A 72,089-nucleotide genomic window follows, 5' to 3' on the forward strand; every position below is an offset into this window, starting at 1 on the left:
TTTGACCCTGCATATTTAGGCATGCGAAAGCAAATGCATATTTGCAAGAGCAATGTCTCGTGATTAGCCAATAGGCCAAATTTGCAAGCCAGATTTGTCAGGTTCACTTGGTTGATGCACACATTTTCCTCTCTGGTGTAATTAGCAAATATAAAATATGTTACATTTATTGGAGAAACCCCTCCCTTCCTTTCATATTGCCGGGACAGAATCCGGCAGTGTGGTGGAGTAGATGGTGCCCAGCCAATGAGGAATTGCTAATGGCTGCCCCCTGTATAACTCTAGTTATAAAAAGGGTGAAAAGCATGCACTGAAATGCTCATAGGCTTGAAGGAGTGTTTATTTATCTTTGGATGTGTCAGAGTGCTGCAACTAAATATTTTGAATTAAAAAATGTTTGGTTTGGGTCCGCTTTAATTGCATATGGGCCAATGTGGCCAAACCCGAAACCTAAATGTTTCCAGAAGGCGGCTTGAAGTCAGCGGACAAATGTCTGGCAACCTTTAGGTTCTGCAAGATCCTGTTCATATCTGAAAGGAAAGACAGTCCAGCAGACAAATAACGCCAGAGGTAAATTAATATTCTCCTCCCGGCAACTTTTCAACAGACTCATTCATCTCTTTTCTCGCTCTTCCTCTGCTGCTCCTCTCTGTCAAGCTCTTGATCCAGTTCAAAGGGCTCGATTCACAAAGCGGTGCTAACAGTTAGCACCCTGGTGAAAAGCCCTTTATCATGCCTAAACTCAGTTTAGGCATGATAAGTTTAGGTGTGATAAGTTTAGGTGTGATAAGTTTAGGCATGATAAGTTTAGGTGTGATAAGTTTAGGCATGATAAGTTTAAGCGCCAACTGCGTTAGCACCGCAGTGCACAGCTGATCAAAAGTTTTACGCTAGCAAAGACTGGTGCACTTTGTATAAAGTTTAATGGCGCTGCTTTGCGTGCGGGACTTTGCAAGCGATCTAAACTTATCTAAACTTAGCATGCCTAAACTTATCACACCTAAACTTATCATACCTAAACTTATCACGCCTAAACTGGCTTTTCACCAGCATGGTGCAATGGTTATCATGCCTAAAGTCTTTTAGGCATGCTAACTGGGTTAGCACCGCTTTGTGAATCGAGCCCAAACTCTTCACTCTAACCTCCAAAGCTCTCCACAATCTCTCTCCCCTGTACATCTCCTCACTGGTTTCCAGATACCAACCCAACCGCAATCCCAGATCTGCACAAGACCTTCTAATGTCCTCCTCTAGAATTACCTCCTCACATTCACGTATACAAGACTTCTCACACGCTTCACCCCTCCTCTGGAATCCCCTTCCACAGCACATCCGTCAATCTAGATCCTTTGATATTTTTAAATGCTCACTGAGGCCTGGTGCACACCAAAAACCGCTAGCAGATCCGCAAAATGCTAGCAGATTTTGAAACGCTTTTTCTTATTTTTCTGTAGCGTTTCAGCTAGCGTTTTGCGGTTTTGTGTAGCGGTTTTGGTGTAGTAGATTTCATATATTGTTACAGTAAAGCTGTTACTGAACAGCTTCTGTAACAAAAACGCCGGCAAAACCGCTCTGAACTGGCGTTTTTCAGAGCGGTTTGCGTTTTTCCTATACTTAACATTGAGGCAGAAACGCATCCGCAATCCAAAATCTGCAGCAGCCCGGGAGTATGTGTTTCTGCAAAACGCCTCCTGCTCTGGTGTGCACCAGCCCATTGAAATACATTACCCTAGCGGATCCGCACCCGCAAGCGGATCGCAAACTGCAGCCGAACCGCTCTGGTGTGCACTAGGCCTTATTGTGTAGTTAGTACTGTAGTACTGCAGTCAGTGCTAGTTAGTTGTTAGAGCAGTAGTACTGCTGTGTTAGCTTACTACAGAACTGCTGTGCTGTGAGCAGTGCCAGTGTGACAGTTAGGCCCAGTGCACACCAAAACCGCTAGCAGATCCGCAATATGCTAGCGGTTTTGGGAGCTGATTTCAGAGCGATTCTAGGTATGTTTAGAGAGGTTTTCTAAACATAACTAGCGGTTTTGCGTGCGTTTTTGTGTAGCAGATTACACATATTGTTACAGTAAAAGCTGTTGCTGAACAGCTAGTGTAACAAAAATGCCTGGCAAACCGCTCTGAAGTAGCGTTTTTCAGAGCGGTTTGCGTTTTTTACTATACTTTACATTGAGGACGAAACGCTTCCGAAATCCGGAAACGCGCAGCAGGAGGCACGTTTGCGGTTTGGCAATAAAAGGCAAACCGCCGGTGTGCACCATCCCATTGCAATACATTAGACAAGCGTTTTTATAGGCGGATGCGGCCGGCGGATCGCACCAAAAACCGCTCGGTGTGCACTGGGCCTAAGTGTGGACTAGTGTGTTATCCTCTGCTGTCTGACTGTCACTCGGCACGTGCCACGTGGTACTTGGCCCTTTGCATTTGGCATTTGGCACTTTACATTTGGCACTTTGCACTTGGCACGTGCCAAGTGCCACTACCACGTGCCACGTCCGGCATGCTCCTGGCACATGTTACACCTGCTGCTGCTGCTGCATTGCCCTGCTCCAGCTGCCTGTGCTGCTCACACCGCCAGGGTGCCTCAGGCCACTGCTGCTGTGCTGATACCACCTATATTTAACCCAAAACACAATTGCTGAGTAATTTTTTGGAGGTGTCTGGGCTGAAAACTGTCATGTCCCAGATGTGTGGTTGGACTTTGGGCACAATGTGGGTTGCACGACCGCTGTCTGGAACCTAGTCCTGGGGCTCGATTCACAAAGCGGTGCTAACCCAGTTAGAGACTTTAGGCGTGATAACCATTGCACCACGCTGGTGAAAAGCCAGTTTAGACATGATGGGCCTGATTCACAAAGCGGTGCTAACAGTTAGCACGCTGGTGAAAAGCCCTTTATCATGCCTAAACTCAGTTTAGGCATGATAAGTTTAGGTGTGATAAGTTTAGGTGTGATAAGTTTAGGCATGATAAGTTTAAGCGCCAACTACGTTAGCACCGCAGTGCACAGCTGATCAAAAGTTTTGCGCTAGCAAAGTCTGGTGCACTTCGTATAAAGTTTAATGACGCTGCTTTGCGTGCGGGACTTTGCAAGCGATCTAAACTTATCTAAACTTATCATGCCTAAACTTATCACACCTAAACTTATCACACCTAAACTTATCACGCCTAAACTGGCTTTTCACCAGCATGGTGCAATGGTTATCATGCCTAAAGTTTTTTAGGTATGCTAACTGGGTTAGCACCGCTTTGTGAATCGAGCCCAATAAGTTTAGGCGTGATAAGTTTAGGCGTGATAAGTTTAGATAAGTTTAGATGGCGCGCAAAGTCCTGCACGCAAAGCAGCGCCATTAAACTCTATGGGCTCGATTCACCAAGCGGTGCAAAGTGTTAGCACCGTGGTGAAAAGGCCCTCTTCACGCCTAAAGTCACTTTAGGCATGATAAGAAGGGCTTCGCGCGAAGTTTCCGCGCGTAAAGTTTTGCGCGCGCTCCCGCGTGCGTGCGCGCGAAGCGCCCCGCACTTCGCGCGACGCGCCCATTAAACCCTATGGGACTTTGCGCGCGCGCCTGTGCGGGTGCGCGCGCAAAACTTTGCGCGCGATAACTTCGCGCGAAGTGCAGGCAAAAACGGTGCTAACTCAGTGGTGAAGAGGTCATCACGCCTAAAGTCCTTTAGGCGTGATAACTGGGTTAGCACCGCTTGGTGAATCGAGCCCTATGGGCCTGATTCACAAAGCGGTGCTAACAGTTAGCACCGTGGTGAAAAGCCCTTTATCACACCTAAACTCACTTTAGGCATGATAAGTTTAGGTGTGATAAGTTTAGGTGTGATAAGTTTAGGCATGATAAGTTTAGGTGTGATAAGTTTAGGCATGATAAGTTTAAGCGCCAACTGCGTTAGCACCGCAGTGCACAGCTGATCAAAAGTTTTACGCTAGCAAAGACTGGTGCACTTTGTATAAAGTTTAATGGCGCTGCTTTGCGTGCGGGACTTTGCAAGCGATCTAAACTTATCTAAACTTAGCATGCCTAAACTTATCACACCTAAACTTATCACACCTAAACTTATCACGCCTAAACTGGCTTTTCACCAGCATGGTGCAATGGTTATCATGCCTAAAGTCTTTTAGGCGTGCTAACTGGGTTAGCACCGCTTTGTGAATCGAGCCCTATGTGAAGTGCACCAGACTTTGCTAGCGCAAAACTTTTGATCAGCTGTGCACTGCGGTGCTAACGCAGTTGGTGCTTAAACTTATCATGCCTAAACTTATCACACCTAAACTTATCATGCCTAAACTTATCACACCTAAACTTATCACACCTAAACTTATCATGCCTAAACTTATCACACCTAAACTTATCATGCCTAAACTTATCGGGCCTGATTTACAAAGCGGTGCTAACAGTTAGCACCCTGGTGAAAAGCCCTTTATCACGCCTAAACTCAGTTTAGGCATGATAAGTTTAGGTGTGATAAGTTTAGGTGTGATAAGTTTAGGCATGATAAGTTTAGGTGTGATAAGTTTTTAGGCGTGATAAGTTTAAGCACCAACTGGGTTAGCACCGCAGTGCACAGCTGATCAAAAGTTTTCCGCTAGCAAAGTCTGGTTCACTTTGCATAGAGTTTAATGGCGCTGCTTTGCGTGCGGGACTTTGCGTGCGATCTAAACTTATCTAAACTTAGCATGCCTAAACTTATCACACCTAAACTTATCACACCTAAACTTATCATGCCTAAACTTATCATGCCTAAACTGAGTTTAGGCATGATAAAAATGGTTATCACGCCTAAAGTCTCTAACTGGGTTAGCACCGCTTTGTAAATCGAGCCCATCACGCCTAAACTTATCACACCTAAACTTATCATGCCTAAACTTATCACACCTAAACTTATCACACCTAAACTTATCACGCCTAAACTTATCACGCCTAAACTTATCACACCTAAACTTATCACGCCTAAACTTATCATGCCTAAACTGAGTTTAGGCGTGATAAAGGGCTTTTCACCAGTGTGCTAACTGTTAGCACCGCTTTGTGAATCAAGCCCCTGATGTTAATTGACAGCCATTTTTTTTTGGGAGGGGGGGGATTTTAAGTCCCCACATCATCAATTACTGTTTCCCTTTAAAAAAACATGATGCTACATGCCTCATTTACCCTAAAAAACGTTTTAAATGCAATTTAATGGCCACTCCCGGTTTTCTATGCGGATATCCGAATCCGCCCGGTTTCCTGGATATCCGATCCGGATATCTGGGTATCCGGATCAATTCGTATTTTGAAAAGGGGTATCCGAGCACCCCTGATTAAGACGTTGCTTGTATAGCAAGTCTAAATTTCACAAAAATGTTTTGCTTGTATTGCAAAGCGCTCTTACAACAAATTACTCTCAATCCAAGGTTTTACTGTAGTTACTTGACATTATTATAGCGCAAACATCTTCCATGGCACAGTACAGGTGTCATAACAGACAATGATAAATGTGCCCATATATCTAGCAATGTATGGGCAGACTGAGCAAGAGAGAGATCTTTCGCTGATCGAATTTGATTGGAGAGAGTTCTGTTGGCTGCCCAAACACCACAAGACAATTCCTGATAGATTCGATCATTAAGCCTATCCAAAATCGTCCTAGCGATGGCCGCCCGCTAGTTGTAATTGTCAGAGATTTTACACTGCATCTGCACCAGAAGGGAACAACATTTTACACTCGGGGTCCGTGGCCTTCGCTTATCGTCGCATTATCGAATGCTGTTAACGCCACGAGGGAGCATTCTTTCCAAGCATGTCCGATCTACGCAATCGACTGATTTGGGGCCAAAATCTAATTATCAAATTGGAAGGGTGATTGGGCCTCAATATTGGCCTTAAAGAGGACGTGAACTCAAAACTTCCTCTCTGCTCCAAATGATAAGCAACAGCATAATAACATTTTAAAAAAATTCTTACAGCTGATACAAATCCTACAATACATCTGCAGGGTGTCTACTTCCTGCTTTCATGGAAGCAGACATAGGGTTTACTTCCTGTGTTTACAAATTAGCTGCTCTTGCATGGCAGACAGCTGACACAGCTGAGGGATTCAATTACAATTTATGATTAGACAAAGATGAAGGGGGATTAGATTGGCTACACTCTCTAAATACATACAGGGTGCATTATTCTGTGTTTTTCTTATGTCCTGTGCAAGAGTTCAGGTCCTCTTTAAGAACAAACTGCCAGGAATGCTGCAGTGGGAAGTTAGCCTAATATATGCTGTTGATAAAGGTGTATGTAGGTATAGATGATGGGTCTGTGTGCAGCACCTCACCTACAAACTGAGACATTATGTAGAATATGTGTTGCTGAATACTCCCATGCTCAAGGGCACAAATAAACTCTCTCGTTTTATATAGGAGAGGCCTCTTCATTATAGCAGAAGCCCTGCCCATGTGATATATGCCTATAAGGCAGAGCTCCCTCGCTGGCACCATGGAGTCAGCAAGTTTCCACCCTGTTATTGTCTGCCAGGATTCCGCCCTCGCCTCTGTGACTTGTCCCAACTCGGAGGGCTGAGACCTGAGCCAGCAAAGTCCGGAAGTCCCACACAGAGGTTGTGGCATCGGACACAGCCTGCCGCAACTCATGTATAAATACTGCAGCAATAACCAGTAAAGTATTCCAGCACCACTATACTCCTAAATATAAATACCGCAGCAATAACCAGTAAAGTATTCCAGCACCACTATACTACTATATATAAATACTGCAGCAATAACCAGTAAAGTATTCCAGCGCCACTATACTACTATATATAAATACTGCAGCAATAACCAGTAAAGTATTCCAGCGCCACTATACTACTAAATATAAATACCGCAGCAATAACCAGTAAAGTATTCCAGCACCACTATACTGCTATATATAAATACCGCAGCAATAACCAGTATTCCAGCACCACTATACTACTATATATAAATACTGCAGCAATAACCAGTAAAGTATTCCAGCACCACTATACTCCTAAATATAAATACCGCAGCAATAACCAGTAAAATATTCCAGCACCACTATACTGCTATATATAAATACCGCAGCAATAACCAGTATTCCAGCACCACTACACTGCTATATATAAATATTGCAGCAATAACCAGCATTCCAGCACCACTATACTGCTATATATAAATACTGCAGCAATAACCAGTAAAGTATTCCTGCACCACTATACTATTAAATATAAATACCGCAGCAATAACCAGTAAAGTATTCCTGCACCACTATACCATTAAATATAAATCGACAGTGGGAGGGACGAGTACCTAACAAATTGCATTGCAAGCTGTTAGTGGAAACTAACATCCTCCAAGTGGTAGACAGGTTGTATGTGTGCTCATTGTGTATTTGTATCCCATGAGTGGGGTCTGCACTTTTTTGCAGGTAAGCATTCATCTGTTTTTAAGTAGCGCTGTTCATTTCTTTGCTATGTTTGATTTAATTCTGGTCAGCTGCTCCCACTTGTTAGTTTTTCTTTGGTGTATATGCAGAGCCTCTGTTTGGTTCAAGGTGCGTTTGTAGTTCCTGGGGGGGCTCAGCGCATCTCTGAGCTGAGGCCATTCAGAGGCGGTCTGGTGATGCGCTGATCTTACTTTTTCTGCGCAATTCTTAATTTTACTGGTAGCGCGCCCAGGCTATGCATATGCATAGGTAGGTTTTAGTTAGTGTTGGGTCCCCTCCCATGGAGGAAAGACTTCTTCGACAGTGGGAGGGATGGGTACCTAACAAATTGCATTGCAAGCTGTTAGTGGAAACTAACATCCTCCAAGTGGTAGACAGGTTGTATGTGTGCTCATTGTGTATTTGTATCCCATGAGTGGGGTCTGCACTTTTTTGCAGGTAAGCATTCATCTGTTTTTAAGTAGCGCTGTTCATTTCTTTGCTATGTTTGATTTAATTCTGGTCAGCTGCTCCCACTTGTTAGTTTTTCTTTGGTGTATATGCAGAGCCTCTGTTTGGGTTCAAGGTGCGTTTGCAGTTCCTGGGGGGGCTCAGCGCATCTCTGAGCTGAGGCCATTCAGAGGCGGTCTGGTGATGCGCTGATCCCACTTTTTCTGCGCATTAAATATAAATACTGCAGCAATAACCAGTAAAGTATTCCAACACCACTATACTACTATATAAAAATACTGCAGCAATATCCAGTATTCCAGCACCACTATACTGCTATATATAAATACTGCAGCAATAACCAGCATTCCAGCACCACTATACTGCTATATATAAATACTGCAGCAATAACCAGTATTCCAGCACCACTATATATAAATACTGCAGCAATATCCAGTATTCCAGCACCACTATACTGCTATATATAAGTACTGCAGCAATAACCAGTAAAGTATTCCAGCACCACTATATACTGTATAAATACTGCAGCAATAACCAGTAAAGTATTCCAGCACCACTATACTACTAAATATAAATACCGCAGCAATAACCAGCAAAGTATTCCAGCACCACTATACTCCTAAATATAAATACCGCAGCAATAACCAGTAAAGTATTCCTGCACCACTATACTATTAAATATAAATACCGCAGCAATAACCAGTAAAGTATTCCTGCACCACTATACTATTAAATATAAATACCGCAGCAATAACCAGTAAAGTATTCCTGCACCACTATACTATTAAATATAAATACCGCAGCAATAACCAGTAAAGTATTCCTGCACCACTATACTATTAAATATAAATACCGCAGCAATAACCAGTAAAGTATTCTAACACCACTAAACTGCTATATATAAATACTGCGGCAATAACCAGTAAAGTATTCAAGCACTACTATACTACTAAATATAAATACCACAGCAATAACCAGCAAAGTATTCCAGCACCACTATATACAAATACTGCAGCAATAACCAGCATTCCAGCACCACTATACGACTAAATATAAATACTACAGTAATAACCAGTATTCCAGCACCACTATACATAAATACTGCAGCAATAACCAGTAAAATATTCCAGAACCACTATACTGCTATATATAAATACTGCAGCAATAACCAGTATTCCAGCACCACTATACTGCTATATATAAATACTGCAGCAATAACCAGTAAAGTATTCCAGCACCACTATACTACTAAATATAAATACCGCAGCAATAACCAGCATTCCAGAACCACTATACTGCTATATATAAATACTGCAGCAATAACCAGCAAAGTATTCCAGCACCACTATACTTCTAAATATAAATACTGCAGCAATAACCAGCATTCCAGCACCACTATACTGCTATATATAAATACTGCAGCAATAACCAGCATTCCAGCACCACTATACTGCTATATACAAATACTGCAACAATAACCAGTAAAGTATTCCAGCGCCACTATACTACTATATATAAATACTGCAGCAATAACCAGCAAAGTATTCCAGCACCACTATACTTCTAAATATAAATACTGCAGCAATAACCAGTATTCCAGCGCCACTATACTACTATATATAAATACTGCAGCAATAACCAGCAAAGTATTCCAGCACCACTATACTGCTATATATAAATACTGCAGCAATAACCAGTAAAATATTCCAGCACCACTATACTGCTATATATAAATACTGCAGCAATAACCAGTATTCCAGCACCACTATACTGCTATATATAAATACTGCAACAATAATCAGTAAAGTATTCCAGCGCCACTATACTACTATATATAAATACTGCAGCAATAACCAGTAAAGTATTCCAGCACCACTATACTGCTATATATAAATACTGCAGCAATAGCCAGTATTCCAGCACCACTATACTGCTATATATAAATACTGCAGCAATAACCAGTAAAGTATTCCAGCACCACTATACTACTATATATAAATACTGCAGCAATAACCAGTATTCCAGCACCACTATACTGCTATATATAAATACTGCAGCAATAACCAGTAAAGTATTCCAGCACCACTACATACTGTAAATACTGCAGCAATAGCCAGTAAAGTATTCCAGCACCACTATACTACTATACTTAAACGCTACAGCAATAACCAGTAAAGTATTCCAGCACCACTATATACTATATAAATACTGCAGCAATTACCAGTAAAGTATTCCAGCACCACTATATACTATATAAATACTGCAGCAATAACCAGTAAAGTATTCCAGCACCACTATATACTATATAAATACTGCAGCAATTACCAGTAAAGTATTCCAGCACCACTATACCACGATTTATAAGGTAAATACTACAACAATAACCAGTGAAGTATTCCAGCACCACTATTCAGTAGGACATCATCCAGACTCTAAACTGAGTTTAGGCAAGGCAAGGTGTGAGGCCGGGTCGGAGTGGTCCCATAATGTGACAGACTTATATATGGCATGTCAGAGCCGCCGCTGTTCAAACAGGTCTCCAGGCTTGCAGCACATACCTGGTGACAGAGATATTGGCCTGGGGAGAGTACCGTATCTTTCATACCAGGCATCAGATTGTTGAGAATCCAGACACATGCCTGTGACAATGCAAGAGTCTGCAAACACGCTACAGCTTCAGATTATCCTCTCACCGTGTAATATCAGACATCAGCTTGGACTGTTCATATTACCCCTCACTTTGTAATATCAGACATTGGCCCAGACTGTTCATATTATCCCCTCACTGTGTAATATCAGACATCAGCTTGGACTGTTCATAATATCCCCTCACTGTGTAATATCAGACATCAGCCTGGACTGTTCATAATATCCCCTCACTGTGTAATATCAGACATCAGCCTGGACTGTTCATAATATCCCCTCACTGTGTAATATCAGAAAAGATATTGCAGTTTTAGAGCAGGTGCAGAGACGAGCAACAAAATTGATACGTGGGATGGAAGGTCTCGCTTACCAAGAAAGGTTAGATAAACTGGGTTTATTTAGTCTAGAGAAAAGACGCCTTAGAGGGGATCTAATTAACATGTATAAATACATCAGAGGGCAATATAATAGCTTGGCAGATGAGCTTTTTGTCCCTAGGCCTTCTCAAAGGACTAGAGGACATGATCTGCGCATGGAGGAAAAACGTTTTAGCCATTTATTTAGGAAAGGGTTCTTTACAGTAAGAGCGATTAAGATGTGGAATGCATTGCCACAGGAAGTCGTTATGGCAAACTCTATACCTGCATTTAAAGGGGGCTTAGATGCTTTCCTTGCGTTGAAAGACATCCATGGCTACAATTACTAGGTAATGCCTAATGATGTTGATCCAGGGATTTTATCTGATTGCCATCTGGAGTCGGGAAGGAATTTTTCCCTTTAGGGGCTAATTGGACCATGCCTTGTAAGGGTTTTTTCGCCTTCCTCTGGATCAGCAGGGATATGTGAGGGAGCAGGCTGGTGCTGTGCCTTCCTCTGGATCAGCAGAGATATGTGAGGGAGCAGGCTGGTGTTGTGCCTTCCTCTGGATCAGCAGGGATATGTGAGGGAGCAGGCTGGTGTTGTGCCTTCCTCTGGATCAGCAGGGATATGGGAGGGAGCAGGCTGGTGTTGTGCCTTCCTCTGGATCAGCAGGGATATGTGAGGGAGCAGCCGAGCAGGCTGGTGTTGTGCCTTCCTCTGGATCAGCAGGGATATGTGAGGGAGCAGGCTGGTGCTGTGCCTTCCTCTGGATCAGCAGGGATATGTGAGGGAGCAGGCTGGTGTTGTGCCTTCCTCTGTATCAGCAGGGATATGTGAGGGTGCAGGCTGGTGTTGTACTTTATACTGGTTGAACTCGATGGACGTATGTCTTTTTTCAACCAAAATAACTATGTAACTATGTAGCCTGGACTGTTCATTTAACCCCTCACCGTGTAATATCAGACATCAGCCTGGACTGTTCATATTTTCCCCTCACCGTGTAATATCAGACATCAGCCTGCACTGTTCATATTATCCCCTAACTGTGTAATATCAGACATCAGCCTGGACTGTTGATATTATCCCCTCATCGTGTAATATCAGACATCAGCCTGGACTGTTCATAATATCCCCTCACTGTGTAATATCAGACATCAGCCTGGACTGTTCATATTAACCCCTCACCGTGTAATATCAGACATCAGCCTGCACTGTTCATAATATTCCCTCTCTGTGTAATATCAGACATCAGCCTGCACTGTTCACAATATCCCCTCACTGTGTAATATCAGACATCAGCTGCCTGGACTGTTGATATTATCCCCTCATCGTTTAATATCAAACATCGGCCTGGACTGTTCATAATATTCCCTCATTGTGTAATATCAGACAGTCTGGACTGTTCATATTATCCCCTCATCGTGTAATATCAGACATCGACCTGGACTGTTTATATTATCCCCTCTAGAGTTGGGCCGAACGGTTCGCCTGCGAACGGTTCCATGCGAACTTCAGTGGTTCGCGTTCGCGTCCCGCAGGCGAACCTTTGCGGAAGTTCGGTTCGCCCCATAATGCACATGGAGGGTCAACTTTGACCCTCTACATCACAGTCAGCAGGCCCAGTGTAGCCAATTAGGCTACACTAGCCCCTGGAGCCCCACCCCCCCCTTATATAAGGCAGGCAGCGGCGGCCATTACGGTCACTCGTGTGCCTGCATTAGTCAGAGTAGGGCGAGCTGCTGCAGACTGTCTCTCAGGGAAAGATTAGTTAGGCTTAGCTTGTTCCTGTCTGGCTGCATACCTGTTCTGTGAACCCACCACTGCATACCTGTGCTGTGAACCCACCACTGCATACCTGTGCTGTGAACCCACCACTGCATACCTGTTCTGTTCAGTGGACCCGCCACTGTATACCTGTTCATTGAACCCACCACTGCATACCTGTGCTGTGAACCCACCACTGCATACCTGTGCTGTGAACCCACCACTGCATACCTGTGCTGTGAACCCACCACTGCATACCTGTGCTGTGAACCCACCACTGCATACCTGTGCTGTGAACCCACCACTGCATACCTGTTCTGTTCAGTGGACCCGCCACTGTATACCTGTTCTGTTTAGTGAACCCGCCACTGCATACCTGTTCTGTTCAGTGAACCCACCGCATCAGTGCGCATACCTGTTCTGTTCAGTGGACCCGCCACTGCATACCTGTTCTGTTTAGTGAACCGCCACTCTATACCTGTTCTGTTTAGTGAACCGCCACTGTATACCTGTTCTGTTTAGTGAACCCGCCACTGCATACCTGTTCTGTTCAGTGAACCCACCGCATCAGTGCGCATACCTGTTCTGTTCAGTGGACCCGCCACTGCATACCTGTTCTGTTTAGTGAACCGCCACTGTATACCTGTTCTGTTTAGTGAACCGCCACTGTATACCTGTTCTGTTTAGTGAACCCGCCACTGCATACCTGTTCTGTTCAGTGGACCCGCCACTGCATACCTGTTCTGTTTAGTGAACCCGCCACTGCATACCTGTTCTGTTCAGTGGACCCGCCACTGCATACCTGTTCTGTTTAGTGAACCCGCCACTGCATACCTGTTCTGTTCAGTGGACCCGCCACTGTATACCTGTTCATTGAACCCACCACTGCATACCTGTGCTGTGAACCCACCACTGCATACCTGTGCTGTGAACCCACCACTGCATACCTGTGCTGTGAACCCACCACTGCATACCTGTGCTGTGAACCCACCACTGCATACCTGTTCTGTTCAGTGGACCCGCCACTGTATACCTGTTCTGTTTAGTGAACCCGCCACTGCATACCTGTTCTGTTCAGTGAACCCACCGCATCAGTGCGCATACCTGTTCTGTTCAGTGGACCCGCCACTGCATACCTGTTCTGTTTAGTGAACCGCCACTGTATACCTGTTCTGTTTAGTGAACCGCCACTGTATACCTGTTCTGTTTAGTGAACCCGCCACTGCATACCTGTTCTGTTCAGTGAACCCACCGCATCAGTGCGCATACCTGTTCTGTTCAGTGGACCCGCCACTGCATACCTGTTCTGTTTAGTGAACCGCCACTGTATACCTGTTCTGTTTAGTGAACCCGCCACTGCATACCTGTTCTGTTCAGTGGACCCGCCACTGCATACCTGTTCTGTTCAGTGGACCCGCCACTGCATACCTGTTCTGTTTAGTGAACCCGCCACTGCATACCTGTTCTGTTCAGTGGACCCGCCACTGCATACCTGTTCTGTTTAGTGAACCCGCCACTGCATACCTGTTCTGTTCAGTGGACCCGGCCGCCACTGCATACCTGTTCTGTTTAGTGAACCGCCACTGTATACCTGTTCTGTTTAGTGAACCGCCACTGTATACCTGTTCTGTTTAGTGAACCCGCCACTGCATACCTGTTCTGTTCAGTGGACCCACCGCATCAGTGCGCATACCTGTGCAGTTAAGTGAACCCGCCACTGCATACCTGTTCTGTTCAGTGAACCCACCGCATCAGTGCGCATACCTGTGCAGTTAAGTGAACCCGCCACTGCATACCTGTTCTGTTCAGTGAACCCACCGCATCAGTGCGCATACCTGTGCAGTTAAGTGAACCCGCCACTGCATACCTGTTCTGTTCAGTGAACCCACCGCATCAGTGCGCATACCTGTGCAGTTAAGTGAACCCGCCACTGCATACCTGTTCTGTTCAGTGAACCCACCGCATCAGTGCGCATACCTGTGCAGTTAAGTGAACCCACCTACCTACGTGAGTGCACGCAGTGTGATATACCACTCCGTGCATACCCGATATGGACAAAACAGGTAGAGGAAGAGGTAGTGGCAGAGCCAGAGGAAGGCCACCCGGCAGGTCTGCGCGAGGTCGTGTAAATGTAATTTCGTGTGGACCTGGCCCACAGTACAGTGCTCGGAAGAAGGCACGTCCCATCACCTCCCAAGATTGTCAGGACGTGGTTGAGTATTTAGCGACACAGAACACCTCATCTTGCTCAGCCACCAGTGCTACTACTAGCACCACTTCCGCTGCATTTGACACTTCGCAAGAATTATTTAGTGGTGAAATCACTGATGCACAGCCATTTTTGTTACAGCCAGATGAATTTTCACCAGCTCATATGTCTGAGTTACGCGGCAACATTATGGATGTAACGTGTAAGGAGGATGAAGGACCTACTGATGTTGGTGCATGTTTGGATTTGTCTGAGGCAAGCGAAGCTGGGCAGGATGATTACGATGATGACGATGATAGGGATCCACTGTATGTACCCAATAGAGGAGATGAAGAGGGGGGCAGTTCAGAGGGGGAGTCAGAGAGTAGGAGGAGGAGAGAAGTTGCTGAAAGAAGCTGGGGCAGCTCTTCGTCAGAAACAGCTGGTGGCAGTGTCCGGCACCATGTATTGCCACCTATGTACAGCCAGCCAACTTGCCCTTCAGCATCAGCTGCTGAGGTCCCCATAGTGCCCACATCCCAGGGTGGCTCAGCGGTGTGGAAATTTTTTAATGTGTGTGCCTCAGATCGGACCAAAGCCATCTGCTCGCTCTGCCAACAAAAATTGAGCCGTGGAAAGGCCAACACTCACGTAGGGACAAGTGCCTTACGAAGGCACCTGGAGAAAAGGCACAAACAGCAATGGGATGGCCACCTGAGCAAAAGCAGCAGCAGCACACAAAAGCAAAGCCACCCTCCTTCTCCTCTTCCTCCTCCATCAGGTGCATTATCTGCTTCTGCCGCTTTCTCCCTTCCACCTTCACAGGCACCCTCCTCCACTCCGCCTCTGCCCTTGAGCGCTTCCTGCTCCTCTGCCCACAGCAGCAGTCAGGTGTCCGTGAAGGAAATGTTTGAGCGGAAGAAGCCAATTTCGGCCAGTCACCCCCTTGCCCGCCGTCTGACAGCTGGCGTGGCGGAACTGTTAGCTCGGCAGCTGTTACCATACCGGCTGGTGGACTCTGAGGCCTTCCGTAAATTTGTGGCCATCGGAACACCGCAGTGGAAGATGCCAGGCCGCACTTATTTTTCGAGAAAGGCCATACCCCAACTGCACCGTGAAGTTGAGAGGCAAGTGGTGTCATCTCTTGCGAAGAGCGTTGGGTCAAGGGTACACCTGACCACGGATGCCTGGTCTGCCAAGCACGGGCAGGGCCGCTACATTACCTACACAGCCCATTGGGTGAACCTGGTGGTGAACGATGGCAAGCAGGGCGCAGCGGACCAAATTGTGACACCTCCACGGCTTGCAGGCAGGCCTCCTGCCACCTCCTCTCATCCTGCTACATGCTCTTCGCTGTCCTCCTCCTCCTTGGCTGAGTGGCAGTTCTCCTCTCCAGCTACACAGCCCCAGCTCCGCAGGGCCTATGCTGCATGCCAGGTACGACGGTGTCACGCCATCTTAGACATGGCTTGTCTCAAAGCGGAGAGTCACACTGGAGCAGCTCTCCTGGCTGCTCTTAAGAAACAGGTGGATGCGTGGCTGACCCCGCACCACCTGGAGATAGGCAACGTGGTGTGCGACAACGGCAGCAATCTGCTTGCCGCTTTGCATATGGGGAAGCTGACACACATACCCTGCATGGCACATGTCATGAATCTAGTGGTTCAAAGATTTGTGGCAAAGTACCCTGGCTTAGCGGATGTCCTGAAGCAGGCCAGGAAGTTCTGTGGGCATTTGAGGCGGTCTTACACAGCCATGGCACGCTTTGCGGAAATTCAGCGCAAAAACAACATGCCGGTGAGACGCCTCATTTGCGATAGCCCGACTCGCTGGAACTCGACCCTGCTCATGTTCTCCCGCCTGCTAGAACAGAAGAAAGCCGTGACCCACTACCTCTACAACTGGAGTAGAATGAAACAGTCTGGGAAGATGGGGATGTTCTGGCCCGACAACTGGACACTGATGGAGAATGCATGCAGGCTCATGCGGCCGTTTGAGGAGGTGACCAACCTGGTGAGCCGCAGTGAGGGCACCATCAGCGACTTAATTCCCTACGCTTACTTCTTGGAGCGTGCTGTGCGTAGAGTGGCGGATGAAGCTGCAAATGAGCGTGACCAGGAACCGTTACGGCAGGAACAGGCATGGGACCAATTTTCATCAGACCCAGCTGTTTCCTCAACACCTGCGGCAGCACAGAGGGGGGAGGAGGAGGAAGAAGAGAAGTCGTGTGCAGAAGACGAATCAGACTCAGAGGATGATGAGCAAGGTGTTTCTTTGGGGGAGGAGGAGGAGGAGGAGGGGACAGCGGCAGGAGAACAACCTCAGCAGGCATCGCAAGGGGCTTGTGCTGCTCAACCTTCCCGTGGTATTGTTCGCGGCTGGGGGGAGGAGGTTGACTTACCTGACGTCACTGAGGAAGAGCAAGAGGAGATGGAGGGTACTGGATCCGACTTTGTGCAGATGTCGTCTTTTATGCTGTCCTGCCTGTTGAGGGACCCCCGTATAAAAAACCTCAAGGGGAATGAGCTGTACTGGGTGGCCACACTACTAGACCCTCGGTACAGGCACAAAGTGGCGGACCTGTTACCAACTCACCGGAAGGTGGAAAGGATGCAGCACATGCAGAACCAGCTGTCAACTATGCTTTACAATGCCTTTAAGGGTGATGTGACGGCACAACGCCAGCAAGGTACCACTGCCACTAATCCTCCTCCCGTGTCCACGCAGTCAAAGACAGGACGCTCCAGCGATCTCATGGTGATGTCGGACATGCGGACGTTCTTTAGTCCAACGCCTCGCCGTAGCCCTTCCGGATCCACCCTCCACCAACGCCTGGAACGGCAGGTAGCCGACTACCTGGCCTTAAGTGTGGATGTAGACACTGCTGTGAACAGCGATGAGGAACCCTTGAACTACTGGGTGCGCAGGCTTGACCTGTGGCCAGAGCTGTCCCAATTTGCCATCCAACTTCTCTCCTGCCCTGCCGCAAGCGTCCTCTCAGAAAGGACCTTCAGCGCAGCTGGAGGCATTGTCACAGAGAAGAGAAGTCGCCTAAGTCACAAAAGTGTTAAGTACCTCACCTTTATCAAAATGAATGAGGCATGGATCCCGGAGGGCTGCTGCCCGCCCCAAGACTAAGTCAGTCCCCGCACATACAGCATCTCTGCCTGCACGCCGTGTGACTGGCTGCCTGGCCTGCCCCAAGAAGACTAAGTCGCTCCCAGTCCCTCCACACAGCATGTCTGCCTGCAGGCCGCTTGACTACCTTCTCCGCCACCACCAACAGGGTCCGGGACTCCAGGCGGATTGCTGAATTTTTTAGGCCGCTGCTAGCAGCGGCCGCTGTAATAATTTTTCTGGTGCTTGTACATGACTGCCTAATTTTTCTGGCTGCACTGCGGGCAGCTGCAACAACAAAAGAAAAGGCATGTACATGCGCCCATTCCCCTTCGTGATCATTACCTTGCCGTGGTGAAGGGGCTTGCGTATCACAATGGAGCAATGACCGGCGCCTAGATGAGTGTCTCGGGGGGCACACCCACGATAATAAGGTCGTTGCCTCATTGTGGTCAGACCAAATTTGATCAGCTGGACAGTCACTGTTCTGTCACTCAGCTACATCAGCCAGGTGACCATGACCATATGGGCTGTAAAGCCACCAAAACCTGCACTCTCGCCATGGTGCGCACCAGTAAAGCACGGCCGTCACTACACAAACAGCTGTTTGCGGTGCGTTACACGATGAGTTTGGTGTGTCAGTGTGAAGCAGTACCTTAATTACACTACCTGATTGATGTATACACATGCAAGATGTTTGAAAGCACTTTAGGCCTGTCATTTAGCATTCAATGTGATTTCTGCCCTTAAAACGCTGCTTTGCGTCAAATCCAGATTTTTCCCGGGGACTTTTGGCATGTATCCCACTCCGCCATCCCCCCCTCCAGGTGTTAGACCCCTTGAAACATCTTTTCCATCACTTTTGTGGCCAGCATAATTATTTTTTTTTTCAAAGTTCGCATCCCCATTGAAGTCTATTGCGGTTCGCGAACTTTAACGCGAACCGAACCTTTCGCGAAAGTTCGCGAACCGAAAATCGGAGGTTCGGCCCAACTCTAATCCCCTCACCGTGTAATATCAGATATCGGCCTGGACTGTTCATAATATCCCCTCACTGTGTAATATCAGACATCATCTTGGACTATTCATAATATCCCCTCACCATGTAATATCAGACATCAGCCTGGACTGTTGATATTATCCCTTCATCGTGTAATATCAGCCATCAGCCTGGACTGTTCATATTATCCCCTCACCATGTAATATCAGACATCAGCCTGGACTGTTGATATTATCCCCTCATCGTGTAATATAAGCCATCAGCCTGGACTGTTCATATTATCCCCTCATCGTGTAATATTAGACATTGGCCCAGACTGTTCATAATATTCCCTCACTGTGTAATATCAGACATCAGCCTGGACTGTTGATATTATCCCCTCATCGTGTAATATCAGACATCGGCCTGGACTGTTCATAATATTCCCTCACTGTGTAATATCAGACAGTCTGGACTGTTCATATTATCCCTTCATCGTGTAATATCAGACATCAGCCTGCACTGTTCATAATATTCCCTCACTGTGTAATATCAGACAGTCTGGACTGTTCATATTAACCCCTCACCGTGTAATAGACATAAGCCTGCACTGTTCATAATATCCCCTCACTGTGTAATATCAGACATCAGCCTGGACTGTTCATATTATCCCCTCATCGTGTAATATCAGCCATCAGCCTGGACTGGCCATCTTATCCAGACCTTGTCCATCTTATCCATGTTCTTAAAGGACCACTATCGCAAAAAAATTAGGGGATTAGAGGGGCCTGGGAGGATGGCCAGCAGGGGATCAGAGGGGCCCGGGAGGACGGCCAGCAGGGGATCAGAGGGGCCTGGGAGGACGGCCAGCAGGGGATCAGAGGGGCCTGGGAGGACGGCCAGCAGGGGATCAGAGGGGCCCGGGAGGAGGGCCAGCAGGAGATCAGAGGGGCCCGGGAGGACGGCCAGCAGGGGATCAGAGGGGCCCAGGAGGATGGCCAGCAGGGGATCAGAGGGGCCCAGGAGGACAGCCAGCAGGGGATCAGAGGGGCCCAGGAGGACGGCAGCAGGGGATCAGAGGGGCCTGGGAGGACGGCCAGCAGGGGATCAGAAGGGCCCGGGAGGATGGCAGGCAGGGTATCAGAGGGGCCCAGGAGGAGGGCCAGCGGGGGATCAGAGGGACCCGAGAGGACAGCCAGCAGGGGATCAGAGGGGTCCGGGAGGATGGCCAGCAGGGGATCAGAAGGGCCCGGGAGGACGGCCAGCTCCTCCCTTCTCTGTCCACTCCCTGCCTTTCTCTGTCCACCATCCCCCCTTCTCTGTCTGTCCACCCACCTCCCCTTCTCTGTCCACCATCCCCCCTTCTCTGTCTGTCCACCCACCTCCCCTTCTCTGTCCACCACCCTCCCCTTCTCTGTCCACCATCCTCCCTTCTCTGTCTGTCCACCCCCTCCCCTTCTCTGTCCACTGCAGGGAAAGTTCACCTTCGGAATGCTTCCCTAGTAAAATGATTCAAGATTCGGATCAAAGATCCGGATCTTTTCAATGATCCGATTCGAATCATCCGGATCATTGAAAAGATCCGGACTTCCCATCTCTAAGTGCGCAATGTTGCCCATGACAGCAGTGAACAGAGGCGCAATGACTAGTGTTGTCCGGATCATGAACGATTCGGATCTTTGATCCGAATCTATTTTGTGAGTCGAATCATCCGAATCATCAAAATGAGTGATTCGGATCGCAAAAGGGGCGGGGCCAGGAGAGACACGCCCCCTCTCAGCGGGCAGCGGGGTCCTGGAAGCAGAGGAGAGATGGATCGCTCTATTGGAGGGGAGCCAGGGACAGGTAGATGAGAGAGAGGAGACATGGCTGTCACTGCCAGATATGTGTAGAGCACACATACTGGCTATAACGTGCTGCTCATTATAGGCTGTCTGTTCCGTAGTTGTGCACAGTGATCACATTGGAAACTTTTAGCTCAGCACAGCACAGCTCAGTAACTTTGCAGGCACTGTGATTGCAGCGTAATATGATCCTCCTGCACTCGGCACTAAACAGCTGCACTTATATTCTGGGAATGCTTTGGGGAATGCTTTCTTTCACTGTGCGACGTTTCCATTCAAAGTATACAGATGAACGAACATGTAGGTGAAATACATGTAAAGCATATGATTGCAGCATGTGGGTATTGTGTGCAAACATTTCTGCTCTCTGCTCCTCCCTTCTCTGTCCACTCCCTGCCCTCTGTCCATCTTCTCCCCTTCTCTGTGTGTCCACCCCCCTCCCCCTGTCCTGCTAGTCATTTCACCCCTGAATGCTTCGGGAGTAAAATGATCCGAGGTTCGGATCAAAGATCCGGATCTTTTCAATGATCCGATTCGAATCATCCGGATCATTGAAAAGATCCGAACTTCCCATCTCTAGCAATGACGTAAGACGCGCGCTCCCGGTGGCAGAGCTGGTGGCGCGTAGTGTTGTCCGGATCATGAACGATTCGGATCTTTGATCCGAATCTATTTTATGAGTCGATCATCCGAATCATCAAAATGAACGATTCGGATCGCAAAAGGGGCGGGGCCAGGAGCGACACGCCCCCTCTCAGCGGGCAGCGGGGTCCTGGAAGCAGAGCTGAGATGGATCGCTCTGTTGTATGGGAGGCAGCCTTGCAGGGAGACAGGTAGATGAGAGAGAGGGGACATGGGTACCACTGCCAGATATGTGTAGAGCACACATACTGGCTATAACGTGCTGCCCATTATAGGCTGGCTGTTCCGTAGTGCTGCACAGTGAACACATGGGAAGCGTTTGGCTCAGCACAGCTCAGTAACTTTGCAGACACTGTGATTGAAAGGCAATATAATCCTCCTGCACTCGGCACTAAACAGCTGCACTTATCTTCTGGGAATGCTTTCTCTCACTATGCGACCTTTTTTTTTCAAAGTGTACAGATGAACATATAGGTGAAATATATGTAAAGCATATGACTTTAGCATGTGGGTATTGTGTGCAAACATTTGTGCTCTCTGCTCGTCCCTCCTCCCATCTCTGTCCACTCCCTGCACTCTGTCCATCTTCTCCCCTTCTCTGTGTGTCCACCCCCCTCTCCTTCTCCTGTCCACAGACCTGTCCTGCTGTTCATTTCACCCCGAATGCTTTCGGTAGTAAAATGATCCGAGATTCGGATCAAAGATCCGGATCTCTTCAATGATCCGATTCGAATCATCCGGATCATTGAAAAGATCCGAACTTCCCATCTCTAGTGGCGCGGTGCCACCAGTCAGTCAGAGATCCGCTAAGTGGGCGGGGAACGAGGAAGAGAGGCTGGTGATGTATATTCAGGGGGCGGGGCATCAGTCAGTCAGAGATCCGCTAAGCAGGCTGGTGATAAGGAGGTGGGGCGGTAGACGTATGCAGGGGGCGGGGCCTCCATCAGTTGAAGTAGGGTTTGGTAAGCGGGCGGGTGAAAAGGAGGCGGGGCTGGATTGACGCGCGGTGCAGGGGGCGTCTGTGAGGGGTCCATGAAGCGGGCGGGTGAGATGGGGCTGGTGACGCTAATATAGTGGGCGGGGTCTTAGTCAGTCAGTGGGGTCCGCTAAGGAGGCGGAGCTGGGGACGCGCTTTTAGGAGGCGGGGTCTCAGTATGTCAGTCAGTGAGAGATCCGCTAAGTGGGCGGGTGAGGAGGCGGGTCTAGTGACGCGCTGTGTAGGAGGCGGGGGTCAGTGAGTGTTCCGCTGAGCGGGCGGGTGAGGGGGGGAGGAGCAGCTGGATACGCGCTGTGTAGGGGGCGTGGCCTCAGTCATTCTGTGAGTTGTCCGCTGGGCGGACGGGTGAGAGGGAGGCGGGGCTGGTGACGCGCTGTGTAGAGGGCGGAGCCTCAGTCAGTCAGTGAGGGGTCCGCTGAGTGGGCGGGCGTGTAGGAGGGTCTGATGACGCTAGTGCAGGGGGCGGGGCCTCCGTCAGTCCGTCAGAGTCAGTGCAGTGAGTGTTCCGCTGAGCCGGGTGCGGACGGGGGAGGAAGCGGCGGCTGAGGCGGCGGGAGATGTGACGGGGGAGCCCGGCCATGGCCACCTATAAGTCCGTGCTGAGCCTGGCCACCTTCTCGTTCGGCCTGGCCATCGGCTTCATCCTGTGCTACGTGATGTTCAGCATCGCCCTGCCGGAGCGCGAGGAGGCGGCGCCGCTCATCCTCCACAACGACCCGCACGGCGGCCACTCCGACCACCAGCAGCAGCAGCAGCCACTGCCCGGACACATCATGGACTTCAACCGCGACAGCCCGCAGCACCACGGTAATAACGCCCGACAACTGCTACTAACTGCTGCCATCACTAGCACTAACTGCCATCACTGGTACTAACTGCTAATACTGCCATCACTACTAACTGCCATCACTACTAACTGCTACTAACTGCCATCACTACTAACTGCTAATACTGCCCTTACTAGTACTGCCTGTGCCAACACTACCATCACTACTAACTGCTAATACTGCCCTTACTAGTACTGCCTGTGCCAACACTACCATCACTACTAACTGCTAATACTGCCCTTACTAGTACTGCCTGTGCCAACACTACCATCACTACTAACTGCTAATACTGCCCTTACTAGTACTGCCTGTGCCAACACTACCATCACTACTAACTGCTAATACTGCCCTTACTAGTACTGCCTGTGCCAACACTACCATCACTACTAACTGCTAATACTGCCCTTACTAGTACTGCCTGTGCCAACACTACCATCACTACTACTAACTGCCATCACTAGTACTAACTGCTAATACTGCCATTACTACTACTACTAACTGCTAATACTGTCATCACTAGTACTAACCGCTAACACTGCCATCACTAGTACTAACTGCTAATACTGCCATCACTAGTACTGCCTGTGCCAACACTGCCACTAACTGCCAGTTCCAATACTACTGCCTTTGCCGACACTGCCATCACTAGTACTAACTGCTAATATTGCCATCACTAGTACTGCCTGTGCCTACACTGCCATCACTACTACTAACTGCCAGTACCAATACTACTGCCTTTGCCGACACTGCCATCCCTAGTACTAACTGCTAATACTGCCATCACTACTACTAACTGCTAATACTGCCATCACTACTGCTAACTGCTAATACTGCCATCACTACTACTAACTGCTAATACTGCCATCGCTACTACTAACTGCTAATACTGCCATCACTACTAGTGTCTGCTAATACTACCATCACTACTGCTAACTGCTTATACTACCATTACTAGTACTAACTGCTAATACCGCCATCACTAGTACTGCCTGCTAATACTGCCATCACTACTACTGTCTGCTAATACTGCCATCACTACTACTGTCTGCTAATACTGCCATCACTACTACTGTCTGCTAATACTGCCATCACTACTACTGTCTGCTAATACTGCCATCACTACTACTGTCTGCTAATACTGCCATCACTACTACTGTCTGCTAATACTGCCATCACTACTACTGTCTGCTAATACTGCCATCACTACTACTGTCTGCTAATACTGCCATCACTACTACTGTCTGCTAATACTGCCATCACTACTACTGTCTGCTAATACTGCCATCACTACTACTGTCTGCTAATACTGCCATCACTACTACTGTCTGCTAATACCGCCATCACTACTACTGTCTGCTAATACCGCCATCACTACTACTGTCTGCTAATACCGCCATCACTACTACTGTCTGCTAATACCGCCATCACTACTACTGTCTGCTAATACCGCCATCACTACTACTGTCTGCTAATACCGCCATCACTACTACTGTCTGCTAATACCGCCATCACTACTACTGTCTGCTAATACCGCCATCACTACTACTGTCTGCTAATACCGCCATCACTACTACTGTCTGCTAATACCGCCATCACTACTACTGTCTGCTAATACCGCCATCACTACTACTGTCTGCTAATACCGCCATCACTACTACTGTCTGCTAATACCGCCATCACTACTACTGTCTGCTAATACCGCCATCACTACTACTGTCTGCTAATACCGCCATCACTACTACTGTCTGCTAATACCGCCATCACTACTACTGTCTGCTAATACCGCCATCACTACTACTGTCTGCTAATACCGCCATCACTACTACTGTCTGCTAATACCGCCATCACTAGTACTAACTGCTAATACTGCCACCACTAGTACTGCCTGCCAATACTACCATCACTAGTACTGTCTGTGCCAACGCTAACATCACTAGTATTACTAATGCTACTATCACTAGTACTAAATACTATCACTAGTACTGCCTGTGCCGACACTACCATCACTAGTATTACCAATTCTACCATCACTAGTGCTACCAATACTACCATCACCTGTACGGCCTGTGCCACTACTACCACCACTAATACTAACTGCTAATACTACTAATACTGCCTGCCAGTATTACTATCATCACTAGTATTACTAATACTGCTATCACTAGTACTGCCTGCCAGTATTACTAGTACTTCCTTCCAATACTATCACTCGTAATACCAATCTTACCATCACTAGTACTGACTTCCAATACTACCATCGCTAGTACTACCTTCCAGTACTACCATCACTAATACTGCCTACCGATACTACCATCACTAGTACTACCTACCGATTACCGATACTACCATCACTAGTACTACCTACCGATACTACCATCACTAGTACTACCTACCGATACTACCATCACTAGTACTACCTACCGATACTACCATCACTAGTACTACCTACCGATACTACCATCACTAGTATTACAGAGACTGGGAAAAATTAGTTCTGTTTTACTCATTTTGTTTTGAGATGCAAGAGATCATAAAAGAGGATATACTGTAGCAGACAAACAGTCAAGAATAGTGTGAGGAGATTAAGGTCTGGAGATTAGAGGTACAGTTGTGTATTATCTGCATATAAGATATATTGAAATGCAAATGAGTTGATTAAGCTGCCGAGACAGTGCATGTACAGTGGTGTGAAAAACTATTTGCCCCCTTCCTGATTTCTTATTCTTTTGCATGTTTGTCACACTTAAATGTTTCTGCTCATCAAAAACCGTTAACTATTAGTCAAAGATAACATAATTGAACACAAAATGCAGTTTTAAATGATGGTTTTTAATATTTAGTGAGAAAAAAAAAACTCAAAACTTACATGGCCCTGTGTGAAAAAGAAATTGCCCCCTGAACCTAATAACTGGTTGGGCCACCCTTAGCAGCAATAACTGCAATCAAGCGTTTGCGATAACTTGCAACAAGTCTTTTACAGCGCTCTGGAGGAATTTTGGCCCGCTCATCTTTGCAGAATTGTTGTAATTCAGCTTTATTTGAGGGTTTTCTAGCACGAACCGCCTTTTTAAGGTCATGCCACAACATCTCAATAGGATTCAGATCAGGACTTTGACTAGGCCACTCCAAAGTCTTCATTTTGTTTTTCTTCAGCCATTCAGAGGTGGATTTGCTGGTGTGTTTTGGGTCATTGTCCTGCTGCAGCACCCAAGATCGCTTCAGCTTGAGTTGACGAACAGATGGCCGGACATTCTCCTTCAGGATTTTTTGGTAGACAGTAGAATTCATGGTTCCATCTATCACAGCAAGCCTTCCAGGTCCTGAAGCAGCAAAACAACCCCAGACCATCACACTACCACCACCATATTTTACTGTTGGTATGATGTTCTTTTGCTGAAATGCTGTGTTACTTCTACGCCAGATTTAACAGGACACGCACCTTCCAAAAAGTTCAACTTTTGTCTCGTTGGTAAACAAGGTATTTTCCCAAAAGTCTTGGCAATCATTGAGATGTTTTTTTTAGCAAAATTGAGATGAGCCTTAATGTTCTTTTTGCTTAAAAGTGGTTTGCGCCTTGGATATCTGCCATGCAGGCCGTTTTTGCCCAGTCTCTTTCTTATGGTGGAGTCGTGAACACTGACCTTAATTGAGGCAAGTGAGGCCTGCAGTTCTTTAGATGTTGTCCTGGGGTCTTTTGTGGCCTCTCGGATGAGTTTTCTCTGCGCTCTTGGGGTAATTTTGGTCGGCCAGCCACTCCTGGGAAGGTTCATCACTGTTCCATGTTTTTGCCATTTGTGGATAATGGCTCTCACTGTGGTTCGCTGGAGTCCCAAAGCTTTAGAAATGGCTTTATAACCTTTACCAGACTGATAGATCTCAATTACAGTACTTTTGTTCTCATTTGTTCCTGAATTTCTTTGGATCTTGGCATGATGTCTAGCTTTTGAGGTGCTTTTGGTCTACTTCTGTGTCAGCTCCTATTTAAGTGATTTCTTGATTGAAACAGGTGTGGCAGTAATCAGGCCTGGGGTGACTACAGAAATTGAACTCAGGTGTGATAAACCACAGTTATTTTTTAACAAGGGGGGCAATTTCTTTTTCACACAGGGCCATGTAGATTTTGAGTTTTTTTTTCTTACTAAATAATAAAAACATCATTTAAAACTGCATTTTGTGTTCAATTATGTTATCTTTGACTAATAGTTAACGGTTTTTGATGAGCAGAAACATTTAAGTGTGACAAACATGCAAAAGAATAAGAAATCAGGAAGGGGCAAATAGTTTTTCACACCACTGTAGATGGAAAAGAGGAGGGGACCAAGGACAGAGCCTTGAGGTATCCTCACAGATAAAGGATGTGGAGATGAGATCTGATCTGAGGAAGGGCCCTGACACACCAGAGAGCGTTTTGCGGGTTGTTTTCATTTTAAAAGAAATGCGTCCAATGACTTATACTAAAATCGAGGCAAAACTGGTTGAACTCGATGGATGTATGTCTTTTCAACCCAAATAACCATGTAACAGCCGCGATCGTGATTTTTTTAAAAATTGTGATTGTGGCAATTTTGTTGTGATTTTAATGTAAGTCAATGGAAGCGGTTTAATAAAAATGAAAATGACACGCAAATTGTTCTCCATTGTGTCTGGGCTGTGTCAGGAACCTCTTTGGCTGAGAGCCATGAACCCCACAGATTTTAAAATGTAATTCTGTGAGAGCCATACAGTATTTTCCAAACTGGCACAGTGTGCATGTGTAGCAGAGGGCTCATATCCCTGTTGCCATGGTTGTGTATATAGTTGACCCTGTGGGCAGTGGCAGACATGTCTTCAGCTTCTCTTGGGTTTCAGCAACATCAGCAATTTCCCCGAAGGCCAGACAGGAGAAATGCCAACTAACAGCTTGTACAATTAGCTAGCTGATTTGGGGGTTAATTCACTTTGTAGGACGAGATCCCCACAAGTTGACCTAATAGGCTGCTTGTCAAGTGACAGCCTAATGGGTCAATCAAAGTGCGGGGATCTCTTCCTACAAAGTCACTGGAACTGACGGGGCCCAGAGTGGGACAATTGGAGCAGCCGTTAGTTTTGGGGGAGTGTGAGTAAGTTAGTAGTACACTATACAGCAGTAGCGTGCCTACCCTGAAAGTGTTACTTGCGCTGCCACACTGAGCTGTGCTGCTTGAGCTGTGTAGATTAGTGAATCAACCCCTACTGATTTGTCTGTGAGCCAGATGTAGCCATCAATAGAGCCACATCTGCCTCCCGAGCCATAGGTTCCCTACCCCTGTTCTAGTAGGATTGGAAGATATCCAGAAGAGAGCGGATCCCTTTATACCTATCGCAAATAAGTTTGCTTTTCTAAAGCAGAAAGTATTAGTGATAATTCAGGTTGGATTGAGCATATGTTTCCCACAATGCCTCAGTGCTGAACAGGCAAATTATCCATTGTTGTCCCTGTAGAGCAGGGATGTCAAACCGGTCCTTTGAGGGCCGAGGTCCTCACACATTTTTGACACAGCTCAAATGAAGTGATGGGTCTGAATCAGGAGAGGTGCGGTCCATCAGGTATAATACATTCCTCTCTTTCTCAGTCCATCCTAAACACTGGCATGGATCTGGCCCTCCAGGCCTGGAGTTCCACACCTGTGGCTAAACACACCTTCAGATCCGCTGCAATGCAACGATGTGTTAGCTTGTTGATGTTATTCCAATGTGCTTACACACTGTTTCGTATTGATTGATCCTCATGAAATGGCTTGGATTAATGTGGTTCTATGGGGTAGGACTTGAACCACCATCTATACCTATAGATAAAAGAATCTGTAGGAGTAAGGTGTGGTCGACAGTATCAAACGCTGATGACAGATCAAGAAGGGTGAGTATGGAATAATGGCCTTTGGATTTAGCAATAAGAGGATTGGCCACTTTAGTAAGAGCCGTTTCTGTGGAGTGTTTCATGAGAAAGCCAGACTGGAACTAATCAAGCAGGGAATTAGCAGATAAATACTGGTTTAGTTCAAGAACAAGCGACACCCATGCTAACCTAGAAATAAAAAACACATATATAAGTAGATAAATACTACTTCGACTTGCATAACAGATGTATTGTGCTATCCACGTAATGATTCCTGTGAATTTTATAAAGGAAAAGCAGAAAATTCTATTCTAGGCAGCGGCCATCTTGCCAAGCTAATGCTGACATCATATCCTCCCTGACTCTTGTTTTCCCCCCTCCCTTCTCTTGCTCATTGTGTATTCATTAGCTGCCCTCCTCCCAGAGTCTTCAGACACTCCCACTGAGGTGTACACTAGGAACTGCACTGTCTTTTATTGTGTACACATCCAATCACTGAGTCACCTCAGCCTTGCTTGTAAACACAAGTAATCAGAGGGGGTTTCTGATAAGCAGCTAGGCAGGGAAATACATGGAAGAGGAGGAATATATTATAGATAAAAAGAACTCCCAGCATTCAACTCTTTGGCACTGTTTGGCACTAGGGCCAGTGCTCCTAAAGTATGTGATAACTACACACCATTACAGCAGAAAAAGGTTTGCAAGCTGTGAATGCAGGATTAGCATCTTTATCACTTAATACACTCAGACCAGTTGCTGTTGAAATTTGATTTTTATGGTGACAATACCGCTTTAAAGGGATACTGTGGGGGGGTCGGGGGAAAATGAGCTGCACTTACCCGGGGCTTCTAATGGTCCCCCGCAGACATCCTGTGTTGGCCACTCACCGATGCTCCGGCCCCGCCTCCGGTTCACTTCTGGAATTTCTGACTTTAAAGTCAGAAAACCACTGCGCCTGCGTTGCTGTGTCCTCGATCCCGCTGATGTCATCAAGAGCGCACAGCGCAGGCCCAGTATGGTCTGTGTCTGCGCAGTACACTTCTGGTGACATCAGCGGGAGCGAGGACACGGCAACGCAGGCGCAGTGGTTTTCTGACTTTAAAGTCAGAAATTCCAGAAGTGAACCGTAGGCGGGGCCGGAGCATTGGGGAGTGGCTGCGCCAACACAGGATGTCTGCGGGGGACCATTAGAAGTCCTGGGTAAGTTCAGCTCATTTTCCCCCGACCCCCCCACAGTATCCCTTTTAAAGAGACACTGAAGCCAGATTAAAAACTGTTTTTTTTACCCTCTATTTAACTTAAGAATCCTGGTTTCTGCTAAAACACTGCTATCCCGCGGCAAAACAAAGGTTTTTTTTTTTTTTTTACCTCCCAAATCCTACGGCAGAAATCCACGACTTTCCAGGTCATGGATTTTGCTGCCTGGGGAGGCGGAGCTTTGCGCTGTAGCTCTGCCTCCAGTCGCGTCAATTTCCGTGCGGATCTCTGCCTCTCCCCGCCCCTCTCTGTGAAAAGACTGAGTGGGGCTGGGAGAGGCAGTGACTGACGCGAGTAGAGGCAAAGCTACAGCACAAAGCTCTGCCTCTTACAGGAAGCACTCCCCACATTTTGCCCCGGGGATTTGGGGGGGGCGGCAATGCAGCACTGCCGCGGGAATGCAGCGTTTTAGCTAGGCTGATTCTGCTTTACATAAATGTCTAATAAAAAGAGGATTTTTAAAAGGCTTCAGACTCTTTAAATGTTATTGGAAAAGCACACATTAAATTATTGAATTCGTTGATTACTGTAGGCTGTCGTTTCTGATTGCGAAGCAATAGATGTAGCGTGATCGTGGCCTATTCCTTGCAGGCTCAATCCTGGCATCTGCCAGTGCTACATCCTGTAGTAAGTAATAAGGTTCACAGAATAGAGACACCGAGAGCCCAATATAGTGTAGTATGTACCGGTGTGTGGATATGACAAGTATCTATTTATACTCACAAACATGGGTTACCGTCCAAGTAACCACTATATCAGTAGGTGAGATATAAAGCTAAAGATTAAAGCTGTCCCCACTCAGGCTTAAAGGTTACCTGAAGTGACAGGAAGAGAAAGACATGGGTATGTACAGTGCCTAGCACACTAAGGCTCCCTGCACACTGCAAATCCGTTTTCCGATTCCGTTTCCGATTCCGATTTTCCTTGAATACATTCAACAGAAAAACGGATCAAAAAATGCAGCATGCAGTTAAGATTAAAAATCTGAATCGGAATCGGATGTGAAAACAGATTAAAAATCTGAATCTGAATCTTACATCCGATTCCGATTCAGATTTTTAATCTTAACTGCATGCTGCGTTTTTTGATCCGTTTTTCTGTTGAATGTATTCAAGGAAAATCGGAAACGGAATCGTAATCGGAAACGGAATCGGAATCGGAAAACGGATTTGCAGTGTGCAGGGAGCCTAATAACTATGCTGTGTTCCTTTTTTTTCTTTATCTGCCTGAAAGAGTTACATATCAGGTATGTAAGTGGCTGACTCGGTCCTGACAGGAAGTGACTACAGTGTGACCCTCACTGATAAGAAATTCCAACTATAAAACACTTTCCTAGCAGAAAATGGCTCCTGAGAGCAAGAAAGAGGTAAAAAGGGGAATTTATCATCAGTGAGAGTCGCACTGTAGTCACTTCCTGACTGAGTCAGGCACTTACATGCCTGATATTTAACTCTTTCAGGCAGAGAAAGAAAAAAAGGAACACAGCTTAGTTATTTGTGTGCTAGGCACTGTACATACCCATGTCTATCTCATCATGTCACCTCAGGTATCCTTTAAGAAGTCGTAGAGGTAGTGGAAGAGAAAGCACAGGGGGTCCGGGAGCCCAATCTGGCGCAGTACGTTAGTTGGTATGGGAATATTTATTAAAAACAGTAGATTTTATACTCACAAGAGTGGGTTGCTGGGTGAGGCAACCACTCGTGCTCGCTTGTGGGGAAGTACCGTCCCCACTCGGCCTTTGTTCCTGGTCGCTGCTCCAAAAAATCGATCTATCGGAAAGTTCCCGATGTGGATCTCCCCCTAAGGCTAGGGGTTTGGGTATATTTATGGAAAGGGTAGGAGGCGCCCGGTGAACGTAATGGTATATTTGTCCCCTCTCGGGAAGTATACAAACTGATTTTTTTTTTTTGCTTTTGAGATTCTATTGATTTTGCATTCAAGACAACTCGTTTCACGGTCAAAACCGCTTCCTCAGGTCAGTGACAATGCCTCAAAACAGATGCTGCTGATTGTCCGGGCGCCGTCTGGGGACATCCAGAAGGTAGGACCACACCATTTTCTTATTGAATGCTGTACCTACCGTATAGAGTAAATATACCATTACGTTCACCGGGCGCCTCCTACCCTTTAAGAAGTCGCTCTCTGTAGATAGGAAATACGGGGCAACAACCCTCCACCAAGGGTGGACTCAGGAACTGTATAAGCAGACAGAGGCGCCAAAAGGATAAAATATTCTAAAATGTTGAAAATGAGAGGCGGTAGAGGTGGACTTGCCTCCTCCATGCAGACACACACGAGTGTTGTGTATATTCAACACAACAAACATTTATTTATATACTCACTTTGCACTACATGCACTTTCTGGAGTATATAAATAAAGGTTTGTTGTTTTGAATATACACAACACTCGTGTCTGCTTGGGGGAGGCAAGTCCACCTCTACCTCCTCATTTTCAACGTTTTCGAATATTTTATCCTTTTGGCACTTTCTCTGCATGTTAGTAAAAGCAGGATGATACCATTTAAGCGGAACTGTAAATAGAAAATAAACACATTGTTTCACTTACCTGGGGCTTCCCCAAGCCCCCAGCAGCTGTCCTGTCCCGCGCCAGTCCTGCCCGAGCCTCCGTTCCCCCGCCGCCGCTCCATCCCGTACCTTGACTTGTAAGTCGACGCCAGCACAGCCCTGCCAAGCGTATCCTTTCTTCGCATTCCCCTCTGCAATAGCGGGGAACGCGAAGAAAGGATACGCGTGGCCAGAGCCGCGCAGTGTCCCGAAAACTGAAAGTAGCTGGCGGCGGGAGAACAGAGACTCGTCGAGAAGTGGGACAGGACGGCTGCTGGGGGCTTGGGGAAGCCCCAGGAAAGTGAAACAATGCGTTTAATTTCTCTCTACAGTTCCGCTTTAAAGGGAACCAGAGAGGAACGGGGGGTGAAAAAAGAAACAGATTTTATACATACCGGGGGCTTCTTCCAGCCCCATAAGCCTGAATCGCTCCCACGCCGCCGTCCTCAGCTTCCTGGATCCGCCGGTACCGGGACCGTCACTTCCGGCGGACGCGGCCAATTGTCCGCATCACAGGGGCTCCCTCCATACATGTACGCATGCGGCTGCGCAGTTAACAGCCACATGCGTATCTGTATGGGGAGAGCACCCTGTGATGCGGAGAATTGGCCGCGTCCGCCGGCCGACTTGCCGACTCGCGGCAATGACGGGACCCGGTGGCGGCTGATGCAGGCAGCGGAGGAGTGCGACGTGGGAGCGATCCGTGCGTATGGGGCTGGAGGAAGCCCCAGGTATGTATATTGCATCCTCTCTGGTTACCTTTAAGGGCCTTTTTCCACTACACAGCTGAATCGCAAAATCCCTCGTGGTTTTTAAATCGCTAGGGTAGCTGCTTTATCATAGAAATCATGAGAAGTATTTTCCACTATAGTGATTCGATTTGAAAATCTCAATCGCTTTCTGGAGCGATGTGTTTTTTGAGGGATAATGCAATGCAAATGAACAATCGCATAACCAGGGCTGTGGAGTCGGTACAAAAATCTTCAGACTCTCCGACTCCTTAGTCTAATACTTCACAGTGCTGTGGATTTTGTACAAAAATCATCCGACTCCTCAGTTTATGAAATCTCCGACTCCGGGTGCCCAAAACTGCCCTGACTCCTCGACTCCAACTCCGACTCCACAGCCCTGCGCATAACAGAATTAGGGCCCTTTTCCACTAGCAATTGCAAATGCCAGCAATTGCAATTTTTAGTTAATTTTGTTATGCGATTGCGAATTGCGATTTTTATTTGCATTGCATTATCCTTCTTAAAATCGCTCCAGAAAGCATTTGCGATTTGCAAATCGAATCTCTATAGTGAAAATACTTCTCATGATTTCTATGATAAAGTAGCAACCCTAGCGATTTAATAATCACTAGCTATTTTGCTTTTCAGCTGTGTAGTGGAAAAAGGCCCTTAATGAAAAATCGCAATCGCTGGAGTTTTGTGATTTGCGATTGCTAGTGGAAAAGGGCCCTTACTGGCTAATTTAGAAGAATAAGAGCAAGCTTTCAGCTAATAAGTCTTCTTCAGACTCTGCTTATGATACAGGTGCACAGTATCCTTCTTCATATGTACTTCTTCAGACTCTGTCATCAGAAGCGGTTAAAATGACTTTTTTTTTTTTTTTTTCCCCTCCAAATATGAATAAATGGCATATGCCTGAACCCGAGGTGGGTTTGAAGAATATTATCTGCATACAGAGGCTGGATCTGCCTATACAGCCCAGCCTCTGTTGCTATCCCAAACCCCCCTAAGGTCCCCCTGCACTCTGCAATCCCTCATAAATCACAGCCATGCTGCTGACAAACAGCTTGTCAGAGCTGGCTGTGTTTATCTCTATAGTGTCAGTCTGCTGCTCTCCCCGCCTCCTGCAGAACTCCAGTCCCCGCCTGCATCCCTTTCCTCCCTGCTGATTGGAGGGAAGGGACGGGGGCAGGGACTGGAGCTATGCAGGAGGCGGGGGAGCAGCTGAGACTGACACTGCAGATGTAAACACAGCCTCACAGCGTGGCTGTGATTTATGAGGGATTGCAGAGTGCAGGGGGACCTTAGTGGGGTTTGGGATAGCAACAGAGGCTGGGCTGTATAGGCAGATCCAGCCTCTGTATGCAGATAACATTCTTTAAACACACCTCGGGTTCTTTTTAATTACATCTACAGAAGGGCTGTGCAAGGATCTTTGCTCATTCGTGACTAATAGTTAACACCCCTTGGCCCTTATCCTAATTTGTAAACACAGCATGCTAACAGTTTGTCTGCTTCTGTGAAAGCAGGAAGTAGACACACTGCAGATTTATTGCAGGATTTGTATCAGCTGTAACAAATGTTTTTCTTTAAAGGTCATTATGCTGCTGCTCATTTTTAACCCTCCAATTAAACCCGCCAGGGGGCATCGCAGCACTATTACATTTTTTTTTTTTTTATCATGTAGCTAGCCTAGCGCTAGCTACATGACTGCCGCTGAGCTGCGGCATCCCCCTACCCTCTCCGATCGCCTCCGGCGATCAGGCCCATCAGAAAATCCCGTTCTAAACGGGATTTCCATTAGGGCTTTGACGGGGCGGGATGACGCCACCGACGACGTGACGTCAAAGGGAGTCCCGATCCACCCCTCAGCGCTGCCTGCAACTGATTGACATTGCGCGGCGGGTAATGGCAAATCGGCACGGAGCGGCTGCGATCGGGCACTGCACGCAGCTAGCAAAGTGCTAGCTGCGTGTAATAATAAAAAAAATTGTACAAATCGGCCCAGCAGGGCCTGAAAAATCCTCCTGCTGCCGGAGGGGTCAGATCGCTGCTGTCACTTTTTTTTTTCTTAGCCTCATAGAGGCTCTCTCTCCCTCCTCCCCCCTCCCCCTCCCTTCCCTCTGCCTGTAGAAATAAACAGGACGGCGATCCGTCCTGTTCCGTCACTCATAGGCATCAGCCTATGATAGTACGGCGATCCCGGGCAAGTCAGAGGCCGGGGATCGCCAATCTCGTACAGCGCTGCCGGAGACCGCAGGGGCATTCTTTCCCCTTTCGTTTACAAACAGCCTGCTAGCCCCGATCGGCGGCTAGCAGGCTAATCACGGAACTCCGCGCAGTGAATGATCGCGCACGTGCGTGTCCGTTCTCTGAGAAACTGCAGCTCCAGGACCTGACACCAATTGGCGTTAGGCGGTCCTGGGTCTGACGCCCATGGGCGTGACGCTGTCGTTAGGTAGTTAAAAAAGTATTGAGACTAGTTTTTGAGTGTTTTTCTTGCACGTAAGAAAACACTCATTAGTCTCAGTAGCTTTAAAAGTATTTTATTGGTAAGGGTTGAAAATATGATCTTGGAAAAAATTCAAGACAAAGGTAATAGGATATGGGCCTGTGTTTACTTAAACATTACATACCTCACACTCCGGGTGAGGAGGGGAGACAATAAAACCAGAGTCCAAAAGTTAACAAGCGGAGAACAGTATATACAATGTTTGTTATGGGTTGGGCCATTTAAAAGGAAACTTTAACCAGAGATTGAATTTCATGCCAATCAGTAGTGGACACCTCCTTTCCCAGGAGCAATCTTTTCCTTTTCTCAAACTGATCATCAGGGGGCGCTGTATGGCTGATATTGTGGTGAAACCCCTACCACAGTGTGATGTCATGGCCATGGTGCTGACAGTTTCCTGTCTGTGAGCCTCACCTAGTTTAGTATAACGAATGGGATCACAAGCCCCGGCCCCCGCTGGGAGTGACGAGTAGTGCCACGGGGGTCTGCACTGCATGGAAATGAGCCCTTAGTCTGTATGTGACTTGAAGCCACCCATTCTCAATGCAGATAAAAGGGTGGCGTTTTCCGGAACGCAGGAAACCGCAACATCGGACGGTGAACGCATCCTATGTTAAGGTGTGTTCACACAGTCAAGTGTAACGTGAAAGTGCTGGTCCGCAAATGCAAAGTCCCGACCTGCTGCATTTTTACACAGAGCGTAACACGGTCACGCCGCAAATGAGATGCAGTGTGAACGGACGGTGCCTGTTCCCGCTAGGCTAGACGCCACAACAGAAACGCTTACCTGTCTTGTGGATTTTCAGCTCCGCCGCCAACAGGAAGCAGAAGTAGTATGCACCACTGACTTGCAAAAACAAACAATGGGAATCCTGCTGCAACAGGAAAAATACCCATTGGTTCATGGTGAACCAATGGGAATCCCTCCTGTTGCTAGGTAGGATTCACATTGAGTTTTCACAATTCAATAAGTAGCCCCCATGCTTCCTGCTCTCTGGGACAAGCAGGGAGTGTGCGGACAATGGGAGAAGCAGCAGATGATACCACAGACAACGATAACGCAGCGGACGGAAACGGCAGGTAATGTGATCAATGCCAGCCTGGGCGGATGCACTTCCTGCACCATTTCCATATCCACTGTGCTTGTGCCGCAGTGTTATCCTGGCCTAATACAGTAACCGAAGATCACTCAGGCTGTGTTCCCTGCTAGCGAAAATGTGCAGGCGCTGGAAGAGCATATCCTCTTTTTATTTTCATTTTTGCTGTTAATATTTATACTACTTAAATTATACAGTATAATTTATAGTATTAAAATTATAAAATAGTATTTTGCTGTTAAAGGGGTTCTTTAACATATATAGATAGATTCACTTACCTGCGGCTACTACCGCCCCCTGCAGACGTCCTGTTCCGCATAGATCCTCAAGTCCCCCGGAGCGTGTCACTTTCTCTTTCTTCGTCTAACCAGAGAAACGCTGCTGCGTAGCCGTGCGCATCCTGGTTTACGTCTCCGGGAGCTGTACGAAGTTTTCTCGTACTGCGCCTGCGCAGGATGCTCCCTGAAACGAGCGCAGTGGCGTTCGTCTAGTTAGACGAAGAAAGAGAAAGTGACACGCTTTGGGGGACTTGAGGATCTACGAGGGCACAGGACGTCTGCAGGGAGGCGGTAGAAGCCCCAGGTAAGTGAAACTTTTTTTTTTATAGGGTACCGAACCCCTTTAAGAGTATTGTCCCATGTTAGCTTTTACTGATGGCTAATCCAGTACAATACTCTTCTGCTACTGGTTAAAGTGGACTCAGAACTTCCTCTCTGCTCTAGAAGATAAGCAACCGCATAATAACATTTACAGAAAAACATTTCTTTGTTGCAGCTGATGCAAATCCTGCAAAAAATCTGAGGTCTACTTCCTGCTTTCATGGACACACACATATAGTTAACATCCTGTGTTTACAAAATAGCTCAGCAGAGGAATCAAATTACGTGTGATTAGTCACAGAGTAGGGGGGGATTAGACAGGCTAAACTCTCTAAATACATATAGGGTGCATTTCTTTGTTTTCCTTCTGTCCTGTGCAAGAGTTCAGGTCCACTTTAGTGAGGTAGCGATCCTGGAAGAGGTGTAGGGAGGGAGTTCCACCACTTGCTTGCTTTATGTTCCAGGCGGGTGACTCATGACTGAACTCTGAGATCACACAGACTGCCTCAGCTTCCATCAATCACAATAATGCAGTCATTTCAGCTCCTGTACTTCCAGCTGTACAAGCTCCTGATTATTCCAGTGTTTGCTGTGACCTCACACATATTCCCTGTCCTCTTTCAGATGAAGACGTTCACGTGTCAGAAGACCTGTACAAGAAGGTGAGAATCCTGTGCTGGGTCATGACTGGTCCACAGAACCTGGACAAGAAGACCAAACACGTCAAGGCCACCTGGGCCCAGCGCTGCAATAAGGTTCTGTACATGAGCTCGGAGGAAAACAAAGACTTCCCTACGGTGGGCCTGGACACCAAGGAGGGCCGAGACCAGCTGTACTGGAAAACCATCAGAGCCTTCCAGTACGTTCACGACCACCACCTGGACGAAGCAGACTGGTTCATGAAAGCCGACGACGACACTTACGTGGTGGTGGACAATTTGCGTTGGCTTTTGTCGAAGCACAGTCCAGACGACCCCATTTACTTCGGCCGGCGGTTCAAGCCTTACGTGAAGCAGGGCTACATGAGTGGGGGGGCTGGGTACGTGCTCAGCAAGGAGGCGCTGAAGAGGTTCGTGACGGCCTTCAAGGAGGAGAAATGTACCCACAGCTCCTCAGTGGAAGATCTGGCCCTGGGTAAGTGCATGGAGAACATCCACGTCAAGGCTGGAGACTCCAGAGACACCAGCGGGAGGGAGACCTTCCACCCCTTTGTCCCAGAGCATCATCTCATACAAGGCTACCTGCCGAGGACTTTCTGGTACTGGAATTACAATTACTACCCCGCTATAGAGGTAAGAGGCTGTGTTAAAGAGGAACTCCAGTGAAAATAGTGTAATGAACAAAACTGCTTCATTTTTTACAATGATGTATAAATGATTTAGTCAGTGTTTGCCCATTGTAAAATCTTTCCTCTCCCTGATTTACATTCTGACATTTATCACATGGTGACATTTTTACTGCTGGCAGGTGATGTGAGTGGAAGGAGATGCTGCTTGTTTTTTTTGGTGGTTGGAAACAGCTGTTATTTCCCACAATGCAACAAGGCTCCCACCATGTGATGCCAGCACCATGGTTCTGACATCACACTGTGGGAGGGGTTTCACCACAATATCAGCCATACAGCGCCCCCTGATGATCTATTCAGGAAAAGGAATAGATTTCTCATGGGAAAGGGGGTATCAGCTACTGATTGGGATGAAGTTCAATCTTTGCTCACGGTTTCTGTTTCAAGAGGAGCTGTCAGCCATACTATCTCAGAAAAAAAATGCATATATAAGTACAGTAGATAAATACTTGCTCTACTTAACAGATGTATTGCATTGTCCACGTTTTGATTTTAGTGATTTTTCTACAGTAAAAAAAGACAATCCTTCCTAGCATTTCCCATTTGGACTGTGGCTATTTTGAAGCCAATTCTGGTGTCATTTCCTCCCTTACTCTCCTCTGCCTGATCGTGTATGCATTGCCCGCCCTCCACTATAGGAAGTGCATTGTCTCCGCATGAGAAATATTGGCCAATCAGAGAGGAACAGAGGTGTGGGAGGGGAAAACAGGAGGGAAAGAGGCTTCAGCCAATCAGGCTGCATTAGTTATGTCTGAGGGGAAGTAGAGAAGCAAAAAAGGACAACCCAGCATGCCTTGCAACTTCCTATGTGCGGCAGATGTACCAAATAAGAGTCGGGTAAACTGGGGAATGATCATTTATCAACAAGAAAAGTAATAGATTTTAACTTTTGGATTGCCTGATTAGCATCCTTATTGCTTCCAATCCACCAAAAAAGCCATGATCACAATCCAGATATCCTGCTGGTCCACAGAAAGGGGATATAGAATTACCCTGTAAGAGAGGACTCTACATAGCGCAATACTGCATATTAAAAAGCACCCGGTGATCACTCCAGGTATTAACTGTGCAGGGCCTCCACCAGAAACACTGAACACTTATAGGGGGTATTCTGCCCCTGTAGTGAGTGCACTCACCGTGCTCCTTCTCTGTCATTAAGCGTATCAGCCCTCCAAAACACCTGGGCATAAGATTCCTTCAAATCAAATATACCTTTAAAAACAAAGCGGGACCCGCATAGCATAAAACCTTTAGCATCTTTATTGCCACTCTGTGCAAATATATAACCCGTACCAAAAACCCTTGCAAAGCTATAACTCCGTACGGAGCTTGGAGTTACGAGAGACGCATCCAGGAGGTTACTACAGCGTGGACTGAGACGTGCAGCGGGAGCCGACCGCGGCGGCAGCTGTTACACTCAGATAAACGCATCAATTGTTTATCTGGTACGGGTTATATATTTGCACAGTGTGGCAATAAAGATGCTAAAGGTTTTATGCTATGCGGGTCCCGCTTTTTGTTTTTAAAGGTATATTTGATTTGAAGGAATCTTATGCCCCGGTGTTTTGGAGGGCTTTATACGCTTAATGACAAAGGAGCACGGTGAGTGCACTCACTACGGGGGCAGAATACCCCCTACAAGTGTTCAGTGTTTCCGGTGGAGGCCCTGCACAGTTCATTCCTGGAGTGATCACCGGGTGCTTTTTAATATGCAGTATTGCGCTATGTAGAGTAGGCCTGAACAATTTTAGGAAAAAATTGAATTGAGAGATTTCTGTCAGAAATTGCGATTTCGATTCAATTCACGATTTCCTTCAAATCAAGCTTTGTTCCCCTTCTGTCCCCCTGTCTCTCCTTGTGCCCCCTTTGCCTCTTCATGCCGCCTCTGGGTCCTCTCTCTTTCCCCCTTTGTGTTTCTGTGCCTACTCTGTTTCTCTCTGTCCCCCCTGTCTCTCTCTGTCCCCCCTGTCTCTCTCTGTCCCCCAAGCTGCATCAGTACTGGACATAGCTTCCAGAATGAGTCCAGTGATGTCCGTCTAACCACTTAGCCTCCTGCAGGCTCTAATACACACAATACTTCCTGTATGTGACATACAGGAACCCAGAGTTTTGCCAAGCACAGGAGCCGGCAGAGGGCGATAGAGGACGTACAGCGTTGGACTCGTGGGGAAGGTATGTCCAATGCTGCGGGCCGCACGCACCGGGACTTTGGGGAAGTTTGAAGGAGCTTTTTCAAACTTCCCCATGTGGAAATGAGGTGATCGCGATATTCGCCACTTTGACGATTCTGAAATTGTGATCTTGGTGATCGCGATTTCGATTTAAATTCGATTTATCTTTCAGGCCTAATGTAGAGTCCTCTCTTACAGGGTAATCCTATATCCCCTTTCTGTGGACCAGCAGGATATCTAGATTGTGATCGGCTTTTTATTGTGGATTGGAACTATACTGGAGAATATGTGTGCTTGTGGAGCCAGCGTATCCCCTATGTGATTGGTGAAATTTTAAGTTTTATCGTCAATAACCTGTGTTGTGGAGCGCAGTCTTTGACCTTGAAGGTTTTTACATCCTTATTAATTGTTTACCAGATAAAAATAAAGAATTGATTTTATGCCCGACTGTTACACTTTAAGGGACGGCTGCAGTAAATACACAAAAAGTCAGATGCTTACCTCAGTATTTGGAGGGTTGGTCCTGAGGCTTCCGGAATCCTCGTGGAGGCCACCATTCCAGCCCAGGGTCCCTCTTCATCTTGTGGCCACGCCCCTGTGAATGAGCGTGTCTGGACTGGCCATGCGGGAGGAAGGGCCTCTCGTGCCTAGCAAATGGAGATGCTTGTGCGTGGCATTCCTCCTCTGGAGAGCCTCATTACTTGCGCACGCCCTGTCAGGATACGCTCATCCACAGCTGAGAGCGCAGCCAGAGAAAGCCTGTTGGACTGGCACAAATTAAGTAGCGATAGAGGGACCCCCTGTGTTGAATTGGTGGCTGCAGGAGGATTCGGGAAGCTTCTGGACCCGGAAGAGGCTTCCCGCTACTTCCCGCTTTTGTAATGTAACCACTTTATCCACCACTCCAGTATAATCTTGTTATAATAAACTCTGGTATAGTAAACATTTTGGGTATACAATATTGTGAAAAGGTTCAATATTTTAGGCCAGGGCTGGGCAAACTTTGCACGGCTCGGGCCGCATGCTGCGGGCCACGTTCCTGCAATTCTTCCCCTGCAGAGTCAGGAGTGGGTGTTAACCGGGGGGTCAAATTCACCTGCTCGCCGATTCCAGCGTCTCCATTGCAACAGCGGGTCACATGACACGCTAACAGGAAGTGCCAGCGTGCAATACGCTGGCATGTCCTGACTGCGGGTCATGTGACTAGGGCTGTGGAGTTGGTATAAAAATCATCTCAGACGCCTCCGTTTTTGAAACCTCCGGCTCCAGGTAACCAAAATGGCTCCGACTCCTTAGTCTAATACTTACCAGAACTGTGAATTTGGTACAAAAATCGCCAGACTCCCGTCTCCGACTCATCACTTTATGAAACCACCGACTCCAGGTACCCAAAATCTCTCAGACTCCGACTCCACAGCTTTGCTTGTGACCCCCTTTTGCTATGGAGATGCGATGCTGGAATCCGCAAGCAGGTACGTTTTTAAACCCGTTACCGCCCGCTCGCGATTCTGCAGGGAGGGGAATCTGTGAGCTGTAATTTGCCCTGCGCTGTTCTAGGCTCAAAGTGTCAGACTCAGAATGAATCCAAAACGCCTGCAAAGGGTTCCTATTTCATACATTAGTTGCACCTTTTAAGTTGGATTACTGAAATGAATGGACTTCTGCACAATATATTTGTCTAGTTTTACCGATAGCGTTCATCTTCATTATTAGTGTGCTTGTTGTACAAGCGGATTCCATTAATGTGAATCGTTGTGTTGGAAAATAGCGCGTCGTCTACTACCCGTATATTTGCATAAGTACACACAGTTCTTTCAGCCGCAGGATCTGATGAGCCTTCTCATAGCTGGCTTCTGTCCAGAAGTACTAAAGCAGTGCCGAGGAAAACCTAATAGAAAAAGATACTTGCCTGTGAAGCGGGAGGAGCCAGTGGCGGCCGCTGCTAGGGACCCTCTTGAAGGCCGCGCTCCCCGCAGTGCATGAGTCGTGCTGCACCTGCGCAGGCCCCGGTTTCCCTGCACAGGCGCAGTATTGCCGCACTCGTACACAGCGGGGGGAGCACGGCCACGATCCCCGCAGTGCATGACTGGTGCTGCACCCGCGCAGCACCATGGCCCCGGTTTCCCTGCACAGGCGCAGTATTGCCGCACTCGTACACAGCGGGGGGAGCACGGCCATGATCCCCGCAGTGCATGACTGGTGCTGCACCTGCGCAGCACCATGGCCCCGGTTTCCCTGCATAGGCGCAGTATTGCCGCATTCGTACACAGCGAGGGAAGCACGGCCACGATCCCCGCAGTGCATGAGTGGTGCTGCACCTGCGCAGCACCATGGCCCCGGTTTCCCTGCACAGGCGCAGTATTGCCGCACTCGTACACAGCGGGGGAAGCTCGGCCACGATCCCCGCAGTGCATGAGTGGTGCTGCACCTGCGCAGTGCCATGGCCCCGGTTTCCCTGCACAGGCGCAGTATTGCCGCACTCGTACACAGCGGGGGGAGCACGGCCACGATCCCCGCAGTGCATGACTGGTGCTGCACCTGCGCAGCACCATGGCCCCGGTTTCCCTGCACAGGCGCAGTATTGCCGCACTCGTACACAGCGGGGGGAGCACGGCCACGATCCCCGCAGTGCATGACTGGTGCTGCACCTGCGCAGCACCATGGCCCCGGTTTCCCTGCACAGGCGCAGTATTGCCGCACTCGTACACAGCGGGGGAAGCACGGCCACGATCCCCGCAGTACATGACTGGTGCTGCACCTGCGCAGCACCGTGGCCCCGGTTTCCCTGCACAGGCGCAGTATTGCCGCATTCGTACACAGCGAGGGAAGCACGGCCACGATCCCCGCAGTACATGAGTGGTGCTGCACCTGCGCAGCACCATGGCCCCGGTTTCCCTGCACAGGCGCAGTATTGCCGCACTCGTACACAGCGGGGGAAGCTCGGCCACGATCCCCGCAGTGCATGAGTGGTGCTGCACCTGCGCAGCACCATGGCCCCGCTTTCCCTGCACAGGCGCAGTATTGCCGCACTCGTACACAGCGGGGGAAGCTCGGCCACGATCCCCGCAGTGCATGAGTGGTGCTGCACCTGCGCAGCACCATGGCCCCGCTTTCCCTGCACAGGCGCAGTATTGCCGCACTCGTACACAGCGGGGGAAGCTCGGCCACGATCCCCGCAGTGCATGAGTGGTGCTGCACCTGCGCAGCACCATGGCCCCGGTTTCCCTGCACAGGCGCAGTATTGCCGCACTCGTACACAGCGGGGAAAGCTCGGCCACGATCCCCGCAGTGCATGACTGGTGCTGCACCTGCGCAGCACCATGGCCCTGGTTTCCCTGCACAGGCGCAGTATTGCCGCACTCGTACACAGCGGGGGAAGCACGGCCACGATCCCCGCAGTGCATGAGTGGTGCTGCACCTGCGCAGCACCATGGCCCTGGTTTCCCTGCACAGGCGTAGTATTGCTGCACTCGTACACAGCGGGGGAAGCTCGGCCACGATCCCCGCAGTGCATGAGTGGGTCTGCACCTGCACAGCACCATGGCCCCGGTTTCCCTGCGCAGTATTGCTGCACTCGTACACAGCGGGGGAAGCTCGGCCACGATCCCCGCAGTACATGACTGGTGCTGCACCTGCGCAGCACCGTGGCCCCGGTTTCCCTGCACAGGCGCAGTATTGCCGCACTCGTACACAGCGGGGGGAGCACGGCCACGATCCCCGCAGTGCATGACTGGTGCTGCACCTGCGCAGCACCATGGCCCCGGTTTCCCTGCACAGGCGCAGTATTGCCGCACTCGTACACAGCGGGGGGAGCACGGCCACGATCCCCGCAGTGCATGACTGGTGCTGCACCTGCGCAGCACCATGGCCCCGGTTTCCCTGCATAGGCGCAGTATTGCCGCATTCGTACACAGCGAGGGAAGCACGGCCACGATCCCCGCAGTGCATGAGTGGTGCTGCACCTGCGCAGCACCATGGCCCCGGTTTCCCTGCACAGGCGCAGTATTGCCGCACTCGTACACAGCGGGGGAAGCTCGGCCACGATCCCCGCAGTACATGACTGGTGCTGCACCTGCGCAGCACCGTGGCCCCGGTTTCCCTGCACAGGCGCAGTATTGCCGCACTCGTACACAGCGGGGGAGCACGGCCACGATCCCCGCAGTGCATGAGTGGTGCTGCACCTGCGCAGTGCCATGGCCACGGTTTCCCTGCATAGGCGCAGTATTGCCGCACTCGTACACAGCGGAGGGAGCACGGCCACGATCCCCGCAGTGCATGACTGGTGCTGCACCTGCGCAGCACCATGGCCCCGGTTTCCCTGCACAGGCGCAGTATTGCCGCACTCGTACACAGCGGGGGGGAGCACGGCCACGATCCCCGCAGTGCATGACTGGTGCTGCACCTGCGCAGCACCATGGCCCCGGTTTCCCTGCACAGGCGCAGTATTGCCGCACTCGTACACAGCGGGGGGGAGCACGGCCACGATCCCCGCAGTGCATGACTGGTGCTGCACCTGCGCAGCACCATGGCCCCGGTTTCCCTGCACAGGCGCAGTATTGCCGCATTCGTACACAGCGGGGGAAGCTCGGCCACAATCCCCGCAGTACGAGTGGTGCTGCACCTGCGCAGCACCATGGCCCCGGTTTCCCTGCACAGGCGCAGTATTGCCGCACTCGTACACAGCGGGGGGAGCACGGCCACGATAACAAATCCAACAAGCTCTCGTCAGATGTCTTCCGGGGGTCTGTGTACAGTAACGGTGGTCTCCAAGAATACACGGGAAGCCTCGGCGGAGGAAAATGAATACAGTCACTGTGTTGTCTGCTTGTTTGAGCCAGTGGAAGGTATGTGGTCACTCTGGTCCATTTATGAGTGGCATGTCAGCCATTGTGACAGCAACAAGTCACTATGAGGGAGGAGGGGAGGGGGGATCCCACCTCTGGATGAGGGTGGTGGGGGAAGCCTCTGGATTTAGGGTGCTGGTTTCCTCTCCAGGTTCTCTTTAGTGTGTGGGTTGTGTAATGGCGCTGTTGTGCGGGTTGCGTGGTAGCGCTGCTGGGTGGGTTGTGTGAATGACAATTCTTCACATTGGCCTCAATTCACTAAGCTTATCTCCTGTCTTTAATAACGTTTCTAGAGTGGTCACCATGGTGATAAGGCATGTAGTATTCAGGAAACATTCTACCTCAGGCAAACCTAAAGTTAACTCTTCTGTCTTTTAGTTAACTCTTCGGTCCTTAAAATAACTCCAGAATTCTAGACAGGCTGTTAATTAACTGCATGTGAAAATAACTACAGAAGAGGTAACGTAAGGAAGGAACAGATAACTCTTACTGTGTGGAGATAAGTTTTCTCTTGCCTTATCTCCAGCATGATCTTAGAGAATTGAGGCCATTGTCTCATTAATGCACTTTAAAAACCCCTTTAATACTGCCGTAGCTGCGTATAACAAATATTGTATTTATACTTGTTGCTCACAGTCCGCTCTCCCGCAGAGATAGGACACCGTATAATAAAAGCAGAGAGAGCTCAGCACTGTCTATACACTGTATAGTAAACACCGCGTGCTGCGCTCCAGAGGGACGTCCCTTCACCGCTGGGATGACAACAAGCTTCCCCCTTTGTGAATCCACTCACTGACTGGCGTCTTGCTTTATTGCATATCAGATACAGACTGCAGAATCACCATCCTCCAGCCGAGTATTCCAAAAGCTTCTTTAAATACAGGCAGTAACATCCACTGTGAGGACAAACTCTCAGCCCTGGCCGCGGACGCAGGGCGATCCGTCCTCACTGGGCCTGCCTATTCTTCCTGGTCTGTATCTGATCTGCAATAAACCAAGACGCCAGTCAGTGAGTGGATTCACAAAGGGGGAAGCTTGTTGTCATCCCAGCGGTGAAGGGACGTCCCTCTGGAGTGCAGCACGTGGTGTTAATTATACAGTGTATAGACAGTGCTGAGCGCTCTCTCTGCTCTTATTATAGAGTGTCATATCTCTGCGGGAGAGCGGACTGTGTATGCACAACAAGTGATTTTTATACATGCTTATATTGGAGTGGAGGACTCTATACAAGTTGCAATTCCCTACTTCATGTTTTTAAGTTTATCTGGAGCGCAGTAACTTTTTACAGTATCGGTAAACATTGTATTTAAAAACATGTAAAATCGCATACAAGCCGCTGAGCGCGATGCCTGATTGCACTAGGACAGTACAGCAGTTACTGTACAGGGTGGTCGCCCAGCCATTGCCTCTGCAAACCTCCGCCACACACAGTGCCACGCATCTGACCCTCACTAACTAGGAAGGGCTCACTATGCACAATGGTTTGGAATTGAAAAACAGGACCTCGCAGGGAGTTCAGATAATTCCTCTCATGATGTACAGGCGAAACGTCAGTGGGTGTGGCCAAGGCGCTGGGCGTGGTGTGGACATCACCACCATGCTTTGCGAGGCAGTAGCCTCGCAAAGAATTGCAGTGGTGGCGGAGGTTTGCAGAGGCAATGGCTGGGCGACCACCCTGTACAGTAACTGCTGTACTGTCATAGTGCAATCAGGCATCGCGCTCAGCGCTTGTATGCGATTTTACAGGTTTTTAAATACAATGTTTGTTATACGCAGCTATGGCAATTTTAAAGTGGTCTTGAAAGTGTATTAATGAGACATGTGAAGACTTGTCCTTATTCATGGTATCCATTACAATGTAGCTCCCGATTACATACTATTTTTTTCGGTTGCACTATATATTTATAAGTGATTGCGCTTATTGTCTTGATTGATTAAGCTATGTGTGGGCTTCGAGGTAGCGCTGCTGTGTGGGCTGCGTGGAAGCGCCGCTGTGTGGGCGGCGTGGCAGCGCCGCTGTGTTGTGCGGTGAGGCAGAGCTGCCGTGTGGGCGGCGTGGCAGGGCTGCCGTGTGGGCGGCTTGGCAGCGGCGCTGTGTTGGGGTGCGTGGGAGCGCTGCTGTGTTGGGGTGCGTGGGAGCGCTGCTGTGTTGGGGTGCGTGGGAGCGCTGCTGTGTTGGGTTGCGTGGGAGCGCTGCTGTGTTGGGTTGCGTGGGAGCGCTGCTGTGTTGGGTTGCGAGGCAGCGCTGCTGTGTTGGGCGGCGAGGCAGCGCTGCTGTGTTGGGCGGCGAGGCAGCGCTGCTGTGTTGGGCGGCGAGGCAGCGCAGCTGTGTTGGGTGGCGAGGCAGCGCCGCTGTGTTGGGCGGCGAGGCAGCGCTGCTGTGTGGGCGGCGAGGCAGGGCCGCCGTGTTGGGCGGCGTGGCAGCGCTGCTGTGTTGGGCGGCGAGGCAGCGCTGCTGTGTTGGGTGTGCGTGGCAGGGCTGCTGTGTTGGGCGGCGAGGCAGCGCTGCTGTGTTGGGCGGCGAGGCAGCGCTGCTGTGTAGTTTGGATGCCCAGGCTATTGGCAGATAAAAGCCCCAATCAATTGAGCAGAACTAATTCCGCGCTGGGATGTGCAGCCAGGCGTAGCCAGGTACTCTGAGGCTGAGAGCGCAGCTTGGCTCCGGCCCAGGATTCAGCCCGATGGATAATAGTGCAGCTATCAATGCCTCATACAGGAACACCTTGTGTGGCTTCCTGGATGCTGTGCTAGATGGATGATTGTTTATTAGCTCAGATTGGCTGCGGCTCATTCGCACAATCGTTCTGCTTCCAGGAGAGCTGGTCTCTGAGTCAGCGATAATAGTAATGAAAGGTGATCAGGCCGGCACACCAGGCCTCCCCAGTGCGGGTGTGTAATGTAGGGACTAAGCCACAGCCTCCTGTGTTACCCGATTCTTGTGTCTCGCAGATTGGCTGCTCTGTGCTTTCCCTGCAGGGCATTCTGGGAGCAAAAGTCTGTTCAAGTTACTTAAAAGAATCAAAGTGCTTACTTGGGCAACACGGTGGCATAGGGGCTCTGTCTGCAAACAGTTTGTGTATTCTCTCTGTTTGGGTTTCACCCAAGCACGCCTTTTTCCTTCCATATCCCAAACATAGAGGTTTTTTTGGCTTACCCCTAAAATTGGCCCTAGGCTACAATAGACATATGTCAGGAATTAGTGTGCACCTCAGTGACATGACTATGTACTCTGTACAGTGCTGCAGAAGATGTCAGTGCTATATAAATACATAATAATAATATGGTAGGACATTAGACTATGGTAGGATTAGATTGTGAGCTCCTCTGAGGATAGTCAGTGACATGACTATGTACTCTGTACAGTGCTGCAGGAGATGTCACTGCTATATAAATCCATAATACCGTAAGGTGGGGGGGGGGGGGTTGTATTTGGAGTGTGCCAAGGGGGGGTGGTATGCATTGTTTACATTTGGGGGGGCTTCTCCCTAGCCCCCATGTTTAAGGGAACCAGAGATGAAGCACCCTCATGTATTTTACCATATATATCGGTGGGAACATTAGAGAAAACACCTACCCTGCTCTCTGCTTCATTCTTCACTGCTCAGCCTGCTTGTTAACAGCCCTGATAAAATCCCTGACTGAGCATTCAGCCTGGCTTTGCTCAGGAATCATTATAGCTGAGCCACAAGGGGGCAGGCTTGGGCTTGAAAAGACATCAGAGTAGACAGACTCAGCTATAATGATTCCTGAGCAAAGCCAGACTGAATGTTCAGTTGGGGATTTTATCAGGGGTGATAAGCAAGCTGAACAGTGAAGAATGAAACAGAGAAGCAGGGTAGGTGTTTTCTAATAATGTTCCCACTGATAAATATGGTAAAATATGATGGTGCTTCGTCTCTGGTTCACTTTCTGCTGGTCTACATCTCCTGGAAGGCTGGAAACTGCTAGTTTGAGGAGCCCGGGTGTGCTCCAGCTGACGCAATGCATTCTGAAGGAGGTACAGCCCTTCGATGAACCATATCTCCCAGCATGCATTGTGGCGGTTGGAGATGTGTGACACCGCCAGGAGCTTCAGTCTGTAGCCCCTGGAGGCCTCACTGAAGTAGATGGATGGCAGCGTAAAGACGGTGGCTAGAGAGCTGCAGTGATGTCTCAAATTCTAACAGAACTTTCCTGGAGACTTGTGTGAATTGTGCACCACAGCCATGTCAGTGTGGCTGTAATCTGGATCATTCAGCTTCCACACACACAAAGAATAACCTTTTGAGCTCTTCAGTACTATCCCGTTCCCAGCAGTCTTCAACAGGATGTCAGTGTTCCCTTCCTGGAAATCTGCTGCTTGCTTGCCTCATTTGCATGCATATTAAATAGCTTTATTAACTTGTACAATGCAAATAAAATGGAACAGGGAAAAGGACAAGTTACAAGTTGGATGTGTATGTACCAATGTGTTTGTCTCATCATGTCGCCTTCTCTGCCGCCACAACTTCTCTGTTTATAATGCTACAGATCTGGTTGTGCTGATGCAGTATAAACTCGTTATAGTAAACTCTAATATAGTAAATTAAATGTCTAGGTCACGGCCAAGCACCATTATAAGTAAAGGGGAGTAATGTCTGCCATAGTAAACCCACATATAATAGAACTACTGTATCTGTACTAGCTGGCGAGACCTCTGCTTCCTGTGTAAGCTGCTGCCTGATTACTGAGGGAACTGCCTGTTATCTGTGACTTGCTTGTGCATGGCTGCAACTCTACATTATCATCCAGGCTGCACAGAAATGTGGTCAGAGGAGCACACTAAGTACTGTACCTGCATTCACTGGTGAGACCTCTGCTTCCTGTGGGTGCTTATTGTAGGCAAATCCCTGCATATTGAGCACTGTGCATTGTGACCCTAGCTTAAGCCCCCTCTACACCTTGCAATAGCATATTCGACCTTACTTGCGATCGATCGTCTGGTTCGATAGTAGAATCGTAGATCTGATCGACCGCGGGATAAAAAAGCATCCCAACGTATGCGATTTCTCTTTCAATTCCGATCGTTTCCGATCACACAGGGCTGTCCAGGGCTATGGGCAGCTCTTCAGCAATTGCATTCGATTGATCGATCGCGAACAAGAACTAGTAACAAACGGTTCGATTGCAGCGATTGCATTCGAGATCTAGAGATAAAATCCAACCTGTCCGATCCGATTGCGTTCGAGAATTCGATCTCGTGCGATGGGAAAATCGACTGGAAACCTACAATGTTGCTTATTTAATACCTTCAATTGCGCCAGCTTCGATCGAATTTATCGATCAAGCGAAGGTTGCTATTGCATGGTGTAGAGGGGGCTTTAGACACTCTGTGCTCGCTTGCTGAAGCATTAAAAATAAAAATGTACTCTCCCAATTATTGACTGAATGAAGATCCTGTACTATGGTATACTTGGAGTGTGACCATTTCTGATTACAGTAAACTGCTTTGCCCAGTCCCTTGGAGTTGACTATAAAAGGGATTCCACTGTATATTGCCTCAAATGCCTTCAGTGTAGACTGATTACCGGTAGGTATTTTGAAAGTGGACCTGAACTCTTGCACAGGACAGAAGGAAAACACAGAGAAACTAGCTGACCTAAGCCAGGTTAAAAACGGGCTCAAGGTCTTTCACCACCGCCCCGCCTCCTGCCCCGCCTCCTGCCCCATCCTGTCCCAACGTCTGTGTCTGTGCAGGACATGCACAAAAGCACTGACACAGGGACAGGACGCAGGGACACTTGTATTTTATACATAGAGATGCACCCTGTATGGATTTAAAGAGTTTAGCCTGTATAATTCCCTCCTCATCTGTGACTAATCACAAGTTCTAATTTGATCCCTCAGCTGTGGCAGCTGGCTGCCTCAGCAGAGCGAATTTGTAAACACAGGATGTTAACCCTATGCCTGCTGCCATGAAAGCAGGAAGTAGACACACTGCAGATTTATTGCAGGATTTGTATCAGCTGTAACAAAGAAATGTTTTTCTTTAAAGGTCATTATGCTGTTGCTTATCTTTTAAAGCAGAGAGGAGGTTCTGAGTTCAGGTCCGCTTGAATTCACGAGCAGCTGACGGCGGTGGATTCCCTGCCCGTTAGCTGCTCCTGTCCTCTGGCCTGGCACTATTGGATCACTCTCCCTTCCCCAAATGAAGTTGCACCTGAGCATGTCTGTTTCTGTCCTGAGGCGTGGCATGAGACGGTTATTAGCTGCGGGGTGACATGCGGCGTCACCAAACACTGCCATTGTAATTGCAGCTGTTAGGCGCTAGTGGCCATCTGAGGGGAGGCTGAACTGCCCATCGAACGTGGTTCAGCCTCTCGTGGAAAAGAGGCCTAAGAGAGAGATACGATGGCAGCTTCCATAGTCCTCTCACTACAAGCTGAAGTGACGCTGTATGAAGGATCTCATTTATATGTGTGTGCAGATACCAGCGGCAAAGGCCGATACCCATTATGCAATATTTCAGATAAACAGGGTTTTTTTCTTTCCAGTGACTAACTCCCGTGACCTCGCGATGTGGGTTCAGGCGTGCGTTCACATAAACTACGCTTAGCGTCACGCAGTGATAACCTTCCATCACATGGGATCGCTTGACTTCCCGTTCGTGCCTGTCATGTGACATCGCGTTTACCCGCCGGCTGGAGGGTGGATCATGGAGTGCTTCCTCCATTGGGTGATGAGTGTTCAGCTTAAAGGAGAACTGTAGTGAGAAAAATATGGAGGCTGCCATATTTATTTCCTGTTAAACATTACAAGTTACCTGGCAGCCCTGTTGATCTATTTGACTACATTAGTGTCTGAATTGCACCAAAATCAAGCAAGCAGCCAATCCTGTCAGATGTGACAATGTCAGAAGCACCTGATCTGCTGCATGCTTGTTCAGGGGCTATGGCTGAAAGTATTAGAGGCAGAGGATCAACAGGGCTGTTAAGTCAAAGCAATTTTGGGAACCTGGAGTCGATGGTTTCAATAAAGTGAGGAGTCGGATGATTTTTAAACCAAATCCATAGCTTTTGTAGAAATTGGACTAAGGAGTTGGAGCAGTTTGGGGTACCTGGAGTCTGATTCGGTGGTTTCATAAACTGAGGAGTCTGAGTCGGGAGATTTTTGTACCGACTCCACAGCCCTGATCATCAGGACAGCCAGGCAACTGGTATTGCTTAAAGGATACTGCAGCCCACAGGCTGCAGAGAGATAAAACCTGCAAGGTGTAGGGAAAGATGAGGACATACTCACCGCTCCCCTCACTCCCTGCCGTCGGGTCTCGCTCGCCAGCCACAGCTCCCGGTACTGGCCGACTCCTGACCCAGATATACTGCGCCGCGCATGCGGAGTATGTCCTGTAATCTTCGCTTCTGGCGTCGCATCATGACGCCAGAAGTATGGACACTCCCCCGCCTCCTGCGTGTGCGCTCCAGCGGCTCCACTATGCTAGCTTTATATGCTAGGGGGGAGTGTCCGTACATCATGATGCGACGCCAGAAGCGAAGATTACAGGACATACTGCGCATGCACAGCGCAGTATGTCCGGGTCAGGAGTCGGCCAGTACCGGGAGCTGTGGCTAACGAGCGGGACCCGACGGCAGGGAGTGAGGGGAGCGGTGAGTATGTCCTTATCTTTCCCTACACATTGCAGGTTTTAGCTGCAGTATCCTTTAAAACGAAATAAATATGGCAGCCTCCATATACCCCTCACTTTAGTTCTCCTTTAAGAAAGACTTGCCTGTAATCCTGTGTTTTGAATGGCTGACCGGCATCCTCAGTGTGTGGGTGTGAGAATGCCTTTTTAGTCCTGGCAAATATTTTGTTTGTTTCTCTTTTTAAGTGTTTCATAGCTGTAGACCTGCCTGTCCTTTTATTTATACTCTGCGGTTGTTGCCCCGGCTGTCACATGACATCACATCTGTCACCTGGGTCTGACACACCTCAAGCTGCAGTTCATGACTACGGATAAGAAAGATCTGCCAAACCGCAACCATCTGAAGCCCAGAACTCTGTTTACATACACTTGTAATTGTGAACCGGGCATGTGTGACATGGGAGGGGATAATAGTCCATGAATTCTGATCCAACTCTGCTGAGAAGAACCTTCATCTGTGACGGTCAGCAGTGAGGTGGGGAGGCTCTGACCAGCCACCAGGTCACTTTATTGCCCATGTCTCTGACTGTCCTCAGAGGAGCTCACACTCTAATCCTACCATATTCATAGTGTTATGTCCTGCCATATTATTATTATGTATTTATATAGCACTTACATCTTCTGCAGCACATTAGAGTACATAGTCATGTCACTGACTGACCTCAGAGGAACTCACACTCTAATCCTACCATACATGTGTCCATGTGTAATCTAGGGCCAATTTAGGGGGAAGCCAATAAGCTTATCTATAATAGGATGTGGGAGGAAACGGGAGTGCCGGATGAAACCCACACATAACATACAAACGCTGTGCAGATAGTTTCCTAGCTGAAATTCGAACCATGCTGCCCATATGGATAAGGATGGTGCCATCTTCATCCCCTTATAATCCATGCCAGTTACCTGGCTGTCATGCTGAGCTATTGGATTTAGTTGTGATTAAGTCAGAGCCCTGGAACAAGCATGCAGCCGGTGGAGTCAGAGCCCTGGAACAAGCATGCAGCCGGTGGAGTCAGAGCCCTGGAACAAGCATGCAGCTGGTGGAATCAGAGCCCTGCAACAAGCATGCAGCCAGTGGAGTCAGAGCCCTGCAACAAGCATGCAGCCAGTGGAGTCAGAGCCCTGCAACAAGCATGCAGCCAGTGGAGTCAGAGCCCTGCAACAAGCATGCAGCCAGTGGAGTCAGAGCCCTGCAACAAGCATGCAGCCAGTGGAGTCAGAGCCCTGCAACAAGCATGCAGCCAGTGGAGTCAGAGCCCTGCAACAAGCATGCAGCCAGTGGAGTCAGAGCCCTGCAACAAGCATGCAGCCAGTGGAGTCAGAGCCCTGCAACAAGCATGCAGCCAGTGGAGTCAGAGCCCTGCAACAAGCATGCAACCAGTGGAGTCAGAGCCCTGCAACAAGCATGCAGCCAGTGGAGTCAGAGCCCTGCAACAAGCATGCAGCCAGTGGAGTCCCACCAGTGTCACAGCATCTGATCTGCCTGCTCATTCTGGGCCAGTGACTTGTAGTTTTAGAAGTGAAGTATCAGCACAGAAGCCAGGCAACCAGCATTTCTTGTAAGGCTGGGTTCCCATCTGCAGCTGCACCTCGAATGGACTGCAGGGGGGACAGCGGATCCGTTGTGACCTGTTTCAAGGCGGATGCATTTCAACTATAAAGGCCGGACTCCACAGGGATAGTGATGCGAATGTGGCTACCTAGCTGCATCGCATCACTTTGGCTGGCGTCCGCGTCACTTCTGCATCTCCCGATGCGGAAGTCAATTGAGATGGGCTGCGGGCGGATGCGGCCGTGCGAGGATCTGCAGCATGTTGCAGATTCTCGGATCGCTCTGCACAATATCCACGCAATGGAAACTGTTCTATTGCCGTGTAAGTGTTTCAGCGCACCGCTTCCAGTGGACACTGGCCCTTAGCTATACGGGATACGCATCTTCTTGTGAAGGAAACTAGCGGGCGGCACAGAAGTGCGTCTGCTCACCGCGATGGATCAGTCGCAGAATGACAAATGTGAGCGGATCCAATTTATGGGATCCGTTCAGTGTCAGGTTTGCGATGCAGTGACACCAGGGTTGCAACGGTATGAATTTGAACGGTAACAAAATAGCACAGTATGACGATATTAGACAATTTGGACCCGGGCCTCCCTCTTACATTGAATAATGTGCCCCCCCCCCCCCCCACACACACACACACACACACACACACACACACCAGTATGGTAGCCAGATGTGCTCCACTCCCTCGGCATACATATGATTGAGCCGCCAGAAGATTGGGGCACAGGGTAAAGCTGTAAAACAGCTCGCCCTTGTTCCTGCAGAAGTCCTGGAGGTGTTAATTACTTCCCCCCCCCCCCCCCCCCTTCCAGGTCACCATGGATAGTGGGGAAAGGTGTAATTCAGCTTCTAGCTATTGCTGGCAGCCACTGTAGCTGTTATTCCTATTACAGCCTATAGCGGCGCCAGCTGCGTCCAAATCTCCTGCACTGTTTTTACAGAGTTCCACTTCCTCTCCCCCCACCCCCCCCTTCCTTGTATGGTAGCCAGTTATAGGTGCCCCCCAGTATAGCTAGTTAGGTATAGGTGCTCCCCAGTATGAGTAGCTAGGAATGGGTGAAGCCAGTAGCAGGTGGCCACAGTATAGGTAGCCAGGAATATGTGGCCACAGTATTGGTAGCCAGGAATAGGTGTAGCCAATAATAGGTGGCTGCAGTATAGGTAGCCAGGATTAGGTGTAGCAAGGGATAGGTGCAGCCAGTATAGGTAGCCAGGATTAGGTGTAGCAAGGGATAGGTGCAGCCAGTATAGGTAGCCAGGATTAGGTGTAGCAAGGGATAGGTGCAGCCAGTATAGGTAGCCAGGATTAGGTGTAGCCAATAATAGGTGGCTGCAGTATTGGTAGCAAGCAATAGGTGGCTGCAGTATAGGTAGCCAGCAATAGGTGCAGCCAGGGATAGGTGCAGCCAGTATAGGTAGGCAGGAATAGGTGTAGCCACTAATAGGTGGCTGCAGTATTGGTAGCCAGGAATAGGTGTAGCCAGTAATAGGTGGCTGCAGTATAGGTAGCCAGGATTAGGTGTAACCAGGGATAGGTGCAGCCAGTATAGATAGCCAAGTGGGGGAAGGGGGGACGCAGTGGTGGGGGTAAACAAATATTCACTTGCCGGGATCCTGCTCTTGTGTACTTCTTCCCAGGGGGTGCTGGTACAGGGAGATGGAACGCAAGAACAGGAAGAAAGAAATAGTAAGTAGTACACGTGAGCAGGATCCCGGTAATTTAGTATTTGTTTCACCCTGCACCCCTACCCCACAAACCAGTAAAGTATGATTGTGCATGGTATGATTACCATACACACTCAAACCGCGGTATGCCGGCAACCCTAGGGGAAACAGACAACATGTTCTGCTCAGTTGGGAGCACAGCCTTAGGGAATGGAGATGAGATCCTCCAAATTCCTCCACGAATTCCCTATTCATGTTTGCCGTTTATCTGCCAGCGCGGTGGCGTAGTGGTTAGCGCTCTCGCCTTGCAGCACTGGGTCATCGGTTCGAGTCCCAGCCAGGTCAACATCTGCAAGTTGTTTGTATGTTCTCCCCATGTCTGTGTGGGTTTCCTCCGGGTACTTTGGTTTCCCCCCACATCCCAGAAACATACAGATAAGTTAATTGGCTTCCCCTAAAGCAGGGATTAGATTGTGAGCCCCTCTGAGGACAGTTAGGTGACAAGACAATATATACTCTGTACAGCACTACGTAAGATATCGTCGCTATATAAATACTACAGAATACGAATAAAAAATAATACACAGATTTCGCCTTATAGCTGGGTGGATGTGGTGCCTCCCGCTCGCACTAAGCAGTTTCCGCAGTGAAGCACGTGTTATCCAAACCCAAACTCGCCCAAGTTCTGCTGCCAGATGGGTTTCTATGGTTACATGATGTTCTGCCAAAATCCACCAACCATCCAATGAGTCGGTGTTGTGCCAAGGAAGAGCTTTCTCTCTGTTTTGTGCAACCATGGTTGGTCAAAATGGCCAAATACAGACCGCTACGGCCAAAAAAAGTCCAGTGCGTTGAGATTGTAAGCCTCTGGCCGGGCCCTGCACCCCCCACCCCCAGTGTGTCCAGCTTGATCATGCACCCTCACTGTCAGACAGTCCTCTCATGGACTACAACAGACTCTATTTTTTAAGTTGGACATTTGCATGATCTTGTTTTTTGTTGTGAGTTCCTTGTATGTCCTCAATTGCAAAAATGCCTCCTCATTATGTAGCTTTAGTTCCATGTTGTAATAGGGCAGGTTGGGTGAATGTTTGAGGGTCAATAATGATCATTCAAGACCCTTTACAGTAAACGGTCTACTCCAAATCTAGTGGATGACCAAACTGCTGGTCAGAGTATGGTTGTCTACCTAACATAAACCTTTCCTACAAATTCAAAACATGAACTACAGCTCTGATTTGCTGTGATCACAGCACATGATCATGAATAGCAAATCAGAGACTTGCATATCTATCACCTGACCACACTGATCACATGCTCCTCCATGACTTCTCCTAGACATGATCATCACTAATCAGAGAGTTGCATATCTATCACCTGACCAGACTGATCACATGCTTCTCCATGACTTCTCCTAGACATGATCATCACTAATCAGAGACTTGCATATCTAGCACCTGACTACACTGATCACATGCTTCTCCATGACTTCTCCTAGACATGACCATCACTAATCAGAGACTTAAATATCCATCACCTGACCACACTGATCACATGCTCCTCCATGACTTCTCCTAGACATGATCATCACTAATCAGAGACTTACATATGTATCACCTGACCACACTAATCACATGCTTCTCCATGACTTCTCCTAGACATGGCCATCACTAATCAGAGACTTGCATATCTACAGTATCACCTGACCACACTGATCACATGCTTCTCCATGACTTCTCCTAGACATGACCATCACTAATCAGAGACTTACATATCTATCACCTGACCAGACTGATCACATGCTTCTCCATGACTTCTCCTAGACATGACCATCACTAATCAGAGACTTACATATCTATCACCTGACCAGACTGATCACATGCTTCTCCATGACTTCTCCTAGACATGACTTACATATCTATCACCTGACCACACTGATCACATGCTCCTCCATGACTTCTCCTAGACATGATCATCACTAATCAGAGACTTGCATATCTAGCACCTGACTACACTGATCACATGCTTCTCCATGACTTCTCCTAGACATGATCATCACTAATCAGAGAGTTGCATATCTATCACCTGACCAGACTGATCACATGCTTCTCCATGACTTCTCCTAGACATGACCATCACTAATCAGAGACTTACATATCTATCACCTGACCACACTGATCACATGCTCCTCCATGACTTCTCCTAGACATGATCATCACTAATCAGAGACTTGCATATCTAGCACCTGACTACACTGATCACATGCTTCTCCATGACTTCTCCTAGACATGACCATCACTAATCAGAGACTTACATATCTACAGTATCACCTGACCACACTGATCACATGCTTCTCCATGACTTCTCCTAGACATGGCCATCACTAATCAGAGACTTACATATCTACAGTATCACCTGACCACACTGATCACATGCTTCTCCATGACTTCTCCTAGACATGGCCATCACTAATCAGAGACTTACATATCTATCACCTGAACACACTGATCACATGTTTCTCCATGACTTCTAGACCTCACCATCATTAGTTGGGTTGATAACCTCCATGTCTTGTTTTGCTTTAGGGGCCTGGCTGTTGCTCGGACCTGGCCGTCTCCTTTCACTATGTGGATGCCACCACAATGTACCAGCTGGAGTACCTGGTCCACCATCTCCGGCCGTATGGATACAAGTTCAGATACGACCCTGACACTCAAATCCCGCCGCCCGAGAAGAATGTGAAGGAGGCGGCTGCAGACGCTGCTAAATCTGAATGAAGACCACCGCTTCTTCCAGGAGAAGGTACAATGCACTGAGGCTTCTGCTGCGAGACCAGCCTCCGGGAATTCTGGGAAACGCAAACTCTGCTGACTTTCCATACAGTATGCTGGATTATCGCAGGCTGTAATTGGATGATTCCTGGACATATCGAGACATTCCCTCCAGACTGTGCAATGTCTTCCAATCTTTCGTGTTTTAATCTCCATGGTGATGTTTAAAAGATCCATTTTGGTGATCTTATGAACTCGCTGAAAAAAAAAAATCCTTTTATTTGACAATCAGATATTTGTACATAACTTGCACAAAATAATATAAATTAGTTTTGGAGTGAAAGTGGTTTTTGTTTTGTCCTAACCTGCAAAATGAGCAGTGCCGGTTTTCTGCTGGAATTCAGACCTGTGATCAGTAGACTTGGGCATGAGCTCCGCAGTCGGATTCTGAACTAAACGGAGCCTCTAAACTTGTGGGCTACGGCAGAGGAATTCACTCTCCATCGTCGCTGCCTATAGCTGCTGCGCTCCACGTCACATTCTGTCATTCCGATACTTCCTCTTTCAGACGTGGAAGGAGGAAGTATTGGAGAGATGGAACATAACATGGAGTGTTATAGGCGGTGACAAGGATAGAAGGAAAGCAAAGAGGAATGCACCTTGTATGTATTTAGAGTTAAGCGGCCAGAGCTGCATTCCTAACATTCCTGGCCTTCGAGCCCCCCCTTGCAGTCACAAGGGGGCGATAAGCGGAGGTTAAAGCTCACCTACTCGCCCCTTCCTGCGTTGCATCTCCATGGCAACAGGCAGTCATGTGACACGCCAGCGTATCACATGCTAGCAGCCCGCGTGTAATGCGCTGGCATGTCCCGACGGTGTCATGTGACGCCTTGTTGCTATGGAGACATGACGCAGGAAGTGACCGTTAGTAGGTGAGTTTTAACCCCGCTAATCGCCTGCTCATGACTGCAGGGAGGGAGGGGTAAAGAGAAGAATCTGGCCACCTATAGGTGGGCTGGATGTACAGTGCATCCCGCCCTGTGGGCTGTAGCTTGCCCAGCACTGGTCTAGCCTTTTTTTTTTTTTTTTTTTAATTCTCCCTCATCTGTGACTAATCACAACTGTAATTACTTTTTCTTTTCAATAGATTTTTGACATTTTTAAAAAACCTTTTAAACAGAACTGTAACATTGATTCAACTGGTGTACATGGTGCTTATACATATCACAAAATACATCAGGTTGATTATTGCATCATAATATGGCATATATACAAAGTTTTGCCATCCGTTCCGAAAGAGTACTAATATAATGAATGATATGACCACAATCAATTTAGAGTCTAACCAATCTACAGGAGTACCCACAACGCCAGAGATAAGTACTTTCGTGGCTCTATTCATTCTGGGGGAATTAGGCTTAAAGGGATACTGTAGGAGGGGTCGAGGGAAATGGAGTTGAACTTACCCGGGGCTTCTAATGGTCCCCCGCAGATCTCCTGTGCCCGCGCAGCCACTCACCGATGCTCCGGACCCGCCTCCCCTGCAGACATCCTGTGCCCGCACAGCTACTCACCGATGCTCCGGCCCCACCTCTGGTTCACTTCTGGAATTTCAGACTTTAAAGTCTGAAAACCACTGCGCCTGCGTTGCCGTGTCCTCGCTCCCTCTGATGTCACCAGGAGCGTACTACGCAGGCACAGACCATCCTGGGCCTGCACAGTATCCTCCTGGTGACATCAGCTGGAGCGAGGACACGGCAACGCAGGCGCAGTGGTTTTCAGACTTTAAAGTCAGAAATTCCAGAAGTGAACCGGAGGCGGGGCCGGAGCATCGGTGAGTGGCTGCGCCAACACAGGATGTCTGCGGGGGACCATTAGAAGCCCCGGGTAACTTCAACTCATTTCAACCCCTTCCATGGTTAAGCCCTGCCCCCAACTTTACAACCATTACAGATGGCCAATAAGCTGCTAATTATTGCTGCAGACTCCCAATCCCATGATGCATATTATTTGCATTTAATTTGCATGCCACAATTATTAGCATCTCATTAACCATCCAGCAATGAAGTTTCTCTCACAGGGCCATTAAACAGCCGAGGCCGGGGTAACCGAGATGGGAGAATCCAGGTCTTCCTGTAACTTTTCTCCTAAGTTTTCTCACAGGAGATGATCTCGCACCTTCTCAATAAAAAAGCCTCAAATAAGTTGCTCTGATTATCTCCAGATTTGGGGGCCTACAAGTCGTACAATTTTTTTTTTTTTCACATGCTTGTAGGCCAGGGCTAGGGAACCAGTAGCTCTGGAGGCAGATGTGGCTCTTTTGATGGCTGCATCTGGCTCACAGACAAATCAGTAAAGGTTTATTTACTATGCTGCGCCGCTCAAGAAGCGCAGCTTAGTGTGGCAGCGTGAGTAAAATTTTTAAAGTAGGCACCCTACTGCTACTTTACTTAAAAACAGACTAGTGCCTACCTGCAAAAGAGTGCAAGCCCCACTTGTGGGCTCGAATACACACCGAGCATACACATGACCTGTCTACCACTAGAGGAGGATGTTGGTTTCCGTAACAGCTTGCATGCAACCTATTAAGTACTCGTCCCTCCCACTGCGAAGAAGTCAATTCTCCATGGGAGGGGCCTAACACTAACTAAATCCTAACCTATGTATATGCATTGCCTGGGTGCGGCTAATCAAATAAAATTGAAAATTGCGCAAAAGGTGGATCAGCGCAACACCAGGCCGCTTCCGAATGGCCTCCAATCAGAGATGCGCTGAGCCCCCCCAGGAACTACAAACGCACCTTGAACCCAAACAGAAGCTCTGCATATACATCAAAAGCATGGCTGTTAAGTGGGAGCAGCTGACCAAAAACGAATTACATTAGTACATAGCAAGGAAATGAGCAGCGCTACTTAAAAAACAGACTAGTGCCTACCTGCAAAAGAGTGCAAGCCCCACTTGTGGGGTCGAATACACACCGAGCATACACATGACCTGTCTACCACTAGAGGAGGATGTTGGTTTCCATTAACAGCTTGCATGCCCTACTACTGTAGCACGCACTACTAACTTACTCACGCTACCCCAAAACTAACAGCTGCTTCAATTGTCCCACTCTGTGCCCTATTAGGTCCAGTGACTTTGTAGGATGAGATCCCCGCACTTTCATTGGCCTAATGAGCTGTCTGTCACTTGACAGGCAGCCTATTGGGCCAAAGTGCGGGGATCTCATCCTACAAAGTGAATCCACCCCCAAGTCAGGTAGCTAATTGTACAAGCTGTTAGTCGGTATTTCTCCTGTATGGCTCTCGGGGAAATTGCTGATGTTGCTGAAACCCAAGAGGATCTGAAGACGTGTCTGACACTTCTGCTGCCTGGAGGATTAACTGTATACACATCACCATGGCAACAGGACCCTCTGCTGCGCATGTGCGCTCTGTCCCAGTTTGAAACATTAAGTATGTCTCTCACGGAATTGCATTTTAAAATATGTGGTGTTTATGGCTCTCTCAGCCAAAAAGGTTCCTGACCCCTGCTGTAGACCATAAAAACATGAAAAAAAAAAAACATACCACAGAGAGATCTGCAGAAGCTCCTGCATATAACTCACTCAGGCTCAGGATTACCGCTATGAGCTGTAGATTTCGGTCCCGAGCCTGACTCGGGATTACCGCTAAGGAGGTTAATGACTTTTTAGTACTTGTTCACCTTCCAGGCCCTGAAAATGTTCTTTAGATAAGAAAACACCTGTGAGAATACTGAAAAGAATGGGTACATCTGCCATAAACCAGCTAAAAGAAACTTCATGTACACCAGAAGTGAGAGGGCTCTAACAAGACAGCGCAAAACGGTGCAGGGAAATTTGGGCGCAACATAAGTCATAATGTCATTTACGGCTACAGCTGCGCTCGGGCAGTAATTTGGGTGCCGGCAAACGATAGAGCCCAAATTACTATAAAAAAAACAGTAATTCAACTGCCAGCAATAGCTGGCAACCAAATTACGTACAGCATTTCCCCTTAAGTCCATGGCTGCCTGGAGGGGAAATAGTAATTGACGCCGCTGGGACTTTTGCAGGAGCAGGGCGAGCAGTTTTTCGGCTTTAGCCTGCGCCCAAATATTCCGTCGACGTTTTAGCATGGATGCGGATCTGAAGCCTAACAGATTTATTTCCTTTTACACAATGCACATTGCCTGGCTGTCCTTCTGATCCTCTGCTTGTAATAAGTTAGCCCCTGAACAAGCATGCAGATCAGGTGCTCTGACTGAAGTGTGACAAGATTAGCTGCATGCTTGTTTCAGGTGTGTGATTCAGACACTGATACTAGAGAGATCAGCAGGACAGCCAGGGAACTGGTATTGTTTTAAAGGAAATAAATATGGCAGCCTGTGCAGGCGTTAAGCTTAGTACTTACGACGCGATTTTCCTGCCGTCTGACGATTTTTTTCAGCTTCAATCGGTCATTTCCACAATATCGCGACTTGGGTACAGGCGTGCGACCACGCAACGTCACTTCCCAATAACTGTCATGGTGGATCGGATCGCTAAGATTACCGTGATCGCTTGACGTCTCGTTCACTCCCCGCGTGTAGTGTCCCGTAACCTCGTGCTCACCCGCCGACAGGAAGAGGTGTTGCTGACGCCTGTCGTCAAGGGGATGTCTCAGGACCCGCCGTGTGGTCAGTACACAGCTTTAGTTTCAAACTGCGGCTGCACCATTAAAGAAAGCCGCATGGACAAGCTCTTGTTGTCGTTGTGCTCTCACGGTTCAGAACTGTATCTGCGCCGTTCTCATTCATACGCCGTTTCAAAACCTCCTCAAATTGGGATTTAGTATTTGGCTGAAGATCTTATCAAAGTGAGAGGACTGGGGGGTGCGGGACAGAGGACGACAAGCTGCGCTGGCGCACTCTGGAGGTGGTAATCTAACCTGCCGCGGGCATCATTCATGTTTGGGGGTCTTGCTTTAGGTGCACTTCTCAGTCTATAACCGGGGGGAAGGGGGGGGGGCTGCAGGACCCACTCGTGTTTCTAACTTTCACTGGAGGTAAAGGTGGGCATACGCTTATAGATTTGCAGCAGATTCGACCATCTGATAGATTTGTCAGATGCCTGTCAAGTCGAATTTGACAGGAATCTATCTGATGTGTGCCACACACTAGGAACAGATCGAGCTAAATGCATTATTGAACCATTAGATCCAATGCATCTGTATGGGCCATCAATCTGCTGCCAGCAGCCGATCCACCTAGATTTTCCATCCTGTCAGGTAGATCAAATCGATCGAAATCGGCTGCAATTCATTTGATGGATTTGATAGAATCGATTTTCAATTGATTTCTGAAATCGACCAGTGTATGTGCCCCTTAACCCTCCTGGCGGTTTGCTAAAAAATCGCCAGGGGGCAGCAAATCTTTTTTTTTTTTAATTTTTTTTTTTTTCATGTAGCGAGACAAAGTCAACGACGTCGTGACGTCATAGGGGATTCCGATCCACCCCGTAGAGCTGCCTGGCACTGATTGGCCAGGCAGCGCACGGGGTCTGGGGGGGGGGGCGGCTGCGGCGCGACGGATAGCGGCGGATCGGCGGGTAGCGGCGGTGATCGGGCACTGCACGCAGCTAGCAAAGTGCTAACTGCGTGCACCAAAAAAAAAATTATGCAAATCGGCCCAGCGGGGCCTGAGCGGTGCCTTCCGGCGGCATAGCCCGAGCTCAGCTCGGGCTTACCGCCAGGAAGGTTAAAGGACACCCGAAGTGACATGTGACATGAGATAGACGTGTGTGTACAGTGCCTAGCACACAAATAACTATACTGTGTTCCTTTTTTTCCTTTCTCTGTCTGAAAGAGTTAAATATCAGGTATGTAAGTGGCTGACTCAGTCCTGACTCAGACAGGAAGTGACTACAGTGTGACCCTCACTGATGAGAAATTCCAACTGTAAAACACTTTCCTAGCAGAAAATGGCTCCTGTGAGCAGGAAAGAGGTAAAAAGGGGAATTTCTTATCAGTGAGGGTCACACTGTAGTCACTTCCTGTCTGAGTCAGGACTGAGTCAGCCACTTACATACCTGGTATTTAACTCTTTCAGCCAGAGAAAGAAAAAAAGGAACAAAGCGTAGTTATTTGTGTGCTTGGCACTGTGCATACCCACATGTCTATATTATCATGTCACTTCGGGTATCCTTTAAAGGGAAGGTCCAAGCAAAAAAAAAAAAATAAGTTTAACTTACCTGGGGCTTCTACCAGCCCCATGTAGCCATCCTGTGCCCTCGTAGTCACTCACTGCTGCTCCAGTCCCCCGCTGGCAGCTTTCTGACCTCGGAGGTCAGGGCCACATTGCATACATTTTTACGCATTCCAGCTAGTGCAGGAACAAAAATGTACGCGTTGCACCACTAACGCGTAAAAATGTATGCGTTAATGTTCCTGCACTAGCGGGAATGTGTAAAAATGTACACAATGCGGCCCTGACCTCCGAGGTCAGAAAGCTGCCAGCGGGGGACTGGAGCAGCAGTGAGTGACTACGAGGACACAGGATGGCTGCATGGGGCTGGTAGAAGCCCCAGGTAAGTGAAACCCATTTTTTTTTTTTGCTTGGACCTTCCCTTTAAGTATTCTATGGCAAGCGAACAAATGTTTCTTGCAGACAAGCTAATCAGTTTGGCCAATGCCTTCTGTTTCTTAGTGATAAGGCAGCGTGTCTGCTGTGGCCGGGACCTGCTGGAGTCATCTAGAGAAGAGTAAATGTATCTCTTATAAGAGAGAGTACAATCCGCATGTGGCAGGAGGAGAGGGAGGGGGGTGATCGGGCACAGAGGTAACACCGTTGTGCGCTGAACACTCAGGAGAAGGTCTGTGTAGCTCCGGTGGCCGCACCTTGTTGTGGTGATAGCGTGACGCAGCCATCTTTTCACAAAACATAATCTCTCTCTAATCCGAGCCGCGCAGCGGGGAGAGGCTGGTCTTGCAAGAGTTGGGGAATTTCAATGAACTTTACACAACCTTCAAGTTGTTTTTGTTTACGAAGAAACACCTTTTTATTGATTTTTGTCCCTCAAGGTTATGATCCAATTTTACCCTATGATCGATCAGACTGGGTATTGTTGATGGTACCAATTAAATAATCATATTATCAATCCTTTTTAAGGATCAATTCTATCTGAAATGATTGTATTGGTTATTATTTTAGTTCCATTTAGAAGCCTGATCAACGGATTGTTTCCTTCCGATGGCAATTATTGGATCGAAAGGTCAATTGTTCAGTAAAATTGGATTATTAGTGGGCACCTTAATACAGTGTTTATAGTAAAGTCCGCTCCACAATCTTGCAGTTACAACCGTCACGGCGGATCACGTTGTATAGATCTCTGGCAATTCCCGCACAAAGTTGCACCCGTCGTCTGCCATCGCAAGTACCCATGGTAGGAAGATGGATCGGGGAACGCTTGTTTGACAAGTTGCGTCACGGTGAGTTCCCCGATCCATTTTCTGCTGAGCATGGACCTTTTTAAAGGACCACTATTGAAAATATCGTAACATTTTAAATGCATAAAAATGTTTTGTTTTGTTTTTTCAGAGTAAAATGTGCCTTAAATTACTTTTGTCCTATGTTACTGCAACTTACAGTAGTTAGTAGAAATCTGACCGAACTAACAGGTTATTGGACTAGCCCCTGTCCTCATGGGGGATTCTGAAGGTTTTCTTTATTTTCAAAAGCACTTATTGAATGGCTGTTGCTCCGTGCCAAAGAAGTGTACATCGAGCAGGGAGGTTGGCCAGCATCTTTGTGTAAATACTTTTCTTATATAGAATAAAGGCCATGCTACGAATCCCCCCCCCCCCCCTTGAGGCGATGGGCTAGTCCAAAACTGGTCAATTCTGTCAGACTTCTACTACCTACTGTAAGTGACAGCAACATAGGAGAAAAGTAACTTATGGCTCATTTTACTCTGGAAGAAACATACTTCTGATTTGTATACGTTTACCTATATTTTAAATTTGCCATTTTTCGCAATAGTGGTCCTTTAACTGCACAGCATGCGGTATATCTATGCCCTTATGACGTCATCTGGAGTCCTCCCGCACGCGTTCTTGTCGAAAGGTCGTTCGTACGGAGATCAGTGAATGAGAACACAGATCTCAGTGCTGACATCTAGTCGCCAAATAGTAAATTACACACTGAGATACATTTCCCATTAAAATTAACCCCTTGCCCCCCACTCTCTCTCATGGTTACCGAAATAAAACATTTGCATATACTAAAAAAAAAAAATAGTTGCCTTAGGGACTGAACTTTATGTCGTGAGGGTATATTACTGGTTTTTTTGTTTTTATAAATATTGGCTCCTAATTTGTGATGAACACAAAACACAAAAAATACACCTTTATTTCCAAATAAAATATTGTCGCCATACATTGTACTAGGGACATATTTTAGACGTTTTAATAACCAAGAGTAATAGGCAGATAAAATGTGTGGGTTTTATTCACAGTAGAACATTTTATTTTAAAGCTATAATGGACAAAATCTGAGAAATTATTTTTTTTTATTCCTATCAAAATGTGCAAATTTGGACAGAGGCGCCAGGCAGGTTAAAATGATCTAAAAACAACTAAAAAGGAGGAGTACAGGTGGACTTACCTCCTGAAATGATGGACAATCGAGATTGTTCAAATCGCAAATAACAATTTATTTTGGCACTCTGCAACGCGTTTCGCAGGTATAACCTGCTTCATCAGGCAAGGAGTGCAAGCTCAAAAAGGTCCAATAGTGGCAATGCGCCTCTGAGAGGCGCATTGCCACTATTGGACCTTTTTGAGCTTGCACTCCTTGCCTGATGAAGTGGGTTATACCTGCGAAACGCGTTGCAGAGTGCCAAAATAAATTGTTTGCGATTTGAACAATCTCGATTGTCCATCATTTCAGGAGGTAAGTACACCTGTACTCCTCCTTTTTAGTTGCTTTTAGATCATTTTAACCTGCCTGGCGCCTCTGTCCAAATTTGCACAGTATATAGTCCACCTTGGGTGGAGGGGACTGTCCCCTTCTTTCTATCTACAGAGAGCGACTTCTTAAACCTGAGTGGGGTCAGGTTCTAATACTCCCCACCTGCATTTCAAGTGGTTGCCTATGTGGTAACCCGTGTTTGTGAGTATATCCACATCTGTTAATTATTTCGCCAACAATTGTTAGACTTACTGCACTATATTGGGCTCTCGGTTTTTCTTTTTGTTTCAAGTGCATCCTATCAAAATGCATTTAGAATAAATTATTTTGTAGCAAAATGTACCACCCAAAAAAAACCTAATTGGTGGTGAAAAAACAAAAACAAAAAAATAGATAATTTTGTTGTGACAAGTAGTGATTAAGTTATTGGCAAATGAAAGGGAGGAGCGCTGACAGGTGAAAATTGCTCTGGTCTTTAGTGTACCTGAGATGACAATACCAGTGCCTCCGTTCTCCAGCTATTGGTCCTGGTAATCTTGCTCAGTCGCATCAGTTGTTGTATTGTGCGCATGTGCAGCCCGTCATGTATGCGCAGAAGAGCTCGACTGACGCGGCTGAACCGGCTATCGGGACCAATAGCTGGAGGACAGTGAGGTACTTGGTGGTGCTTATTGGGCTGGAGGAAGCCCCGGGTAAGGATCAAATTATCCTTTGTCGTCTCAAGCTTACTTTAAAGAGACACTGAAGCGAAAAAAATTATATGATTTGTTTGTGTAGTACAGCTTAGAAATAAAACATTAGGAGCAGAGCCATAAGTCTAATATTGTTTCCAGTACAGGAAGAGTTAAAGGGGTTCTGTGGGGGAACCTGGGGATAAAAAAAACGCCACTTACCTGGGGCTTCCATCTGCCCCCTGTAGCAGTAATGTCCCACGCCGCCCTCCTCTGATCCGCTGTTCCCCACCGCATCTGCATTATTCGCCTGGCATAGCCGAATAATGCACGCTGCCATTTGCGTCCTTGGAAGCTTACTGCGCAGGCGCAGTACGAAGTTTTCTTGTACTGCGCTGTAAGCTTCTGATGATGCAGGCGGGAGCGAGCAGGCCACGGCCGCCCAGCCGCAGTTGGACGGCGTGACGCGCTAGACCGGGGCCGGCGGCGGGGAACGGCGGATCGGAGGAGGACGGCGTGGGACTTTACTGCTACATGGGGCAGATAGAAGCCCCAGGTAAGTGGCGGTTTTTATCTCCAGGTTCCCCCACAGAACCCCTTTAAAGGAGAACTGTAGTGAGAGGGATATGGAGGCTGCCATATTTATTTCCTTTTAAGCAATACCAGTTGCCTGGCAGCCCTGATGGTCTATTTGCCTAAAGAAGTGTCTGAATCGCACCAGAAACAAGCATGCAGCTAATCTTGTCATATCTGTCTAAATTTGTCAGAAACACCTGATCTGCTGCATGCTTGTTCAGGGCCTATGGCTGAAAGTATTAGAGGCAGAGGATTAGCTGAATAGCCAGGCAACTGGTATTGCTTAAAAGGAAATAAATATGGCAGCCTCCATATACCTCTCACTACAGTTCTCCTTTAAGAAACTCCAGTTATTTATGCAAAAGAGCCATTGAGCTCCATGACCTTCAAAGTCGCAGAGAGCTCTGTCTTCTGAAGCTTATTATCTCAAGTGTCAGTCATTGTATTGTGTTTTCTTCTGCAGAGGACAAGTCAATAGTTTACAGCCTGCTCTGTAAAATCATTTAGAATGCTAAGTAGTGTGTAAACTGCAAATATTAGAGAATGATACAATGTAATAAAGAACACTATATAACTGAAAATAAAAATATATTTTCTTTGCATCTAAAGTTCTAGTAATTATCCGTACTACACAACCAATTGTATCATAATTTTTTTTTCACTTCAGTGTCTCTTTAAGGGATTAATCTCAAGGCTGCAGTCTCCATCTGCAGAGATCTGCGATCCCAGGAAGACATTTGCAGATGCTTCATTGGAGAAGATGACATGACTTTGGGTTTCTTGATGTTAAACAGCAGACCAGCTTTGGCACTTTCTTGTTTAATGGTGTACTCAGTGCTGCTCGGATACCACTTTTCACTATCTGGCTGTAATTCGGATACCCAGATATCCGATCCGGGTCGGATATCAGAGTTTAACATTTTCCAATCCGAATCGGATATCCGACCTCAGTATCCAGCCGGATTCAGATATCCGGATACAAAACCAGAGGTTACCTGAAAATGGCAAAAAAAAACCTTTCGGAGGGGGGTCTCTCTCTCCCTCTCTTGACCTGGATGCCTTCTAAAGGGATTTTTGCCATTGAAGGTGATTTTGGCTTCTGCTCGGATATCTGAACTATCCGCCCAGATTTCAGATGGGAAATCCAAGTTTGCTCGGATAGTCAATTGGGATTTTAAAAAATATCTGAATTGCTATTCCTATTCAAAGTTCGGATAGTGGAAAAAGTTCGTATTATCTGTGTAGTTTGGATATCTGGAATCCGGATGAGTACCACTGCTTACAATGTATTTATAGTACTTACATGCTATGCACAGAACTTTGTGCTTTGCTTCATTACTATCCTATACATTATATAATTGGCAGAACCAGGGTTGTAACTCACACAGGGGAGTGGCTGTAATCCTATGTGAGCACGCCTGCAGGGGTGGCAGCATGAATAATGAGAAGAATGAATAATCTGCTTCTCACCGCACATTGTTCCACCATTCATATCGGCAGCTTATGTCATACCTCAGTCTCTGCATTCTGTACGGTCAGCCTCTCTGCAGGGCGATCCCGTCTGCCCTATGCTGTCCTTACAATGATTGTTTTGTAGTAATGATAAAGGCCCAGCGGGAGGGTCTGACGGACCCATCCTTCCTTATAGTATAGTAGTGCGTGTGTACGCACCTTAAGACTGACGCAATGACAGTGAGTAATTACAGTGTGCTGCTCACTGCCTGCAACGCCCTGATGTTTCCATTCTTTATTGGCGTAATGTACTCGCTGCCATGACTCCTGCACACACCCATATATATATATATATATAATGTAAATACAGGCATCTGTCTGCCATATGCAGAGGCCCATGTGGTAGGGTAAAGCCAGCTGCAGTGTGGCTATACACCGTGCAAACGTTTCAATGCTTAGATGCAACCTATTGATTGAATATATTAAAAGTTAGGTCCTTGGCCAATCCATTTCAGCCAAAATAATGACCGTATCGGACTGGGAGGTGGGA

The 72,089-nt window shown here is 47.9% G+C and overlaps 1 protein-coding gene across 3 annotated transcripts; it reads left to right on the forward strand.

Annotated features, from left to right (window-relative positions):
• Positions 1-22,822: 22,822 nt before the first annotated feature.
• C1GALT1 (core 1 synthase, glycoprotein-N-acetylgalactosamine 3-beta-galactosyltransferase 1) lies at positions 22,823-60,234 on the forward strand. 3 transcript variants are annotated; one of them, XM_068235072.1, is made up of 5 exons: positions 23,171-23,239; positions 25,778-25,861; positions 38,499-39,166; positions 41,589-41,777; positions 59,706-60,234. In XM_068235072.1, the coding sequence occupies exons 3-5, from the start codon at positions 38,558-38,560 to the stop codon at positions 59,895-59,897; spliced, it is 990 nt and encodes a 329-aa protein (XP_068091173.1). In that variant the 5' UTR covers positions 23,171-23,239; positions 25,778-25,861; positions 38,499-38,557; the 3' UTR covers positions 59,898-60,234. The 3 variants fall into 3 exon arrangements, with proteins under 3 accessions (XP_068091171.1, XP_068091172.1, XP_068091173.1); XM_068235070.1 differs by lacking the exon at positions 25,778-25,861 and having other exon boundaries at positions 22,823-23,239; XM_068235071.1 differs by lacking the exons at positions 25,778-25,861; positions 41,589-41,777 and having other exon boundaries at positions 22,830-23,239.
• Positions 60,235-72,089: the final 11,855 nt, after the last annotated feature.

Source organism: Hyperolius riggenbachi, chromosome 5 (assembly GCF_040937935.1).
Source record: "Hyperolius riggenbachi isolate aHypRig1 chromosome 5, aHypRig1.pri, whole genome shotgun sequence".
In the NCBI taxonomy this organism is placed as follows: Eukaryota; Metazoa; Chordata; class Amphibia; order Anura; family Hyperoliidae; genus Hyperolius; species Hyperolius riggenbachi.

Bases quoted from the DNA above. Each gene is read 5' to 3' on its own strand.
- C1GALT1 (XM_068235070.1), top strand. From the start codon at position 23,011: ATGGCCACCTATAAGTCCGTGCTGAGCCTGGCCACCTTCTCGTTCGGC. The intron at 23,240-38,498 runs GTAATAACGCCC...GTCCTCTTTCAG, and splicing joins CGACAGCCCGCAGCACCACG to ATGAAGACGTTCACGTGTCA. The intron at 39,167-41,588 runs GTAAGAGGCTGT...CCTCTCTTACAG, and splicing joins ATTACTACCCCGCTATAGAG to GGTAATCCTATATCCCCTTT.